A 72,089-nucleotide genomic window follows, 5' to 3' on the forward strand; every position below is an offset into this window, starting at 1 on the left:
AAGAGTATATGGTATGGCAATATCCCGGAACAGTTAAAGGAGTTGTTCCCGACAGCTGCAGATGGGCTCAGCTCATGCCAGAGCACCATCTCACATGAAACCACGCACTCTGCCTCCAGGATTGTTGAGGCCTTCCATAGGAGTGGCTCATAGGTTAACATGTGTCCAGATAGGTTAGATACAGGTATACTATATCTAAGTAAGAGGTGATTACACCGACTTACCCCAGCTGATGGATCAGCCAGTTGTGTCAAATATGGAGGCCAGGCCTGGGGTGGCATAATACATGCTGCAGCCCCTGGTAGGCCTTGGATGCACCTATACCCTGGGTACCTGGGGTACACTGTTACAGGGGCCTATAAGGGGAGCCAGTTCCAATTGTGTATGTACCTAAGGTACATGGAGTCCATTTTAAGGAGAGAGCAATTAGCCTGGGGTCCTGAATAGCAGGATCCCAGGCCAACTAAGTAAAAAACTAGCTAATCACCAGGCAAAACGTTTGGGGGTAACCATAGTCAGATATCCACCTTCCTACACTTCCTTTGTAAATTATTGTTATGTATTGGTGTTTTCATAATTGGCTTGTTTGATGTACTAGTCAGTCCATAGTACAGTGTACTGTGTGTGCCTAGGGCCTGCAAATCAAATGCTGCTATTGGGTCTGCAGCACTGATTGTGCCACCCACGTAAGCAGCCTGTAAATGTAACTCAGACCTGCCATTGCAGAGCCTTTGTGCAGTCTGGTACTGCCATGTCGACCTGGCCAGTGCACCCACTTGTCAGGCCCTAAGCTTCCCTTTTATTACATATTATCCACCTCTAAGGCAGGCCCAAGGTACCCCCCTGGGCAGGGTTCAGCTTAGGTGAAAGGTAGGACATGCCCTGATGTGTGTGGCATATCCTCATGGTAAAATACTGCCAAAATCGTTTTTCACTATTGTAAGGCTATCGGTCCCATGGATAAAATGGGGAGTTTGCTTATGACATCCTATAAGCATAACTCCCCATGGGAATAAGATGGACAAATTAAATTTGAGATGCCTGAACTCAGAATGTTAAGATGCATCTTTTAGTGAGGGTGATTTTTACATTCTGAGTTTAAAAATACCACTTTTAGAAAGTAGGTATTTTCTTGCTGAGCCATCCAGTGTGCCTCTACTAGGCTGTGCATTGACTGTCTGGGTTTGGAGTGATAGGGAATGGATATGTGCATTCTCTTCAGACAGCCACTTGAGGGGTTAGGTGTGCCCTGCCTTTCCAGGGTGAGTCAGGGCTGGGCTGAATAGACCTGGGCTACATTTAGAGTAAGGGAGGAGTTTCCTTTCACACCTTAATGGGCCTGGGCTGTCAAGCACAATGCTGTCTCCACCTCCTGCAAGGAAGCTGCACCAGAGAGTACAGAACTAGTTTTCGCTGGTCCAAGAACTTCTCTGCCACATAGAACAAAGGACTTTACTGTATACAAAGAGGGGTCCAGACCCCAGACTTTTAGGATACTTCTGGAAATCAAGAGGAACCTCTGCCAAGGAGAAGAGCTGGAAAAACTGGAGGAGGAGTACTTCCCCTTTGCTGTGTGCTGTCTGGGGTTGGCCTGCAGTGGCTGTTTCTGTGAAGGAGAGGAACTTTCTGTGTATCCTGCTTGCAAAGTGTCTCCAAGGGCTTGAAGTGGAGCTTGCCCCCTGTTCAAGAGGTCTTAGGAACAGCAAAACCCTCACAGTCCTTCTGGGCACCTTCTCTGGAACTGCTGGTTTAAGTTGCCGCAGAAGAAAAGGGCAACCGACTCTGTCACCGAGTCCGTCATAGGATTCCGTGTCCTGAAGGCACCGCAGAGAACACTGCCTCTCTTCGCAATGCAACCCTAGTCTCAGCGACTCCTTCAACGAGCCGCTGCTTGTACCGCATCCTGTGGGCACCACATTCCACACTGCTTCGCTACACGCTACACAGATGTCACTGACCCTGTCGCTGCCCGACTCAAACATCAACCGGCTCCGTCGCCGCACCGTGACTTGCCAGCAGTGCATCGAGCACCGTCTCACCCTGCAACACAAGCCTTGGTCCCACTGACTCCGGAAACGTCCCACTGCCTGCACGGAGCAGTGAGAACACCTCACACTGCAATGCTTTCATCTCACATCATTGCCCCGACCAACTCACATCGGCGCATTGGCATCAACAAGAAAGGTACTGTCTCCAAGTTTGTTGATGCTTTAGCTGACCCTTATGATGCGGTTGGCTGGAATTGTTAGACTTTGTTGTGGTCAGTATTGCGGTAGCCTCGAACATTGCTACTGAGTCAGAGGAACTGTGTTTTCCTGTTATTCCTGCAATTTAAAAGTTATTTTGCACAGTAACTATTGTGACAGTATTGTATGTTTGATTTTTGTCAGTTTTGATCTTTTTGGTTTAGATTAAGTTTTGCTTCTTTTTCTAAACTGCTGTGGTGTCCATTTGTAGTGTTTTCACTGTGTTACTGTATGAATGCACAAATGCTTTACACACTGCCTCTGAGATAAGCCTGTCTGCTCGTGCCAAGCTACCAAGGGGGTAAGCAGGGGTTATTTTAGAAATGTACTCCCCTTACCCTGACTAGGAAGAAGGTTCCCTACTTGGAAAAAGATGCAAATCATTGCGAACTAGAGACACCCATTTCTAATAACCTTCAAGTACAACATCGATGATGGAATCAACAATAGGGACACCATCAATAGTGACATTTCTCCCATTGGCAACAACATCAACAACAATTCTGCTGTTGACGAAACAGTAGATGTCAACCCAGCTGATGATAACTCTGCCGTGAAGATGATGAAATCACCATTGATGGAAAATTTAAAGAGACCAGTCTTTTAACTATTGAAGGTATCAGCTTTTCCCCCAGCTAAGATCTTCCAGTCAACCTAGGTGCCTGACAGACTGCTTACAGCTCAATGCAATTGGATGTAAGATATGTTCCAGATTTCAGAGAAGAAATGGATGACATAGATTCCTGTAATGAATATGATTGTCAACAGGATGACATTGCCTCAAACCTCTCACTTGTGCCATAGATGTTAGATTGCTATACAGCCTTCATAGGAGAGCTAGTGTAATTAACCCCTCCCATGCTCATGACAGAGCCGCTGCGTCATGAGCATCGGCTGAGCTGTGCTCATGACGGAGCGGTTCCGTCATGGCCCTGCCGCCGCTCCTGCGCGGCGCTGATTTCGCACCTGCGCGGCGCGTTCTATTAAGCGGGCGGGGCCATGACGGAACCGCTCCGTCATGAGCACAGCGCAACCGCGGCTCGTGACGGAGCGGCTCCGTCACGAGCATGCGAGCGCCGCTCGGGCCCCCCCCCAGCGCTGCGGCGGAATTGCCGCCGCAGCGAAGGGGTTAAGGTCAACTTCTTATTATTCTATTTTGATTGGATGTCATTGCTCCTTCAGAAACTATTTTTGTGAGCCTGACAGACTTGTTGCCAAAGTGTCTATCACATGAAATTGAAGCCAAACACTAAAATATGTGAGACTGGCCAAACAGATCGTGTCCTGTAGCTAATTAATTGGATACTAGGATTTCAGACTTAGTTTGTACCTATCAGTGCTTGCTCCAATTAGATATGTTGTATATATTTACTCCAGGAATTGAGTGAGGCCAAGTATCTACAACGTCCATATCAGAAAACATTGGGCCATATAATGAGGTTAGTGGGAATATTTCTCATTGCACTCTCCCATAACTTTCCAGTATTCTATACTATTTCGGCCTACTTTTATATGCTGCGATAGTTGCTTGCTCGAGCAGCTGCACGGGCTTTCCTTCCAAAAGCGCTCAAGCGGTGACTTGTGTTGCCTTGGCAGCCCTAGCGCCGTAGACATTGACCTCAGCTCTCGAGTGGTAGTGGTATCACACCCTCCCATGCTCATGACGGAGCCGCTCCGTCATGAGCATCGGCTGAGCTGTGCTCATGACGGAGCGGTTCCATCATGGCCCTGCCGCCGCGCCTGCGCGGCTCGTTCTATTAAGAGGGCGGGGCCATGACGGAACCGCTCCGTCATGAGCACAGCGCAACTGCAGGTCGTGACGGAGCGGCTCCGTCACGAGCATGCGAGTGCCGCTCGGGCCCCCCCCAGCGCTGCGGCGGAATTGCTGCCGCAGCGAAGGGGTTAAGGTCAACTTCTTATTATTCTATTTTGATTGGATGTCATTGCTCCTTCAGAAACTATTTTTGTGAGCGTGACAGACTTGTTGCCAAAGTGTCTATCACATGAAATTGAAGCCAAACACTAAAATATGGGAGACTGGCCAAACAGATCGTGTCCTGGAGCTAAATAATTGGATACTAGGATTTCAGACTTAGTTTGTACCTTTCAGTGCTTGCTCCATCTAGATATGTTGTATATATTTACTCCAGGAATTGAGTGAGGCCAAGTATCTACAACTTCCATATCAGAAAACATTGGGCCATATGATGAGGTTAGTAGGAATATTTCTCATTGCACTCTCCCATAACTTTCCAGTATTCTATACTATTTCGGCCTACTTTTATATGCTTTTATATGCTGCGATAGTTGCTTGCTCGAGCAGCTGCACGGGCTTTCCTGCCCAAAGCGCTCAAGCGGTGACTTGTGTTGCCTTGGCAGCCCTAGCGCCGTAGAAATTGACCTCAGCTCTCGAGTGGTATCACACCCTTCCCTGGCTAATGTCATGGAATCCTGACCACAGCACCACACAGTACTTGACGTCCGATGTGTACTGACACACTACATCAGCGTGAAGAAGCCATATTGGTTTGGGCTGCCAATGCTCTGTATCCGCGTGTCTTTGTGATATGCACACCTTTAAGCGCTTATCTTGCACAACAGGTTGGAACAAATTGAGCGCCGCTCCCCACGGAAGCCCAGACACACGCTTCAGTGTGAAGGAGCTATTTTGGTTTGGGCTACCAGTGCACTGGATTCGTAAGTCTCTTTGACACACACCCATTCTTAGTATTTCGCACAACGTGAAGGAGCCAATTGAGCACTGCTCCTTACAGAAGGCCATCCCATGTTTCTGTGGTATGCACACAACTTGCCTTCATGATTCACACTTCTCCCTTCATGTGCACTGTGAGCCCTGTGCAGCACTGTGATGCACAAACGTTGGACTTTGTGAAACATGAAACTGAGTTACTGACCTCTTGACCTTCGTGTTAATACTGCCTTCTCTCACAGACCAGTTAATGCTTCTCATGGGTGCTGTCTATGGTACTCTCACAGCACTCATGCTGAAGAAGCAATGAAGGTGACTTTTATTTTGGCTGCTTGTGTGCATGTTCTGTTTTACCTACACACTTCGGTGGGCAAGGTTTGTTGTGATAAATCGGTTTTGTGGTATTACTGCTGATGCTGTACATTTGCAAAAGGTAGTATCTATTTCTGTGTCATTTTCTTTGTTTTTCTTAAAGCTATTTTTATAGGCATTTCAATTATAGTCTTATGCATCATATTTGCTTGCATAAAATCAATATGTGCATCCACTGACATTTCAGTGTCTACAGATGATTATATAGACATATCAGATGAGCAAGATGGCAGGTGTGAATCGTACCAGCTTAAAACAGTACTAGCTGAATTTCCTTAAATATAATATCTTTGTTCTCAGCGTCTCAGCATAGTCAGCTATTTATATATCCTTCCCTTGCCACTCTGCCATTATAGATGACTGTGATTACTAAGGAGTTCTCATTTGCATTATATGTTGCGTGTTGTAGGCGGCCTACGTGTAGGACAATTTTCGAAAGGGAATCCGGGAGGAATCATAATAAAAAAACGTAAAACCAATAAACATCATGTGAACCATGTCCTGGGGGCAAGGGGGAATGTATAGTCTGGTCTACTATTACATGTGTACATGTGCCACTGCTTGTGGGCAGCAGCTGACTTGTTCGGTTTGGATGATGCCAATGCCCAGCATCTCTGGGTCCTAGGGGGACCTGTGGACGTCTTTGGTGGCCGCCGGGCCTCCATGGAAATCCGGAATTCTGTTGGGCACATAGTGCAGGTTGCCCTATGTCTCACCTCCACGTCCCTTATTCTCCCCCGTCTCTAGCCTCTCCCTCCACTCCATCTATATTGGGTACCCCTGGGCTAACCCTTCATCTCCATGATCACCTGGTTCAGAATCTATGCCTTCCCCTGGGTGTTTCCAGTTTGCCAAAATGTCCTTTCATAGTTTGGCTAGCGCTCACTTGCGTATTCCACTCGCATCTTCCTTCCTAAGGACCTGCCTCTGCCCAGATCATGACTTTCCTCTCCCAGGTCTCCAGCCTCGGCCCTCTTTCATATTCACATGCCATTTCTATTCTGCTTCGAGTTAGGGCTAGGGCCCAGTCTATGAGTCTAGAGCAAACTTGTTATGCTTTGGGCCTGGGCCAGCCTCCCAAGAGACAGGTCTGTATTTTACAGAGCAGCATCAACGTGGTCTGGAGCCTCTGCAAAACCACAGCCCAGAAAGTCTGCAGTACATCCCCAAGTTATATGGCAGTAATCTGCGTGTGGTACAACAGCAAGGACATCCTTGAGGTTCCCCTCCATATATAGCTGTAGTCTGTGTGGGGTGAGGTATGTCATATGTAAGTTATTAAACTGTACATATTTAAATTGTGCAGTCCGTGATACCTTTGTGGGGTGGGCTATCACCCTCTCCCACTCACTTTGTGTGATGTCATGCCCCAGTATTGTCTCCCAGCATGTCCTTTGGGTCTCAATCGGTCTCCTCCCCATCTCATTCAGTGTTCGGTAGAACCATGTCACCAAATGCCAAATGCCATGCTTTGCACATAAAAAAGAGGAGTTGGAGTACCATGTGGAGTGAGGGTTTACCAATCCTTCATATGTCAGAAATGTGCCTCTGCGCAGGTTGTGGTTATGAAACAGGTCCTCCAGTGGGATGAGTACTCCCTCTCCCACCATCCTGATTCCTACACCCAGGTATTTAAAGGTCATGGGAGCCCATAGGAAATCTGATGGGAAATTGGGTGGTTGAGGGGTCCCCTTCATGCAACGGAATATACACGACTTAGCTCAGTTAACCTTAAGGCCTGAGAGCGTCCCAAAGTCTTCCAGTAGCAAAGATGCCCCCAGCACTCCAACCGATCCACACGCCAAGTATAGAAGGAGGTCCTCAGCATAGAATGATATAATATATTCATGGGCTGCTATAGCAATACCAGGGCCCCTGCTCCCTGTTTGGGACAGTTCTGCCAAGGGCTCGATAGCCAGGGCAAAGAGGAGAGGAGACAGCGGGCATCCCTACATGGCCCTCCTGAATACACTGTATGTGGAGGAAAATGTGGAGTCAGTCTTCACTCAGGTCGGCGGGTCCATATAAAGGAGAGTAAACTATTTAATCCATCTCTCCCCCAGCCCCATCATACTCATGACCTTCAGAAATAATCTCACTGAAGGCCTTGTTGAGCTCTACCAACATGATGAGGGCCTCCTGGTTAGCCTGTACTTCAGGGTGGTAAAGTATATGAAATAGTCTCCTGAGACTGAGCGATGTGCTACGATTTGGGATGAAACCATTCTGGTCTCTATGCACTGAAGTCAGCATGTAAGGGAGGAGTCTACTTGCCATTAGTTTGCTTAGGACCTTAAAGCCCTTATTTAACATGGACAGTGGGTGAAACGCTGACAGAGGTGCTACTACTATGTCAGTCTAAGGGAGGGGAATCACTGGTTCGCTTAATGTGGTGTCCAGCTAATTCGCTCACACTTGCAAAACAATTAGAATCCTTACTGCTACACCACTCATCATTAGACTGTATCATCCTCGGTGACTTCAATATCCACAACATAGGGGTCTCTTCTGAGCAAAAACAACAGCGCGGGCCGCCAAATCACTCAATGAACTTTTAAAATCCTACAATCTGGTGACGGCGCACACAGTGCTCTTAAAGAACACTTAAAGAACACTTAAAGAACACTTAAAGAACACAGTGCTCTTAAAGAGCCTTGGTCGGTCCTACGTACAACAAACAAACGACGATCGACTACATCATTCTAAGCGACAAACTGCAAACTCAAATGACAAACTTCATTGTACACCAACGCAACGACAGCGACCATGCAGCTCTAACAATCACCATGAATTTATCAGTGAATCCACGACATAGGCCCGTATGCATTGGAGAAACGGACGGCCAAGAATTAATAAAGCTGCCCAGAAGAATCAAATGGGGACAAGTAGCCACCGTATCTCTTAACAACTGGGCAAACTCGTGGGCAGGTTGGCCACTGCGCAAACACAGCCATGATGCAATAGCAATATGGGATGGAATCACCGCCGCCTTAGCGGCAATACTTCGGGGACGCGGGGACAAACAAACGACAATCTACTGCCATCCCCCGACGGCCTTTGGATTTAATGCAGAAATCAAAACAAGTGCAAAGGATTTAAATAAAAAACGAAAAGCCCTCAGTAAAAACCGCTCAATCACAAACAAAATACAACTGCAGGAGGCGGCAAAGAGCCACTCCAAAAAAGTGTGGGCTGCAAAGCGTAACCATTGCGAGGCTCAGTGGCTGAAAATCTTCGATTTGTTGAGCCCCGGGAAATACCAGGAGTTTTGGAGTTACATAAGCCATCTTGGTCGAGGCACAAATCACAAAGAAAACTCCCTTGAGGCAGCAGCCTGGGTCTCCCATGTAAAAGCGCTCTACAACGAAGAACGATCAATCAATCAGCCACTCGACATGCCCCCACTAAGAGTGAACCCGGCTCTAATCATCGAAACATCGCCCCCTCCCGGAAAATCTCTAGTGTCCAAAATACTAAAAAAAATCAGACCAAACGGCGCACCGGGCCCCAATGGCCTCCCAGGCCACTTGTTCAAATCAAACATTGAATTTTGGTCCGAAAATCTGACCCATCTATACACTGACTGCTGGCTAACGGGGGATGTGCCGGACTCATGGCGAGGCTCGCTCTTGCACCCAATCCATAAGAAAGGGACTAAATCGGATCCAACCAACTATCGTATGATTGCTCTCCTGGACATCGAGGGCAAAGCCTACGCCAGTGCCATCCTGAAGGACCTCACAGACTGGGCAAGTGAAGAAAATCTCCTGCCATTCTGTCAAACCGGCTTTAGACCAGGGTCCTCGACCGTAGATAATATCATTGCACTCTCCTACCTAGCCAATCAAGCGCGGGCGCGTAAAAGCCTACCATTATTCGCCTGCTTCGTCGATTACTCAGCTGCGTTTGATGGAGTAGATCGCATCATCCTATGGAGAAAGCTGGTCCACTGGAACATCGACACTTCTCTGTTAAGAGCGATACAATCCTTATATCAAAACACCTGGGTAAGAATCAAACTTTCAAGTGACTCTGCAACAGACAAGATTGAAACGAACCGGGGCTTAAAACAAGGGTGCGTGTTGGCACCCCTGCTGTTTAATCTATATACAGCAGACATGGAGACAGCCCTGTCGGGGGCCGCCTTAGCAACACCAAAGATAGGTGCAACCAAAATTCATTTTATGCAATACGCGGATGACCTCGTAATCCTGGATCACACAAAAATAGGGCTTCAAAAGGCACTCACCGCCCTGGCAACATACAATAACAAAAACAGGTTGGTAGCATACCCGACCAAGTCAAAAATAGTTATCTTCGGACACTACCCCAAAAAAACAAGGGCAAAATGGAGCCTTGGCCACCTGACCTTGGACAGCACTCAGAAGTACACATACCTGGGGGTCTCCTTTCACGAATCGGGGTTGTGTGGCACCCACCTAAAGCAAATTCAGGGCAAAGGGAAGACCATCACCTTCGCCCTATGCAAATTACAAGCCTCCTTACACAGCCCATCATCAACTGCCATCCAAAGAGTCCTCAAGGCCAAGTCAATGCCGGCCCTCAATTACGCACAACAGGCGTATCCAGGAAAACTGAACAAGGAGCTGGAAAAAATTCACTGCGGGGCATACAAGAGATTGTATCATTTACCAAAATGTACAAGAAACACTCTAATTCGCTATGAATTTTCACTCAACCAACAAAATCTGGAAGAGATGGCAGCTTTAAGCAAATATTACTACTTAACAACAGCGGCACGTGACAACACACTGAAGGCCGTCTTGAAACATATCTTCATGGTACCCGGGAACCCCTGGTCAGCTACCATTGAAATGGCAAAAACCCAACTTAACCTGGCGATCGAGTCGTGGAATCCAGACCTTGTCAACTACACGACCATCAAACACGCGATAAAAAAGCAAGTGCGTGCCTGCTCCCGGGCCTTGGACCTTGAGTCTCTCGCAAAAAGAGCCTTCCATGAGTCTCTATGCTTGCCACACACTGCGTACAACCCCCGAAACCATCTCATGCAGGCCGTGGGTCTCCCAGCTCTCCAAAAGATCCTAGCCTACAGACTGCACCCCCTCCCGCTCAAAGAACTATACCATCCGGGAAATGCGGGCACGGGAGCTCAGGAATGCAGACTCTGTAACTACAAACGTGAGTCATTGGCCCACCTACTATTCTGCTGCCCTGCCCTACGTGCACCCCGCACCCTCTACCTCAGGCCCATCCTTAGGGACGCGGGGACACGCACAGCTAAGGAGGCAATCCAACATTTATACTCCTTGAGCATAGTAAAACAGATGGCCGCGTTCGGAAAGTTTATACAACAGACCCGGTCCGTGCTGATGGCAGCCAAGGGCGCAAAGGAATAGAAACATTGTTGCGGGACACTGGGTGGCACTTACAGGTCCCTGACTGCGTGTGCCATTTTGAACTCTGAGAACTTTTTATAAATGCTTGCCCGCAGAAACATTTTTGGTTTTAACTTTTGTAATTTTATATTCTGGTCTTAATGTAATGGTTTTAAGTAACCACACAATAAAGTTATTCATTCATTCATTCATTAATGTGGTGTCCAGCAAGCGGCCAGCCGCTAAGAATCAGTATAGAGTGTTCCCAGTTTGGGGGCCAAAGTGCCCACCAAGGCAGAGTAGAACTCTGCGGGGAGCCCGTCTGGGCCCGGATCCTACCCGTGGTCTTGCCCTTCAAAGCTGCACGCACTTCCTGTGTCATAATCGGGCCCCCTAAGGTTCTTGAGTGGGAGTGTCGGGAGGGTCAATCTATCCAAGAACCTATCCAGCACATCCTCAGGCAGTATCATGGTGCCACAATAAAGTGCTTCATTGTATTAATAGAACTCCTAATTGATGTGCCCTAGTGTGTAGATGTGTGTCCCAGTTAATGAAGTGAGGTGGGCGATGAGTGTACCTTGTAATTCAGGGCAGATGACCCAAGAGACATGTCTCCCAGATCCTACCTCTTCCGTGTGTGCCTTATTTGTAGTCCTTGACATTGTAGGTGTTACAGGATAGTATTGTAACTTTCCTTCGCATCTGTCAATCGTTTATGGGTGTCTTGCTCTGATCCCATGGCACCCACTAGGTTGTGTACTGTGTTATCTAGGGTGGCTAGTTCTCTGTGAAGTTACCTAATAATGTCGACTGAATGGCTCATACAGGGACCAAAGACTTTCACCTTGAACGCATCCTATTTCATCAATGTAGTTGACACGAGCCCTGTTTTTGTTCAAAATATTCAATAATGAGTAATTCAATCCCCAGGGTGCCTTGCGGCAGGAGCCGCCGCAGCTGATTTGTGCGCCTGGAGGCGCTTTAAAAACGAGGCCAGCCCCGGGGGAGTGGGTTTTCCTACCACTCCTACGGAGTATTGTTGCTGCCGCCCTGTGGGCTCCCTGACTTCACGCATGCCGAGGGTCACGATTCCAGCTCCTGGCTTTTGTCTCCCCCCGCCGCCGCAGCCTTCTCCACCTCGCCGCGGCCGCTTAGAGGGGGAGACTTCAATCCCCAGGGTGCCTTGCGGCAGGAGACGGCGCAGCTGATTTGCGCGCCTGGAGGCGCTTTAAAAACGAGGCCAGCCCCCGCGTCGCGGGACGCGCGCGGGCGACGCCAGGCTAAGCCCGGGCAAAGGGCGGGCCATCTAAGGCCATCCAAGGCAGGACAAGGCTGGGCTGGGCAACCCCCGAACACTTGGAGTACTGTAAGGCACATGATCTATCTTTGACTGCTAACTGTTGTTGTGGGCTGCGAGTACTGCTGATTTTACTGGAGGTCTAGCCATAATGCCAAAGGGGAAGAAAACAGGGGTGGGAGGGTCAGTGAGCGGTACACTGGATCAGTTTATTACCCGGGCGGCGTCAGTCCTCGAGCATGAAATTGCCGTCACTGAACGGCGTCTCTCACTAGACCCAATGTAAATTAGACGTTCATCCTTGGGGCCCCTAATGCAAGTTACCTCCCCTAACGTAGTAGAAAGGCCCTCTACCGTATCAATCAATGAGGAAGATAGCCAATTAAGTTCTGATGGAATTGATTTAGTAGAGCGGGTCCCTCCAAATAACGATCCACGCAAAACTGCAACATCTTACCCACAGACACGGGCTAACATCGGAGGAAACATAAAGAGGAAAATATTAGAGACCACACATAAAGGGAGAAATCCTAAAATGCCGAAAACCACTGATTCTACAAATTTGAAGCAAGGACCATCTGTAAGTACGACCTCATTACTACCAGGCGTTGATCCACTGTCTGATAGTTGAGCAACTCCAAATGACAGTGGGGCAATAAACTCAATAAATCCTATCTCTACCTCTCAGGAAGCCGGAGGACCAATTGCTCACATAGAGCAAGTTGTAAGATCTTTGATTCTCCCCCTTCTTGAAAGGATAAAAGTGGTAAATGAAAGGCTGGAGAGATTTGAACCGACAACCTTAGATAATTTCTTCTCTCTAAAAAACTTGTATTAGGCCAAATAAAGATTGAAAAATGGTATGGTCCGTTCAAGGGAATCTGCAGCGGTACCAGGGACCGTAACTAGTGAAGTCGCTGTGCAATCATTAGTGTCCACAACACAAAACGGTCCTAAAACTAACAAACAGGCAAATATAGCTCTTGATAAAAGTGCACAAGGCCCAACTAGCAGCACAAGCAGATGTGAGATGGGGAAGGGAGCTAGCCCTAAAAGTGTAGCCAAAGCGAAAGATAGTAATGACAGCAGCTCGAAAACCTCATTGGCTAGTGTCGACTTACCGCCAGAGTCACTACCATATGTAGTAGTACTTACTGGCGTTCCCGAACTGAAGAGTGGAAAACTCGAATCGCACCAAGAATTAAAAAATAAAGTGACATTCTGGCTAAACAGGAACAGGCCGCTTCCTAGAGATATGAATGGAGAAGTCCTGTTTGTCAGAAGGGTCAATTTGGTAGGCAGAAGACCTAAGGATATATCTGGGGATGCAATTATTGTAAACTTCAGGGATAGGCATGTAGCGAGGTTCATTTGTAATGAACAACACTATATGGATATGTATGGAATTGGCACACAAGATCTTACCTACTTCTACAATTTGGCGGTTATGCCACCATTGGCCCGCCTTTCAATGGCACAGGCAAGGATGAGGGGCGGTTTAAATGCTAACTTTTTACTAGCCACTAAAGACCGCTTTGCTGGGCTATATGGGCTAGAAGAGGTTGACTGACTGGGAGAAAAAGAAGGAAGGAACCTAGCTGATACAAGGGTTGCTCCCTCAAAGGGGAAGGGGGACAAGCTTGATAACCTCCAGTGTGAAGGGGAAAATAAGGGAGGTTCTCCTGAAGGACCCACTTTGACTGAGTTCGAACAGCTAGGTGACCCTAAAATAGTGATGACCGAAATTATCATAAATACGAAACATAATATATTGGGCAGTAGGCTCCAATTTGAAGTCAAGTTAGTGTCTTGGAATATTGCAGGCATAAGGAAAAATCTGAGTGACCCCGCATGGCACGATTATATTGATAATGGGGATATCATTTTGTTCCAAGAAACGTGGGGGGTGGATAACTATTTTAAAATAGGCTATAGATCCTTCCATATACCGGCAATTAATCCAAACAAACGAAGACCCTCTGGTGGTCTAATAATTTGGACAAAGATCACATTGGGAACTGACTATAAGCAAATTGACTGTAACAGTCCTGACATCATGGCCATAAGGTTTAACGACACTAAGGGTAGAGAAGTCTGTATTTTTAATATTTACAACAGACCCTTATCATCAAATAAGGAATCAAAGACCATAGCAAAACTAGATAACATTATTTCTAGTCTTGATCATGAAACTATGATGACTATAGGAGGCGACTTCAAACAGAAGTTCGAACCCATAATGGGCCTTGAAAATGCATTAGAGCTTGAAGATAACGCCAATAACATCCCAGGAGTTGAGGCCAGCCCGACAGTAGCCTGTTCAAGAGGGGCTGTGCAACTACTAAGGTTGACAGTGGGACATGGCCGGTGTCCTTGTAATGGCCGCTTGCCATCAGACTGCCCGAGTAAACCTACTTTTAGACGGGGTAGTTGTGCTAGTCACCTGGACTATATAATGGTCTCAATAAGGCTGTGGCCGATGACATTAGATCTGGTGGTGGTAGATTGCATAGAGAGCGATCATTATCCACTCTCTCTGACCCTCTCAAGATCATTATTTATGCTACCTACAGCGGTGATACCTCATACCCATAGTACGCGTATTGACCCTTTAGAGTCTAACAACCGTAGGGCATTGAAATGGCCCGTAGTCATGGGAAATGGTTGTATTACCAAGAAAATCTACGAGCTTTATGTAAAGCTTATGTCTCCTTTAGTTGATGGCAATACTAACAGCACTCCCTTAGTAGAGGTGTATGAAAAATTGATACGGGGGCTCAGTGAAATAATCACCAAAGTAACTAAATGGGCATGCTCCGGGCAAAGTATCCCCCCAAAGGATGGAATATGGTATGATAAAGCATGCCGTCAGGCCAAAGCGGAACTGATAACAGCTGTAAAAGGGAAAGACATACTAACTGTAAGAGAAAAAAGGAAGCAATACAATAGAACAATAGTAATGGCAAAAAAGGGTTGGGATGAAAAAGTTTGGTCAGAATTATTGGAAGCATGCAAACTAAAAGATCAGTCCACGTTCTGGGGCCTTTTAGCCAGGGGAAAGAAAGAAGGGACACCGTCCAGGGACTTGTTCTTAGAGGCAAATGTTTGGGTAAAACATTTTTCCACATTATATTCATGTGGTGGACATGAGCAAAGGTGTATTGAAGAAGACACAGGATCAAACTTAAGTACGACACCCTTATTATTTAGTATGACAGACACTGAAACAGCCATCAATGCAATCAAATCGGGGAAAGCACCAGGTCCGGATAAAATACCTGGGGACCTTTGGAAGCACGAGAACATGTTGTGGGCCCCATATATCAACCTTTTCAGTAATGAAATTGCAAGGGGTGCCCCAATTCCTGAGACCTGGAGGGGCGCTGAAATCGTGACTATTTTTAAAAAGGGAGACCGACTCAACCCAGCACATTACAGACCTATCAGTCTGATAGATGTTCTTCAAAAGGCCTTTGCTCGTCAAGTGCTAAGCAAGCTAAATGCTTGGATAGAAGAAAATTCTATTTTAACTAAATACCAGGTTGGTTTTAGAGGGAAAATCAGCACTGTCGATCAAATTTTTAGATTTTTATGTTTAACATGGAAATATATTAATATTAGGAATTCTCACCCTTACGTAGCTTTTGTGGACCTCAGAGCGGCCTTCGATCTTGTCCCCAGGGGAAAGTTGTGGATAAGACTAAGGAATCAGGTTGTCCCCGGGGAAATCCTCGAACAAATCATCAGGCTGCATGAGGATAAATACTCAAGGGTGAGGTGGGGTCCTAATGGAGAGATATTGTAATGTATAGATATTAAGAGAGGCGTCAGGCAAGGATGCGTGCTGGCGCCAACTCTTTTTACTTTATATGTAAATGACATACCAGACTCCCTCTTGGGCTGCGAGATTAACTCTCCCAAGTTGGGTGGTCAAGCAGTGCCGGCTCTGCTATTTGCAGACAACACCATTTTAATCTCCCAGACCCCAAGAGGATTACAGAACCTGCTTAACAATTTCCAATCCTACTGTGTGGATAAGAAGCTGGAGATCAATTTGTCTAAAACAAAGTATAGTACAATTAGCCCCCACAAGAGTTTTAATAAATTAATTACTGTCAACAATGAAATGATCGAGCACGTGCATAGTTTTAAATATTTGGGTATTACACTTGATACAAAAATGAACTGGAAGCCACAAATTGAAAAATCCAAATAAATGTTAACACAAAACCTAGCACCTATAGCCAGAAGGCACAGAAATAGTTAAACCAGAGCTGTTTAAGTATAAAGCTCAATCCGCCACACTATATGGGGCGGAATTGAGGGGCCATGTTGCCAAACATGCTTTTTCAGTACATGAAAAAAGTTTTTTTAGACAATTACTAGCACTAAAACCTTGCATCCCCTTAATCCATTTCTTTTCAGACTTGAATATACATCGTTCCGATGACCATGCTATTCTACGTCCATAGCTATATTGGATTCGTCTGTGGTCAACAGACGAATTAGTGGACTACAGAGAAGCATTATGGAAATAAGGAATACAACTCGGTTGGCATGGTTGACCCATATTGAAAACTGGTTCCTTAAGTTGGGATTATACCATTATTGAACAGACCCCGGTTCTCTGACCCTATCTTGTAAAAACTATTGCGGGAAAGGTTCTGGGAATCTGTCCTAAATTCCACAATACACAACCCAAAAATAGGAGCACTTACTCTTAAGTTCTTTGATGTGAAAGTAGAAAGTAAATTTGAATGTTTCATGGACGAAATTTTACCAACCATAGCAAAATCATTGTATCTAAAGTTTCGTTATGGCATTCTTCAAATCAAAGCCAACACATCAAAATGGGCATGTAATAAGGGTTCTACAGGGAATGTCTTGTTAGAAAGTTGACAATTGTGTGATATTATACAGCCGCCCCTTTGAATTAATACAACATCGCCCATGGTAAAACAACCGGATACTCTAAAGCACCTCGCTCTATTTCGCTAGGCGCTGTCTTTCAGATCTGTGATATTTTGTCCTGACAAAACTAATCCCTTCACTACGCATGCGCGTAAGCCTTAGCATTTAATCTCCTTGGCGACCAACGGCCCCACCGGCTTCCGTAGCTCCACCTGCCCAGCCGGTGACGCGACTCCCACGTGATCGCACCCGGACGCAGGTTTTTGTTATCACTGGCAACGGAGCGCACAGCATTCATAGCCGAGCAGCGGAAGGTAGGCGTAGGTTATGGGCCTCTCGCCACGCCAGTAAACTGTAGGTAATTAACCCTTTCCCCACAGAATCCTGATACGAACAAGTGCAAGGCCACGCACCTGTTCCGATGCGGTCAAATTTTACCGCCCCTCGGCACTGATCGCAATTCATTACCTAATCACGGGTTCAATATTTCTTCATACAGAATACGTTGTACCGCGTGATGCACCTACCCCCTGCCCGCCGAAGCAAAATAGGAAACTACCACTAGTAAGCCTGCCCTTTGCCATGCAGCATCTGTGACCATCTCTATGTTACATGTTTGTTAGTCTTGTATGTCTCATGTCGGCATAATAATTACTGAGGGCTACCATGATGTGGCCTTGGCCTTATAATAATGCGCATCTGAATATAGTTGCGACATAACAATGTAATTCCGCCTACCACTGGAATATGGCGATAAGCATAAAATTATTTCATGCAAATTTGCACGCACCTATAGACATTGATACATTACCATCCTGGCTATAATAATAAGCGATCACGTACACGATATGATCACGTTCATCGTCTCTTGAAGTTTTTTCCAAACACCACTGTAGCATGCAGTATGTATGCACTGAGAGTCTGCACGACGTAACAGGCTCGTAAGAATGATTTGCGCCTAATGCCCGTTTATTTTCTCTCCTCACAGGTTTTTGTTTGTGCTCCTTATTTTTGAGAGCATTCTACCTCTGGTGCATTTTACCATTGGTTCTTAAAGGATTTAGGATAGGGTGAGTCTTCTAGGGGACTCATACCATCCATCTCCTTGGTCCTGATGAATACCGGGAACCTTCCCCAAACGGTTGAAACATGTTGACCAACGCACTATAAACACATATTGAGATACGTAGGTCGTAACTCCCCTTCCAGTATCTCACACTTTAATGTTTTATTATTGTCCAGTTACTTTTCATTAAAATTCACTCTTACAAAGTTAAACCAGGACAATTTTTAACACCTATTTTTTTGCACTTACATCCCACAACCTGCTCCACTGTATTACAGGTGTCGAAGCACACCCTGGTGATGCTAGGCCACCAGGGTGGACCCCGATGATGAAGCATGTCACCACTAGGTGGTGAGTGAGGTTTTTTTTTAGAAAAGGAATAATTATTCCACTTTTGGAAAACCTTCAGCCTATACAGCGGGTGATACTCCTTCATTTGTTTTTTCATTAATTGTGTGATATTGGCACAAGGGAGGATGAGGCTCATGTTTTATTTTTATGCCCGGTATATCATCATATTAGGAAAAAGTGGCTAAAGCCTATCTGTCACCTCTTAGGCTTCAGACATGTTAAGGAAGCAGAAAGAGTGTTTAAAGGTGACACAACACAGACCATCGTAGCAGTTTAAGCCGATTTCTCCTTGCTGTGGCAATAGCACGAAGAAGGCGAGGTCTAAAATTGTAACTATAATAACCTGTCCAGTAAGGACACGATATTAGTCACTAAAATAATATTGATGAAAAGAGGTTATGTGTCGAGTGGCGGGCTCAATATCGAAGAATTATTGATATACTCTAGTTTGTTATATGTAATGGATGTAATACCCTCTAAATTGTACATGATTTTATTGTTTTTAAAATGCTAGCTATATCAATTATTAATAGAACCTGGTATTTATTATCATCATTATTTATTACTATTTATTGCCCCAAACTTTTTAATATTGCATTCTTGCTTGCACTGTACAAATCAGGATGGACCGACTGTAATAGTGCATTTGTAACTGAAAATGTCTGGCACTATTCTCTCTTTTCAGAGAAGATATTGTATTGATGTTGATCCAGCGGGCCAAAGGAAATTCAGTCTCATATGTACAACTCTACACCACAATACTCATCATTATTAATCAATTCTACACTAGGCCCATAAATGACTGAGACATGAATTGACCAACTGAATCATATGACCTAATTAATCAAAACACTTTATAAACATTTAATTAAGTCAAAATCATAGGCAATGGATTAACTAATGGTAACTCAAACGAAACAAACAAGACCAGCTTGTCATTTCAAAATCTATTTTATTAACTTTATTTAAAGAGCAAAGAGCATTTAAGAATTACATTATTTAATTTGCATTACAATAAGCAGCAATATTTTTATTAGAAAGGCACATTAGTCTGTCAGTTTAAATCAAAATCAGCATGAGAAATGCTTAAACATTTAAGAACTCATTCCCTAGAACCCTATTTCCCTAACTTAACTAAAGAAAACCTAAAGGGAAAATCATAAGTTTAGAAGGATCTTACGTGAGTCAAAAGTCCGACAGCATCTCTGGAGCACAGGAACAAGCCACCAGTGCTCTTTCCAAGGGGGCAATTTTTATACCTTTTCTCTAACTAAAACTAACTAAAAGAATACAAATAACCGACCAACACGAATCATGATTGGTCGAGAAATGTCACTCCATGATGGTATTCGCCTTTCACATTGTAAGAATCATGTTCCTCAAAAGCGGCATTGTCCTTTGACTACGTGTGTCACAGGCTCTTCTGAAGCTTGCAACATTTAATAAATAGTTCGTTGCTTCCTATGTCCAAGCTTTTCCGCCGCTACACATCCTGTCCTTGGCAAAGAAAGTTTATACAAAGATAATCTCAATGCTCTGCTCAGCCTTGCTTCCGCGTGTGTTTTTCAAAGAATTATGAAGAAAATATTTTCTTTTTCATTCACTGCTGCTGCGCAAGGCCCAACTCGACAGGACTTCGGACATCCATTTTCGAAATAGGCCACAGGCCTCTTTTAGCATGACTCTAGTATGCAAGGAAACACAAGACATCAATTAATTTGAGAAATGATAATTATTCTGTTACCCACCCCCTTGACTAATGTTAACCCATTAGTCTAGGTTACCTAGCATAATGCACAAAAGACAAACAAAGCACTGTCACATAAAAGACACGACATAAACAAAAGCACATTTAAGGAAAATGCACATGCTATTATTTAAAACAACCACAGTTAAAGTTTGACAAAACAAAAGACAAGGTAAATATATTATTTAAAACGTATTGACAAATATAACAAGAGCACATATAATTAGACCCATGTGTTCGTGTAGGTGCACATTATTCTAGGTTGAATCAGTACGAAAACATGCAACACTTGGTAACACCTTGGCTGCTATTGGTTCCCCCCCCCCCCCCCGGTGCTGAACTATGAGTAATCCCATTTTGCATGACGAGCTCAGCTCGTCAGCAGCACAGCTCAACCGTGCCTCGAGCATCGAAGGGGTTAATAAATTAATAATTATGGAAATTTAAATCAGCGTACTAAATCTAAACTTATCTCTAAAGTCTGCTTCATCAATGTCCATGCCTTCCCTATGGTCTGTTTTTATCTGGAAACTGATATTGTTTGAGCTTGGTGGTCGTTTTTAAGAGACTGTATTGTTTTTATGCTTCTGACTCTTTTATGGTTTGCTTTAACCGAAATAAAGATTTTGAATTGAATTGACATGAGTGAGTGAAGGGATTCTTTATAGCAAGAGTAATCGAGTGAAGCTGGTTGAAGCTGCCATGATGGAATTACTGGGTCTGTAATCAATGGGCCTAAATCCCAGCAGGAGGGGGCTGTGGTCTGAGAGTGTGCATCCAAGGTATTCAGTAGAGGTGGTATACTGTCTCAGCCTCTCTGAACATAGGAATATGTCCAGCCGGGTAGGGAGTGCATAAATTGGTGAGAAGTAGGATTAATCACCTAGGAGTCCATGCTGGCCCCACCAGAGTCCCCAGTGATGTGTCCAGTCTCTAAGGCCTGCCACCAATGTGTGTGCAGCGGTTCCTCGTGGTGGGGTGGGGCGGTATAGGAACATGTCTATAACATTGTTAAAGTCCACTTCCAGTAACAGGTCTCCGCCCATTGTTTGGGTCAATATGCCTATAGAGAATGAAAGAATGCAAATGTATCCTGGTTAGGAACGTAGATGCACCCAATGTGATCTATTTTCCTAGTAATCTACAACTCACTAATACGTATATACCCTCATTGTCAATGAGCAAAGATAGGCACTCAAAAGGGGTTCCAGCTCTCAAAATATCAATGTTCCTCTTGCATATGCAGAGAATGTTTAGCGTATAGTTGGCCCACCATCTGTGTTGTAATTGCTCCACCTCCACCCCAGTCAGACGTGTCTCTTGAAGCATGGCAAATTTATACTCCCCTACGTCGTAGGTAACAGTGTATATTTTGCCTTTTAGTCACAGATCCCATTCCAGGTCATACATTTAAGATTTTGAATTCTAGTGGCCATTGCAGTGCTGTTGGTAAAGCTGCTGACCATCTTCAGCCTGATCGTCTGGAAGACCATTCCTCCCCACCAACCTGCCTCCCAGAGACAAACAAAAAGAATAACAATTCAATCCCCAAATACAAAATTCCCCTTCCCCAGGGCAGAGCAGCAACAGCTGTCCATCCAAACATATTGCAACCTGCAAACAATAGCTTTAGCAAAGTTCCAGCAGACTAGATGGTGTCAGGTGATAGGGGCTGGCGAGAACAATCCAAATTTGGTTTAACACTTCTTCCCAAAAAACAATGAAACAGAAGTGGCTGAGTGCCTCCATCTCATCCCCCGGGAAACCATTATCTAGTGTCTGCTTCAGGAAAGGAAATCGTGGCTAGATTACGTCCATCCTCCTTAACCAGTACCAAAAAGTACATACAGCTTTATTAGCAACAAGGTCGGTATCCAGGTCTTTCCCCAGTGTCACACATGTCAGTCCCCAAGTGTGAGGCCATCTACTGCAGACTCAGCATTTCCACACTCATCTTGTTCGTAGCTTAAACCAGGTCCTTGACAGACTACGTTGTGGCCAAGAGGAGACCCTCGCCATCCAAAAGTGAGCTTTTTTGTTCCGAGTCCATGACCTGACTTCTCGATGGGGAGTCACTCTGGATTCCAGCCGTGGCTGCGAGGTAATGACCTCTGCTGCCGGTAGCACCTTGGCCCTTTCCTGCACCGTCTTCCCTTTAGTAGATTTCGCAAATGCACTCCTGCTCTGGGGGCCGGTGGGATTGCCTTCTGCATTTGGTGTTGTTCTCTCAGGATCTCTGATGGCAGTCCACCTGGGATGACCCAATCTTGTAGGTTTCCAGCCAGTTCCATACTCCTGAGGGTCCTCACAAAAGTGCTTAGTTCCATTCAGTAAAATTTTCAGCTAGGTTCGGAACATAAGGAAGTACTGTGTACCCTTCTTTTCCAGCACCCTCTTCACTTCCATACACTATGCTCTTTTCTATGCTCTCTTGGTTTGCACTGCACGGGTATAGTCTGGAAACAAGTAAACCTGTCCATTTACATCTTGGTAGGGGCTCTTGTTACGGGACCTTGGCATTAGGATGTCACAGTCCCTAAAGTGGAAGAGTTTGGCCACCACTGTGAAGAGTAGTCTCCCCAGAGCTGGCGGGCCGGCCGGGATCCTGTGTGCATGTTCATGGGCAAAGAAGGTTTCAGTTGGTTTGGTTCGACCACAGACCTCTATCAGTTTGGTAAATAGGCCATCATTTTGTCTCCTTCCGTACCCTTTGGGAGCCTAATAATCGAACATGACTCTGTCTGATACAGCCCTTCAGCATCTTCCGCATGACATTCCAGTGTGTGCACTTTGTCTGCCAGTGTTGAGACCTGTCGGGCCAGGTCAATCTGTGCTGGACGAATCTCCACTAGCCCTGATTCTACCTCCTTCACCCTGTCTGTTAATTTGCTATGATCTGCTCGTAGCCTTCCCAGACCCACAGAGTCAGCAGTGACCTTTTTTTACAGCATGGTTTTTGGTGTCTGCTATGGCAGCAAGGATCTTGTCAAATTGCATTTGCATAGTGGGGCATAGGGTCCCGGCCTTCACCTCCTCCCTTGGCATCGCCAACGGAACCGAGGCACCAACATGTGTGCTTGTCTGACGAGATCTGGGCTTCCCCATGTACCCCCAGTTCATGAAGATTGTATGTGGCTGGGTCTGGTTAGGTGGGCAGGGGCAACCAGAGTCTCAGGGTATCTCCCACTTGAATGCAGGTGTCTCCCTGTGATCGTTGCTGGACTGTTCCACCACTTGCCTGGTGTCTGGCTTATAAAGAGTAGTGTGTCTTAGTATGCGGTAGGAGCGGGCTGTCCCAGCCCCAACAGAGCTACAGGGAATTGGTTTGGGCCTATGCGACTGAAATCAGGATAGTGTGCTTTGTACAGGCCCCACTTATAGGTATGGTAGGATGGGCTGTTTCTATCACTGAGAGGCGCACAAGACCACAGGGCAGCTCTACTGTTCAATACCCATCCATCAGCTGGGATTCATCCAAGGCCTATGCCTAATGGTGCAGTGGTTCGCAGGGTCTTTTGCGAGTAGCTTCAGGCTCCGGTGCCCTCTGGGTGCTATCCATGCTTGGTTGTGTAAGTCTCTTTTTTTGCCACTCCCTCAGCACCTCACATGCCCCATGTCTTGACCCCAGACACTCAGCCCCAAACCGCTCCCCGAGCGGATGCAGCAAGGGTCAGACCCGTGCAGCCAATACCTCAGCGATGGGTCCCTGCATCTACTCATCCCCACAGGATGCCGCTCTCCCCAGAAGGCAGCTGCCAGATGCATAAGTGATCAGGTGGTATAGGTAAGGCAAGGCGTGTTCGTCTGCAAGTCTCCTCACACTAGCCCATCAGCCAGCCTCATTGGAGCAGGTAGCTATTTTGCAGCAATCCCTTCAGCAGATTGCCCTAGCCCAGAAAGCAACCATGTGCCCAGTCTTCGCAGGCCTCTTGCTGCATCCCTGTTTCGCGCTGGCAATTCAGCAGCAGCACACTGCACATCCAGGAGTCACCAGCAATATTCAGGCTTCTGTAGCCTGGGGTGTAGTGTCTTGTGAATTAACAATAACGGAACCCTTTTGGCTCTTGCTGAACTCCGTAGAGCTATGATGCAATGAATGGAGTGTTTTTCAGTGAAGTCTTCTCTAGAATAGTGGGTTCGCAGTTACTCACATATAAATAAAGAAGTGTATTACTAAGCTCCATGTGTGGCATAGTCATTGGGGGGGGTACTCAGCAGGGAAGAGGCTACATGGGGCATTAAATCCTTACTGGATATGTTCTAGGTACCACTGGGCACATGACTGAGGGCTTCATGCAAGACCTGCAGAGCTTGCAGGCTTGAGGTAACTTATTTGGGCGAAACCAATTTTGTGTACCTGGCTCCCATAGCCTTACATTATTTTCTGGGAGCAGTAATATGGTCGAGTACTATATTTGTCTGAATTTGCCTCTAAATAAATGTTCAATAGCAGGTTTTAAATTCAAACTGTGCTTGCTTCTTGTTAAAGGGAGTACAATATCGAATGGGCTATGTCAAAAAATCTTTTGGAAACCTAAGATTCATCCTTTTCACCAGAAATGTCAAATTTCTACACAAGCATGAAATTAACGGATGATCTTTTTTAACTGCTCCCATGTTTAATTACTTTTTATAATGCATCTTTTGTAGTCCACTAACTATGTCTGTGGACCCAAGTCCACTAAACCTTCCTCTCCTAACTACCTTGACTACCCCTCCAAATTCCTTTACTCCTCCCATCAGCACTTCTAGTCCCTCTTCTCTTGCCCCACCAGCCATGCCCATTCTTAATCACATATTTTTGGCACCCCCTCCTGCACTCTATATCTCCTCCATCTATTGTTTTACTGACTTACACGTCATCCTTTTCCTCACTTGCCAGGTCCGCCAACATCTGCCCTGGGAACTCTTTATCCTTTCCAGTTCCTCACCCTGTTCATTGTTTTCTCAGAGTATCACGTTTGATCCCCCTACAATTTCTCAAATTTCCCTTCCTCCAACTACTCCAGCTGTGACACCATCAACCACTACAGTCACTCCCCATTGGCCCTCATCGAGCCCTCTCACTCCTTCAAAAAAGCGCAGTTACGTCCACCCTTCTGCCACAGATGCCTGAATCACGCCCCCTAGAGCCATTAATCCTCTCATCCACCTTTCCCCCCATTCTTCTTCCCTTGGCCTGCTCCAATTACCGATGAACATCCATATTCTCATATTTGTGGAAAATGGAAAAATTGTCTTCCGTTCCCATAGCTGTAGTTCACACTACTGTCACTTTATAATTAGTACAGAAAGATAAATGTAATTGAGCATATTTCTGCTTTAATCTGCATCTTTGATGAATAGTGGGACCATCTACTTCATAAATTATTGTCATCCCACGACTGTTCCATGGGCTGCATAAAACATTAGTTAATTTAAGGAAAAATGCAGCTTGGCCACTTTAAGAGCAATCTTCGTGACTGTACTCGCTCCCTCTGCCAGAGCAGTCAGTGGTCTTGCTCAATGTGCCTTGATCCTCATTGGGGTCAGGCTGTGGCCAGTAACTGTCGCTTGAAGGGAGCAGCCAGGTTATGTAGTAGATGCTTTTTTGGGATAGGTAACTCACTGACAGAATTGAACGATCTTTTTTAAATGCTCTGCTGTAGATGTGAAACGTTTCAGTGTGCTTCTTGCTCTCCAGTGTCTCCATACTCCATCCACAACAATGAAAGAAATACTCTTCCACTGTCTGAGGAAGGTCTATCTGCCTTCATCGCGTCATGCTAAACCACAAGACATTTTAAATGGATCTTACAGGTCCAATAAAAGCATACTTGCACTACACAGAGTCTCAGTGTCGAGTGTGGGCTACAAATGCGCAATGCACACATGCCCTCAACATGCATAGCCAGTGTCATCGCAAGAGCCTGGGTTCAATATTAGAACGTTTACGGAAGTGGTGCTGGTAGGTCACACTCTTTTTGACTCAAAAAAAAGGTGTGTTTAGTACTATTTGAAAAGCTCAGTATGCTGTTATCATTGCGTCAATTAACAACCCAGCACTTTGACCCATCGACAAAAGAGGGCATGCTTGGTGTACCCCTCCAGGTCAAATGCCAGTATTGGGCTTGGGTATGCCAAGAACAGACCTAGGCCTAATGCGATTATTGTGTTAGCTGCACCCAAAAAAGGTATACTGGCTTCACATGCAGTTGGACCAGTCAGGGAAGGGCTACACACTTGTATACCATGCAGGGGACATTCGCGCACGAAAATAAGCAAACACCCACGTACAACTATTAATTTCAGGCATTTAAATCAAACGCAATTAATACATTGAACAAAAAAAGGTTCCTGATTTTCGGGTATCAATTCTCAATACCTTACAGAATCCTTACTAACAGAAACAAATGAACAGTTACTTCCATTCATATTACTAACGCTTTACAGAGAAAAATAAAAAAAAATCATTCTTATTAGTGGATTATTCTACTAGCAGTACATTGCAGTTTAAAATAAACAGTTTATTGTCCTTTCATCCATACCACTGTCTAAATTGATAAAACGTTATGACTAACTAACAGATTTTAATGTTTATAAAAATAATGGAAACAAAATATACTCACAGATTATTTTGAGAATACTTGTGTTGGGGCGCAAGTAACACTGAGGGCATTAGCAAGCATGTACGTTCCAAATGCAATGGTGTGATTGCTATGAAAACACAATGCACAAATAGGCAAAAATCCACAATGCATCTGAACTTTATATAATAATAGTGGTTGGATGTTGTCCCACATCCGTGCACAGTTTAAATATGTGATTTATTAAATAGCTTGCACCTTGCTACCACATATGCAAGAACATATGAGGAAGGAGAAACCTTTAACATTCACATGAAGTAACTGACAGTTGGAAAACACCCCTAGTTAATTAATTATATGGGTAACAAAGTAAATAGTCCTGATCCTATTCAATGTTCTTTGAAATGTTACTCATACAAGATTAATTAAGTAATTAATTCACTGCAGATAATTGTAGAAATGCAACGGTATGAGGAGCTCAACTGCATGTGAGATAAACCACACTGCCAGTGCCCAGTTGACATGTGTTTCGTCTTTCACGTAAAAATGATTTTAGTAAAAACAGAGCACCTACCCAATACTCTAAAATCAGCCACAGCTCACAATCAAAAACATAAATTAAAAAAAGATAGGTGAACACCTCAACATATTCAAACCCCTTGTATAATCCACAATTCTTCTAAATAAGTACCTCCAAATAAAATAAAGTTATAAACGCAAAGTGCAAAAAAGTGCCAAACCAACCCCAAAATGCAATCAATAACCACCATGAATTCGAATGGAAATTGAATTTAAAAAACGACTAAAATGCCCTACACACCAAAACCACTAACATAGCCAACATCTTGACCACGCAAAATCCAAACGTAAGTAAAAGCACTGCCCACCTTAACCCTAATATAACTGACAACCACATACATTTACCAAAACCCACCAACAAAATATACCTGCCCAAAATTGTTATTTAACCTCAGCTTCCAAAATAACGCCTCCAGAAACGTCATATATACTAATTCTTGAATAACTCAAAACAATCCAGGCACTAAATATTACTTCCCAAAATATGTTACCAAAGTTTTGTATCCCATAACATTATTTAGCATTGAAAAAAATGACAAACTTACCAACCATATTTGAGCAACAATATTTTTGCAAAAACGATATATAGTCTATGGTACAGCAGAACAATATTTAGAACTTGTTATTCTGGGGTTATGCCCAGTAGACTTGTATGCAAGGCTCAGCTCCATGTAATTTTCTGACCCAAATAAAGAGATCTTACGGAAGCTACCTATTGATAAGAGTCACTGACCCTGAACATTTATAAATAGACTCCTTGTGGGAAATCGTTCAGCAAATTCTACTATTTGCAATGACAATCATAAAACATTTAGGGGCGAATTCACTAAGGCATTTCTGAATATGTAAAGCCAATCCAATCCAATCCAAAAATTCTTTATTTCGGCCTTTTAGGCCATAAAAGATACATAGAAGACATGCATAAAAACATTAGTTATAAAACATTAAATTACAACATGATTTAAAAGAATATATTAAGAAGACAACCAATCCCCTAAGACAATGAAAAAATACAGTGGCAATAAAGAAAGTTGACAATACAATCCTATGATGGTCAAGCTTTGAGTAATTTACTCCTAATGCGCCACAAGGCCAATAAAAATTTTGCAACTGCGAATACAATGTGTGGGGAGGAATCAGTTTTCAGTATTCTGTGCGAGATCACAAAGTCCCTTATGCCCAGGTTCCTGCACAGAGGCACAAGCCATTGTTTCCTAGGTCTCTCGTAGGCTGGGCAGAAAAACAGAACATGGATTTCCTCCTCTTCGCAGTGGCTACAGCCGGGGCATGTTTTGTCCCCCCCATTGGCCCATTTGCACGTGAAGGATTTAATGGGCAAAGTGCCAAGCCTCCATTGTTTAAATAGCTTTCTTGCCAAAATCGGGGAAATGATGTCCATAAAACTTTCAAAATGGTAGGAATTTTTGGAATCCAGAAAACGTTGAGTTAAAATGCCAGTGCGGGGTGCAAGCCCATGAGAAGCAAGACTTTTTTCCTTATGAGCTTCTACGAGTCTTTTCCGGTAGACCCTTTGACAGCCTATCTCGGGGGCCTCCCACAACTCATGAAGACTCAACCAGTAGAGTTCTTGCTTTACAAACGATAACCAAGGAATTTTATCACTATGGTTTAAGTTCATAACATGAACGAGGTCTTGCCTGTAGTGTTTAAGCTCGTTTGTTGTCCAGAGCCTGTGCCAGTATCTTAATGGTTTTAGTTCAAGATCCTCCCTTATGGAGGGTAGACCCAAGTCTAAACGCAAGGGAAGCAAAGGTGTAGCACGCGGGAGGGCCAGAAGACGTCTCAAAAAATTATTTTCAGCACACGTCAACTCTTTTCCAGCTTGGTACCCCCACAGCTCGCTACCATATAATGCAGCCGACTTGGCTTGTGTTTTATACATTTCAACTGCAGGAGCTATAGTTTTGTAGGTAGAGGTGTTTGTGACCTTTAGGATTGCCCCGGACAGTTGAGACAGCCTTATTCGAGAACTTGATATCTGTGGTTCCCAAGCTAGATTCTCATGCAGAGTTACGCCCAGATACTGGAATGTTTTTACCCTCTCCAGGGATACTGAGCTCAGTGAAGGGTTTGGTCTTGTCGTGGGGGAGGGGTTGAAAATCATAAATTTGGTCTTCCCTGTATTGATCTCTAGACCATACTGTCTACAGAAAAGACCAAATCCGTCCAGGATCCGCTGTATTCCCATAGGGGATTTGGAGAGCAGGAGGGTGTGGTCGGCAAACATAATTGCCGGCACCCTCCTGCCCGCCAGAAATGGGGCATCATTGTCCCTGACGTTAGCTAGGTGAGTTAGAACATTATTAACGTAGAGGCAAAACAGTGTAGGCGCCAAAACGCATCCCTGCCTTACCTCCCTTAGAACAGGGAACCTTTTTGACAGAACTCCGCCCCTCCCACACCGAACCTGGGCAAAATTGCCCTCATGAAGTCTTATTATGGCCTGTAGGAGATGGGTGGGAACTCCCATCTCATTTAAGACCTCCCAAAGTTTTTTCCGCTGTACCAGGTCAAATGCTGACTTCAGGTCCACGAACACCATATACAACCTCCCGCCCTCAATCCTCACCGATTTCCAATAGAGGAGAACAAGGCGGAAGATCTGGTCCATGGTGGACGTGTTCTTCTATGTAAAGCAGTACAACAGGAGTACTGCTTCACATACTCCTAAATGTCTTTGTGAATTGTCCCCACGATTATTGGGCCCACTGCATTCATTGAGGTCTCATAACGTTAATGCATAGCTTCTATCTCATCCTCAATTGGGCCATATAAATTCAAAAACTTCAAATCGACGCTCCTAGTGAGGATTTTACTCAAATCCACCCGACCCTTTTGTGTCTTTTGATGTCTGCCAATCAATGTTAATGGAAAAATAAATTGCTACCCCACCCCCTCATCAATTTTCCCGAAGAAGAAAAAACTTGCGAAAAATATGGTTGTATGTCACTACAACGCAGGCTATTACCACGCATGCCATTACAACGCTGTTTTTACAACGCAGTCGTTACAACGACTTGCGCTGTAAGCTCTGGATAGTGGAATAGTTTCATTTTCTATTCCAACTCCAGCCCACGTTACAGTAGGGAAGGTGTTGGAATAGAAAATTAAACTATTCCCTATCCAACAGCGCCCTCCAGCGCAAGTCATTGTAACGACTTGCGTTGTAAAAGCAGCGTAGTAATGGCATCGCGTGGTAATGCCCGCGTTGTAAAGGCTGCTCACCAAAAATATCTATGGTTTTCTCATTTTGGGGTACTTTATTTCAAATGTATTTCCTGTAGAAAATCAAATTCATACAATAGCAACCATTTCACATTAGAGCCATATTTCGCCGATTCCATATACCATTTATATTACATTATACTACCACAATTAATTGCACCATTCAAAAAAAGAAAAGAAAGGACATACATGACTCTCACCAAACATTTTAAAAAATCCCATACCTACCCAAGCATTAATCCCAGCAGATAGAAAACTGCCTTCCACAGTTGATAAAGCAAAAGGTGTTGCCTATGCCCCCCGGCACAGCCCCTTTTTTATGCCTACCCTTTGTACACCCATCCTCCCTTTGTCCTCCTCCTATTTAGTGCCCCAAAAGCATCCAACCTGCCACCAACCCTTGACTACCTTCACCCTTCATACCCCCTTCTCCAACAACTCCACTCAAGGTGGTCCCTGGCCCGTCCCAGGGAAGTAGGGGACCCACCCTCCATCAGTGTGTGCAATGGAATTACATCCAAGCATTCACCAAATGGGAAGGGACTGTCTCAAACATCAGAAATCAAAAGAAAAAAGAGAGTCCTCAAGAGGGAAATAGTACATCACACATAGCTTCGGACAGACATTAATAGTAATCACAAGTTTGAGACAGAAACATTTCAGCGGCAATGGCACAGATAGAACTGTACTCCAAAACGGAATAACCCTTAAGAAACCCATAGAGCAAGGAAGTGAAAACCAATGAGATGATCAATAGCCAGTCTTTAAAAAATATGGTGCTGATTCATTCAATGTAAACACCTGAAAACGACCATTATAGAGAACTTTCATGAACCAAAGTAGCCTGTGTCACAACTGCTTTAAAAGTATCACTCTTGTTATGGAAATCCTTTCTCCTTCGAGCAGAGGTAATAGTCATATCCGAGAAAACGTGGAAAGAAAATTCATCTGGAGAGTCAAATGACTAATCCTCGGTGTAGTTCACAGAGTTTTACTCCGCGGAATTCTGCGAAGTGCCAGAAAAACTCTGCCGCACTCCGTGGAGTTCCGCCAACAGTGGAGTCTGTTAAGTCGAGCTACTTGCACTGATTTTTAGTGCCGGGAGTTTATCCTGCACTATAAAATCTGCACAAACTGCACTATGCATTGTGCCAGAGTACGCAGCTGCTTTCTGCCGGCTTGAGTAAATATTCTACTCGAGTGGCAGCTTCCTCAACGTAAATGGCAGATTTCTCAGTGCGAGCAGTCGCAACCTGCCACGACCACCCAAGATAAGAAATCTTGCCTACGGCAAGCGTCTGGGGAATAAAAACTCCGCTCTGCGTCATTTTGCTGAGTTTTTTGGAACTCCGCACTCTGCACTGAGTGGGCAAAACTTTGTGAATTCCTCGGGCGGAGCGGAATTCTTCGCCTACCCCTATAAAGGGCTTCTGTTTAATTGGTTTAGCCAGAATTTGTCTTTAATGCAATAGCCTGAAAAAATAATCAGTACTGTCCGACCATATTTGGGTGCCTATTCCAGATTTTGCCAGGAAAACGGTAGGCCTTCATAATGATAAATCCGCAGTGAAACTAGTCAGAATATGCTTTTGTATGAGCCGCTCTGTACAGAGAATCATATCAGAGTTGTTTTCCAGGTCCTCCCGAATACGTATGAACCTGATATTTGAGCGGGGGGGGGGGGGGAGATTTTCTTTTTATCTTGCTTGCCTTGTAGCACTTTTAATTTCTTTCCCAGATCTCGTGAGCATTTCTAAATTGCCATTATGTGATCATCTGGCAGTCATGCTGGTAAGTTTCTGGCCGATGCCGCTCAGCCTACTCTCGATTTGTGCCAATCACTGACCCTGCAAAGCCTTTGGATCTCTAACTTATGACAATTTAGTTTCTAATATTGAATAAACTCCTGGTTTCCATGTGGGTACTGCCATTGCAGCTGGAGATCGAGTAGGGAGGTGAGTAGGGTCATCCAAGGAACCTGATCAGTGACATCCGAAGTAGTTGCAGTGGTAGTGTGATACATTGTTGTGATCTGATAGCCAGAGTCAAAAGAAGCAACAGAGACAAGCTGGGATGGCTCTACATCGGTATTCTCATAGACTTATTGTTCAATTTGGTTTTTAATTGGACAAAAAGAGGATATTATATGCTCTTTACAATTGTTCCAGAGGGAAGAAGGGGGTGGGCAGGAGATCTCTGATTTGTCCGAGGAACTGACATACTCTGAATTGTTGAATCAAAAATGTAGGTTGGCAACTCTTCATTCAAAAAAATCCCTAAGTTAGCCGGCTCTGAGCAGTGGAACAATAAGTCCTTGTGAACTCCCTTAGTAGTTGCAGGTTTAGAAGCCTCCACCCTCCCTAGGAATCCAGTGAAGCCAGAGGTGCATTCAGTGTTGTTAATGTCAGAGGAGAGCGTGACCTTCCGTGGGGAATACTGTAAGCTATTTTTAAAATATTTTTATAGGGTTTTACAATACAATTAACAATTGCAAAAGACAGTGTTCATCAGTATGGTGAATACATTGGTCATGTAATTTAAACTGTTTACATGGAGGGAAAAACCACAAATTGGCAAAAGAATAGTGCATATAAGGCAGCATAGGTTTTAAGACATGGCTCTTTGTCAAAGCTTACCCCTAGCTCTTTGGTCCTGCCTTTTTGTTTTTTCTTTTGTATTCACCTTGACGCCTTCGGGCAAAGTCCGCGCATTATAAGTTTTATTTCATTCATTCAAGAACCAGGTGACTTGCGCTTGGGATGGTCTGTAGCACTCGTAATGTCGCAAACTGGGGACAGAACTAGAAACTGGAGATGAAGGGATGATGGGTGATAGGTGGGGGATGGTGGCGGCAGGCTACTGTGTTCAGATAAGAAGTGTGGGAGCAGAGACAGGTAGGAAAAAGGAGTTGTGTACAATATGTTTGGGGGGGGGGCAGAACGGTAGGGGCGCACAGGTGTGAAGGATCCCCAGAGCACCTGGGTGGTATGTGGAGCTTGTGGTGGGTGCACGCTCCGATCATGGGGAAAGTTATCATAACCCACCTCTTGTATGAAGTGGGTGAGGAGGGTGGCCCACTGTGAAGAGATAGGTCACTTGCATAGATTATGAACCTCTACATGTCGAAGAGCGTCTTCCTCAGCTATGCCCCATTTGCGTACTCCTCCGTGCCATGCCCCTACTGGCGGAGCCATAGGGGGACGCCATTGGAGTGTGAGTGCACGTTTAGCAAAGATTGCCAGGGCTGGGAATGAGTGCGTACCTTTTGTTGTTTAAAAATGCTCAAGGAGCACGCCTCCCAGTGGGACTATCTTACAAGTCCGTGACTGTACATAGGGTGGTGTGCACTAATAGCCAGTAACTCTGCAGGGCCGGGCAGGACCACAGCATTTGCATGAGATCTGCGCCTGGGGCTTGGCAGCGTGGGCAACTCCTCTGTGCCTCAGGGAAATAGAGATTCAATTAGGTAGATATGCTCTGTGGAGTAGAAAGGATTGGATTTTTTTAAAACAGGTATTAAGGGGATCCAGTCGGGGAAATGTAAACGTCTGTTCCCATTCCTTGTCATGTAGGACTCTTCGGATATTGTCCTTCCACCTTTGTTGCAGCAACGTGAGAGGGGCAATCGCCATTTCACAAATGGCTTTATATAGCCAGGTGATACGGTGATGACCGTACTAATGGTAAGAATAACTGTAATTCTGGAAGTGTGGCAGGTTCTCCCTTCGAGATGTCGCAAAGGGTCTGACTTGTGGCTAAGTTGTCTGTATAAGAGGAGTTGCACCAGTAGAAGGGGGTGCTCTGTGTCCAACTGTTCAAATTGGAGGGGCCTCCTAGCATGAGTAACGAGTGTACCGTCCAAGCCCTCATTTCTCTGGAAGAATAAAAACCTGGGAAGCGGAGCAGACTGACTAGGGCGGCTGTCGGAGCATTGGGATCCAGTGCGAGAGGTGATGCATTCGGACCATGCATGTCCGAGCTACTGCGACCTGCAAAGCCCGGGGGTTCGGGGTAGAACTTGTGGAAGGAAGAAGCCTCATATCATGGGCACCGGTATAAGTACACCTCTTGTCCGTGTAATGCCCAGCAGTCCAGTGGGATCGCCTTCAGAGCTATGCTGCTAGAAAGTATGCCTCAAAGGAGGGGGTGCCCAAGCCACCCCGGTCTATCGGCAGCTGTCGTTTTGCAAGGGCAGCACGCTAGCATTTGGTGCCCCAGATGAGTGTGCATTAGAGGGTGTAGAGCTCTTTAAAAAAGAAAAAAAAGAAATGTGTTGGGGCGACTGGAATATTTGTGAAATAATGTAAAAGACGGGGTAAAATAACCAATTTCACTAATGCTATCTTGCCTATTTTGGCCAGATACTGACAGAAGTGCACTTGAGATCTGATACCTTCCAAGGTTGTTTAAAGGTTGCCATTGTATAGGTCCAGAGGGGGTGTGATAGAGGTAGATCCCTAGGTAGTGGAGTGCCTTCCCATGTCAGCCGGGAATTCAGTAAGCTCTAATGCTTCATTTGAACACGCATTACATCTTCATCTCTGACTTAAAGAAGCATCCACCCTTTTTTTTTGGCCTTACATCTTTTTGCAGTAAGTGCTGTCACAACAAGCAGATGTAATCCTTGGGTAATGCCAACTACCCACGTCCCAACTCCTTGAGAGTGGTGTAGCAGAACTCACCACTTGAAGCTGAATCCACTCCAAACAAGCTCTTTGGATGCTCTGTGGCAACTGCCAAGACTATCCCAAATACCTTATTTACACAAAGATACTTTCAGGCTTCGAAAAATCATAAAAAATGTACTAGACCTATAGGTCTAGTGACTTGAATATTCTACTCAACCTAACTGTGATGTACCTGATCAGTAGGAATGTTTCTAGGTTCATGTTTCAAAACTCTCTTTAATACATTTATTACTAACGTATGATTTGGTACAGCATTGTCACATACAACCAGACATTTTCCATTGAAATGTCCTCAAACTTTCTCATAACATGCAGTTTTAATGATAATGAGTTTCAGCAAAAATGTTTATCATTTGCAGATCACCAGGTAAAGGGTTCTGATTCTTTTTCATCCTATTAAAATAAAAAATTTCATCACACAGCAATACAAAAAAAGTGCTTTCATAACTACTAAAATACATTCTGAAATATTTGTCCAGTTCATTTACAAGCTATTTAAATGCTGTGTGTTAGACATAAAACCTGAAATGATACAGCCTTTCATTTCTCACTCTTTGAACAGCAGGATTGTCAGACAGTTCTCTTCACAAAATCCTCTAACTTTTCTGATTATTTTGTCCCGGAGGTTGTGTTTAATTTTCTTTCTCTGACCACAAATTGTAAAACATAAACTGACATTTGACCTCTGTCTCTGAAAGCAGAGTAAACCTGAGAAGATAAAAACAAGATTTAAAGGAATCGTCATTGCTCATTCACTTTTTGAGAGAACAGAACAACTGTTCTTTAACAGCATGCCAGAACAAGCAAGCAAGCCCTAAAAACAGTAAGCACTGATAAAATATGACTCGCCATAGGGAGCGGTGGAGTAGATTCCTCAAGGTATACTTTCACCACTACCTGCTGCTGCCACACAGTCACTCTGGCACACAAAAAGACCCGGCTCCTGCTGTCTTCAACACCATCATACTGTATCACCTCCTCTACTGCCAGATAATTCATAGGCATATTGGTGCACCTCTAGAATGCGCCATTCCACACAACTTCCGAGAGTGCCCAAAAAAAGGAGTCAGGATCAGCCAACACATGTAGCAGTAGATCTAGGCCCACTCCGATTCGAAAAAAATCCTTTGCAGTATCTATTTGCAGCCGAGATGAGCTGTGCTGAGCTGCCATTATGCTAACTTCTACCTCAAAAAGAGAGGCGTTTTGACATTCGTCCACGCTGCCCCTGCTACATTTGCTAGCAGTGGTCCATGGCAAGTGTTACAAAAGGTTGTGGATTTAGCAGCCCAATATCTTAGTGAGCAAGGCATATCAAAAATGATACAATTCTGGTAAAAGCACACCAGAATCTTAGAGATTTCCCTATGACAGAAGAAATATGTAATGAAAGAATTCTCCAGCAACAAACGCATCTAGAAAGTCAGCAGATATTTCAACTCCTGGCATGGTCTTCTAAAAAAAAGAAATAAGAACAGAATACAGACAATAGTCAATCCCACAATGAATAAAGAGGCCACACTTAATGAAGATATCAATAAAATCTTTTTGCAACATTATGTAGAACTATGGGGCACATGCATCAATGTACAGTTTTACGAGTCCTTAATAGCGATTTTTTGCAAATCGCTATTAAGGACTCGCAAACTGCTATGTAGGTAGGATTCACATTTAAAATAGTAATTCTTACACATTCCTTATTTGCGACTCACAAATTGCGAGTCGCAAATAAGGAATGGCTTCCAATTCATTTCTAAGGGCCAAGAGGCCCATAGGAATGAATGGGAATTTTCTGCGCAATTAGCGAGTACCCAATTGGTACTCGCTAATTGCACATGCAATTTTAAGGGTGCAAGGGTTCCAAAAGGACAACCTGTTGCACCCCTGAAATGTGCATGTGTGCATATGTGGCGCACATACATGATCTAAGGGCATGTATGTGTTCCACATGGCACTTTGAAAAAATAATTGTTTTTTTCTTGGAAATCCCAAATTACCACCAATTTGAAGTTGGCTGTATTTTGCGATTACTTAAGGCAATATCGCAATTTGCGATGCCTACTAGCATAGCATTTAGAGAATCGCAAATTGAAATTCTCTAAATGCATGCGCAAAATAAGGAATCACAATTTTTGCGATTCCTTATTATGCAAGTAGGTTTTGCCTACCTACATTGCACACGGCTACATATTCAGCGTGAAATTTCAGCGTTTGCAATAGCAATTTCGCTTGATACATCTGGCCCTATATGCGATGCCAGATTGGATCTCTCATTGTAATGTGGACCACATTTTTAGCTCTTTTGACCTTCTTAAATTTCCAGAGTCCCAGAAAATTGTATTTTCACAAAGTGACTACTGAATTATTTAATCACATTTTTGGGCATCCTAATGCTGCCCTCTTTCTCACAGGCTATGGTAGTCAGCTCAAATACACAAAAGATGATGGGAGGCTGCTTGCAGTAAGTCTAACCACTGTCAATAGCTTGGAGTAGAATATACACCCATTGTTCTTTTGCTCACCATGCCACCTCAGTTTGGACCCAGCCTTATGCAAATCAGTCTTGACCCTGTTCCTCATGGAAACAGTCCAGCCAGAACACAAGCAACCTTGGACCAGTGTAGTTCTGTTTATGGGTTTATCAGCTGGGTACAGCTTGGTTCCAGTGACACACTGAGAATGGGACCCACGTCTGGGCATACCCATGCCTCTTAGGGAGGTACATGAAACACGCAAAAGGTGATGGGAAGCTGGCTGCAATACGTTTAAACACTGGCACTTGCTTGGGATAGCATCCAACCCTTTGTTCTTTTGATCATCATGTGACCACAGTTTGGTTACACCCATATGCAAATCATTCTTTACCCTGTTCATCATGGGAACAGTCCAGCCCAAACTGCCAAGCCAGGTCCTCCATGAACCGGAACACAAACAACACAGGGACCGTTTCGCCCTAGTTATGGGCTTATCAGCTGGGTACAGATGGATTCCAGTGACACAGTAAACATGATATGCGCAGCTATGCATATTCATGCCACTTAGGGTGGAAAATGCCCAATAGTAGTCAGCTTTCTGAAAAAGGATAAGCCGCCTCAAAATGCTAACACTTATCAACCAATTACCCTACTGAATTCAGACTATAAACGTTTTACAAAAGTACTATCAGCACGAAATATGCCTATTGTGGAAAAAAAACTATTCATAAGGAGGACCAGACTGAGATTTTGCCATTAAGATCCATTGTTGTTAACATAAATTATCTGGTCCAGACACTGAATGTTGGAGTTACCAATTGTAAATATATCACAAAATTTCCCTCATTGACCAACAACTCTTACTTTAAAGATATACCAGTGACAAGAAATAATTATCTCAGGTTTTAAATTTTTAGCATAGCATCTTTTTTTTAAAATATACAAATACTTTTTTTCATTTTATCGATTCATTTTATATACATTACAAAACAGATTTCATCATAAGTGCATATAATCCTTGGTACATTTCTTTTATAACCATGATTTTTGCCAAAAAATACACAACATTTTAATTAAAGTCCACCTGATTACATACCAAAAAACCATTCCATTCATACAAAAACAATCATTCCCATACAGCTACAAACAAACAATATCTGTAAATGATAGAGGGTAAGAGACAGGAAAAGAATTGTCTCTCCTGCCACAGCTTGGGTCTCCGAAAGAGAGGAAAATTTGAGACTCAGCACTGGGTCGACGCCACCGTTATGGTGGGATGCATGTAGTAGACACCATCTTCCTCAGGACCACTTCAGATACAACAAATATAAGGGGACCTATAAGTATAATAACATTAAAACTTACAACACTGGCATATCAAAAGAAATTTCCATTTAACAGTTTCTCTATCAGCACAGAAAATTACATTTGTTTGACCTGGTATAGACACAACCATAACAATAGTGAGCTAATTCGTTTGATATCTACATACAAACAAACTAATAAAACATGTGCTATAATGAATATCCAGATCACATGTCCAGACTCGACTATAGTAAAAATACAAATGAAACAAGTCCATCAGAGAGACTGTAAAGAAGTATACAGTGCTCTCTATCCATATGGACAGTATTTCAAAAACCATCACCAACACCCAGTGAGAAGCAAGTAAGTGTAATACCTAAAATTCAGAATCTGTTTAGTTAGACTCTAATCAGTCAAACAGTAAGCCACGGTGAAAGTCCTTTCAATATCCAAGCATGGATTTATCCAGTCTCCTATGATATGAGAAACATATATGTTGTCAAGACTATCCACAAGCTAAAAGAATGAAGAGTGGCACTATGTCTAAGATTAATATATTACCCAAAGTAGGATGAAGAGTGTACAGCTGGATATTTTAATAAATCAGCCGGCTTCTCTCAAATTGCTAAAGGACAGCACCGGGGACAATGCTGAAATAATGCAATGAGGACAACCTAATGAATATTTGTAAGTCTTATTTAGCCAAGAATACAACACTCTCTTGGCAATATACTAACCTTATTGTAGAAAATGTTTCCATGTTTCTATTATATTCAACTTAATAATAAATCAGTTACCGAGATCAGGGAACAGTAAGGTAATGATCCCTGTAAAAAGACATGGGAGTCAATGAGACTAATCATAATCCTTGACAAGATACTGTGTAAACATGCATACTATCTACAATAAACCAGTCCAGACCGATAACGTAGGTCCCTTAATTTAACGCCAGGGTAGGCCAATTAGTGACCCCTTCACAGAGAATATTTTAAACAAGCATTACAAAGGTTATATCAGACCTGCTCAAGGAATGACTAGAGCATGCGCGGTAGGGAGACCACTATCGGGCTGAACAAGTTCATGAAAATCCCGACTATACTTGTGAAACAAGCCGCTAACGAATCACTCTCAAAACAGTGAAGCAACGATATCTTAGTCTATTGAAGATGGAAAGTGTGGCCTGGTTTAAGCAATAGCCACAGCGTTAGCCTAAAAGACACCAAATATAACAGCTGCAAATGCAAGGAGTGCTGTACATAGAAAACGTAAAGGGTCATAGAACAGCAATATCTAATACGATTAAATTAAAGCAGAGGAGCATAATTCAGCCATAGCCACAATGCTTACCTTCCTCCTTGTCATAAACGATTGCCCATACGATTCCCCCGATGCCGAAAATGCTGCCGCAAAAGACTGGGCGCATAGCAATGGTTTAAATGGTTCCTAATTGTATTGTCCCGATAACGCTATACGGGATTTGAGAGTTCCCAGCGTTCCAATCCAGTCAACACAAAAAGCGGACTACAAAAACAGAACGGGCCAAAAAGAGGATAACCGCGTATAAATGCATTCCTGATATTTATTTAGGAAGTTACAGGTTAAGGTCTTGCGATCACGTTGGTCGTGATTTAGATGTAAAAACATCGACATAGAGGGGTGGAGATATAACTCCGGCCCAAGTGATGAAGAATAAAAAATTGACTATATTGCCACACCACAGTGCAAGGCAAACCCGATCACGACAAGAGTGGCCAAAATGTGATCCGGGTATAGTTTGTTAACAGCAAGTAGGAGTTCACATCTCTAAGGGGAATTACTAGCATCAAGGGCAAAAAAAACCCTGACAAAAGAAAGGGGTAAGAATAAAAACAAATTAGCAAAAAGGCACAAAATAAGCCTCAATACTAAAAAAAATGTCTAAACACGTGTAAGCTAAAATAATTTTTTCTCAGACAGAGAGCAAATTGCAGTACAGCATAGGTCTGACAAACTGCCATAGTAAAATAATACATAGTGTACAGTATGTTATAGATCTATCAAACAATCATGGCAGGAAAAGCAAATACCTGTAACAGAGAGTCCTATATGTCGAATGCAAGCATGCTCCATACAGTTATTAATCCAGGATGCTACCCTTTTGCAACGTACCAGGCTATATCTTCATTTAAACCTGCACGTACGCTATCAAATTGAAATATCCAGAAGGTTTCACGTTTTTTACGTGTGATCTCCATAAGTTGTCCCATCCTATGATGTACCTTTTCTATAATACACCATTTAAGGTCCTTCTCTGTGTGATTGAACTGTACAAAATGTTGGACTAATGGGGCAGTCATCTTATTCGTCCTAATTGCAGACTGATGCTCACTAAAGCGCAGCCGAAATTCCTGCCCTGTTTCGCCCACATATGCAAATCTACAGGGGCAGAACAGGATGTAAATGATGTTATTACTTCTGCAATTAGTGAGATGTCTCAGATTGATTTCCACATCATTATGGAATGGATGATCTGTGACCAGGGCAGAATCACATGCGTGACAAGAGCCACATCTGTGATATGTCACGAGTATGAACCAACAGATCCCTGAGGTTCCGGTTTCTCCTATAGGCCACTAAAGGGAGAGGTAACTGAGAATCATTTTCATCAGTGTTTAAAATCCTCCAGTTTTTGTTGATCACATTCTTTATTGTATATTTTAACTTGGAGTGATCAATTACACAAGTAATTTGATCCCGAGCTTTACGTGTGGTTCCCTGTAACAGTGCTTTCCTGTCATAGTACTTAGCCCGTTTATAGGCATGGTGCACCAGCCGGTGTGGGTATCCTCAAAGAATAAGTCTCTCTTTTAGGGCATCGCCATCGCCATGTATATGAAAAGATTTCATATCTGTGCAATTGCGCCTAATACGAAGGAATTCCCCAAAAGGGATTGAATCTTTCTGACAATTGGGAGGGTAGCTTCCAAATTGTAATATGGTGTTTTTCGCAGTGGGTTTTCTATAAAGACTTACTTGTAAGTTACCATTGGTGCCGTCGATGGTAATATCCAAAAATTCTATTTTGCTAACACTCCAATTGGCTGTAAATTTTAGATTCTCATTACTGGCATTAAGCCAAATGATGAATTCCTGCAAATCATCTAGCTCCCCTCTCGAAATAAAAAATATATAATCGATAAAGCGTTTCCATGAAAACACATTATCAAAAAAGGGGGCAGCTTCGTTAAAAATATTCTTGAGTTTCCATTCACTCATAAAGGCATTAGCCACACTTGGGGCACAAGAAGCTCCCATTGATGTGCCTTTGATCTGCTTATATAGGGAGCCATTAAAATCAAAAAAATTGTTAAGGAGAACCACCTCCAAACACTTGAGTATGAAATTATCTGGTCTATTATCAGGAAATCTATGTAAGAGGGCTGCAACTGACAGTAATGCTTGGCATTGAGGAATGTTAGTGTAGAGTGCCTCAATGTCAAGCGTTACCAGGATGTGTTTTTCAAAATCAAAAGGTACCCCCTCCACTTTATTGATGTTGTCGCCTGTGTCCCGTACGTATGACTCATATTTTTGTGTCAAAGGGCAGACAAAGGAATCCACATATTTGGACAATGGTTCTGTACAAGATCCCATGGTGGATATAATTGGACACATAGGGGGATTTTTCTCGTTTTTATGCGTCTTTGGAAGGCCATATAGTGCCGAAGTGACAGGACATGACTTGTTTAGGAACTTGTATTCCTCATCACAGATATAACCATCACCCAGAGCTTCTAGTGTCATTTCCTGTATATATGTGTTCAATCTTGACAGCTCCCTAGGCTGTGCTGGTCTATAATGTTCTTTTACAGCTAACATTTCCAACATTTTACGATTATATTGTGCCTTGTTCAGAATGGCAATCCCTCCTCCCTTGTCACAGGGTTTAATGATCACATCGTGATCGTTCCTCATTACTTCCAAAGCTGTGGTTTCTGTTTTGGAAAGGTTGAAACCTGATTTAATAGGATGTTTTACTATGCGGGCAATATCCTTCAAGACATTTTGCTCGAAGATATTGACATCTGGTCCCACCATGTCCAGGGTGGGGGTAAAAGTAGAGGGTGGTTTGCTATAGGACAAATTATTATCTTCCTCAGGGGCAGGTCTGTTCATAAAGAATTTTTTCAGTCTTACCTTCCTGAAGAAGGCAAATAGGTCCTCATGTAACTTAAATTTGTTCAACTTAGTACAAGGGACAAAAGACAACCCCCGACTCAACAAGGAGGTTTCTTTACATCCAAGAATTTTCGAAGAGAAATTGTAGATTGGTAAACCCTCATCTTTCTTAGCAAAGGTGGTAACCTCACTTACCACCAATATTGGTGATTGCGTGCTCTCACATATTGTTGGGGCTGAGGTTGAGGGCTCATCTGGTGCTGCCCACCCCTGTCCTGTTGTCACCGGACATTCCTTCCTCTGAATTGGCCCGTGGTAAAAAACCACGACCATAGAAGGGTTGTTGTGCACCTCTTCCTCTGTATAGTCTTGGGTTGTATTGACCCCCTCCTGCTTCAAATTGCTTATCATTGTCTGAGTCAGATGATCCTGTGTCCGAAAAATTGGTGAAGCGTCTATTGTAATGGTTGGTTTGATTCGGGGCATAGCTATTCTGGTATCCATTTTGATAGTAATTAGAGTTCAAATATGGATAAGCTTTCTCTTTTGTAAACCATCTTATGTTTTTCCTCATTTTCTCTGATTTTTTATTGGTAAGATAAGTTTCAAAGTCTTTCATTTCAGCTATGGTTTCATCTAATTTAATCTTAGCTTCCTCAACTGCATTAGATGCTAAAAGTTTCTCCTCTAGATCACAAATCTCCTTATTGAGAGTAGACATAATTTCTTTGGCAGTTTCAATTATTAACATCATCCAGTCCCTGGAGCAGCAGTTAGATATTAATGACCACCGCTCCAGGAACTTGCGAATCTCAATAAAGAGAGCCGGAGCATTCCTAACTTTCAAGCCAGAGGGAATAACTCCCACCTTCAAATATTCTGACATGTAGAAGGCATGCGATTCTATGCGTTTAAACTTTTTCTTTAAATTCAACAGATTTTGCCACTCGCTGTTGTCTCCTTGTTGAGCAGCCGTCAAGCCTCCACTATCTACTACTTGACCCAATAGTGAGGTGAAATCCTCATCAGAAAATCCAAAAGATGGTAACCCCTCCATTGTGGGCAGAGTGTTATACTGAGGGTTTCTACAATTACCAAGTGCAAAAAGAAAGTCAAAAATACACACACCTATGTGACAAATAACTATATATGCTCACAATATCATCCACACACGTCCGCTCCAGGTCAAACAAATACAAAAATTGTCATAGACATATACAGATGAAACTATCCCGCAGTAACCGTGAATGCAACAGCAGAAATAATGGCCACCTCAAAATGCTAACTCTTATCGACCAATTACCCTACTGAATTCAGACTATAAACGTTTTGCAAAAGTACTATCAGCACAAATGATGCCTATTGTGAAAAAAAACTATTCATAAGGAGGACCAGAATGAGATTTTGCCATTAAGATCCATTGTTGTTAACATAAATTATCTGGTCCACACACTGAATGTTGGAGTTACCAATTGTAAATCCATGCCTCCATAGGTGTCATTGCTGCTGTTTGTCACTGTATTGTTGCTGGTAAGCCTGTAAATATAAATTTTGGATGTGGTGCTCTTCCAGCTGCTGTACACAGTGGCTGTGGTGGTGAGTGGAAGTAGTCATATTAGTAGTACCTGTGGTAGTGGTGTCTGCATCATATTTGATGGTCATGCTGCTACTTATATGTCCATGAAAGCTTCAGCACAAGATAACATACCAGTGAATCAACCTAGCTATGCTTTGAGTTAAAGGTGAGAGCATTAGGCTGAAGATATATATATATATATATATATATATATATATATATATATATATATATATATATATATATATATATATATATATATATATATATATATATATATATATATATATATATCTGTATCGCTACCTAGCATGTTCAACATAACTAATACCCAGATTTAGCTGCTTATCAAAGCTGCGCCGGCCGTGGGGATATGGTAACTAAAACTACTAAAATGTTACGCATATCAAGGGGGAAGACATCACATGAATCATAGCAGACAGAAAAAAACCCAAACAGCATACACACACATAATGACTCACCTGTCATTCTGGCCTTACAGAAGCCGCGTGCGCAGGCCCGCTATCATACAGCCAAATCACTCTTCTATGTCAGTCACTGCACGTAGAAGCATGTCCCACATCCCAGCCACAAGGGGCCGACATAAATATGTACAAAGATACCACTTTTAAGGGTCAAGCAAAGACAATTGTGAACTCGTGTGCAGCAACTTAAATTTTTTACAATACTTACTGTAAAGACGTATTTACATGCCTTTATTATTCTTTAGCATGACTTGCACTTTTCCACTGGACACCAACTTTTCCATGTCTATTGTATGTCACATGTTACATAACAATTATTACATTCAAAAATTATCATTCACAAAACCATTGAAATTCACTGAAAAAAACATAGGTTTCAGCCATGTTATATTCAGGAATTACCATTTAAAAAACCTTTGAAATTCACTTAAAAATCATAGGTTACAGCCACGTTATAGTTAGGAATTAGCATTTAAAAAACCTTGCAAATTCACTGAAAAAACCATAGGTTTCACACACGTTATAGTTAGGAATTAGCATTTTAAAAACCTTTTAAATTCACTAAAAAAAACATAGGTTTCACACCAGTTATAGTTAGCTGGTCATTTTACTCATACAAAACCTATTAAATTCCCCTGTTATATTTAGTTCAGCTAACCATAACTCGCACGCCCGCAATGCACTGCTGATGACGTCACATATTACATCACTCATGACATGGTCAGTGACATCACTCATGACATCACTGATGACATCTCAAATGACATCCCTGATGACATCACTGATGACATCATCCTTTTGGCAGACCTCCTCTCCTTTGATACACAAGATCAAAAATAGAAAGTAACATTTTCAAAAAAATGGAGATACCAATTCCAGTTAGAACAACCTATTCAGTATTTCAAAAATCTACATACATATCCAGTCATTCACTAACAGTTCTATATGGGCACTCATACATATACTCACTCATCATATGTACTCATACACCTATACATCTTATTACACACTGACACTCATCTATAAAGTTACTTTCACATGCAAATAAACTATCACACATCCATTTACTTGCATATACAGCTATACACCCACCACTACACTCATTTCTACAGAATCGTACATATACTTACTCTCTAAAACAATCACTTATAGAAACACATACTTATTTATACAGAAACTCTTACAATCTCTGGCTCTCATATATACTCATTTATATAAATCAATAATCACCTATACTTGTTTAAAACATATGTAGTTACTCATAAAGATACTTTTGAGACAGTCATTCACTCACTAACACACCCATACACACACTCATCCACCTATACAGTCCTGCATACATGGGTATACACCTGTTACAACGCAACTTTTACAACTACCTACTGTTACAACGCAACTTTTACAACGCATACCATTACAACGCATTGCGCTGGGGGGCGCTCTAGGATAGGGAATAAGTATAATTTACTATCCAACACCTTCCCTAGTGTCCACGGGGTCTGGAGTTAGAATAGTAAATTATACTTACCACTATCCAGCACCTCAAAGCGCTATGCGTTGTAATGGTATGCGTTGTAATGGTCGCGTTGTAACAGTAGGTAGTCGTAGTGGTATGCGTTGTAACATGGTGCATCCGCATACATGCTGTCTTCAAAACACATACAAACAGTGAGTCAGTCATTCATGCATCTGTACGCTAAGTAATACTTCCCACCGAACCATACAGACACTCATTCTGATACTTAAAAAAACAACTAATAACCCATATACACACTCATGTAGCTACTCACCACCCCATGCAGCCACTTATATACAAAGGGAGACACTGATAAAGATATTTAAATATTTAAAGATTACTCGCTAATACACCTATTCACTAAGATATACTTAATAAGTCAGTTATACAATCAATTTTACAAAAAAAACAGCCATTTAGAGACTTATTTACCCATTCAATCTTCCATCGACCTTTAGATATACATATATTAAAAATATTTATTTATTTTTCAGAAAGTGACACATTCACTGGATGATTACAGTTCTGCAAGGAAAGTGCCTGACTAAATGTATAACAGCTTCAGTTTTAGCACAGTGCATAGATAAACACATACTGCAGAATAGCTCACTACAATACTGAAACAGCAGTGTAAGAAGTTTTGAGGGAAGTGTAAGGATAAAAACAGGGGAACTGAAGGTATAAAACACAACTTTGCTGGTGCATACAACACTGCATGCATTGTCTATAGAAGTTTCAAGCAGCCCATGGGGTAAGGCTTACTTTGCTCCATGACTACTTGGGTACTCACTGGATGATTATAGTTCTACAAGAAGAGTGCCTAAGTATATGTATAGATAAGCACATACTGCTCAAAAGCTCACTACAATACTGAAACAGCAGTGTCAGAGTGTTTGGTGTAAGTGTAAGGATACAGACTGGGTAATTGAAAGTATAAAAGACTAAATTGCAGGTGCATAGAAGACTGCATGCATAGTCTATAGGGGTTTGAAAAAGTCCATGCCTAAGGCCTACTTTGCCTCATGAGTACTTGGTTACTGACTGAATGATTACAGTTCTGCAAGAAGACTGCCTGGCTGAATTTATAAGACCTTCAGTTTTAGCACAGTGCACAGAAAAACACATTCTGCTGAATGGCTTACTACAATACTGAAACAGCAGTGACAGAGTGTTTAGTGGAAGTGTAAGGATACAGACTGGGGAATTGAAGGTATAAAAGACAAGTGTGCAGGTAGATACAAGACTTCATGCATAGTGCATAGGGATTTCAAGCAGTGCATGCCCTGAGACCTATTTAGCATACTTTAAATTAATGGAATATTGTAAACATTGTGTAAATGAATCTATAAGTGCTTGAATTTCAGTACAGTGAATGAATTAGTACATAGTGCTCAATACTTTATTATTATTAAACAATGAACTTATTATTCTGACATCTCATATTGTAACAAAACTTCTAAAAGCAATTCATCAGCTATTTCTTCAACATCATATTGCTGGTTAGCAATCTCAAAATGTATGTCTTCCAAAAATTCGACATTGTCCAGTGCTTCTACAAAATCAGCATCAAAGCTTTCATCTTCGAAATCACAGCTTAAATCTGCAGTACTGATGTTTAGTACTTCAGTCTCGCTGCCTGTTAGAGGTATGTTTATTTCTTCAATTAAACTGTTTGTGATTTCCAATGTGTCTTTGTTATTTTTCTGCTCTATTTCCATAACTAATTTCTTATGTTGTAGGTCCTTGTACAAAAACATAAACATTTCACTTTATCAGTTTTCTTAATACATAATACAAAACTAGCTTTATCAACTATTTTGGCCTCAAAAAAAATATTATATAAATACCATTGTCTAGTAACATCCCAACAGTTCAATTTTATCACTTTATAAGGTTATATAAATATAATTACCTATAAATATATCCTGTTCTTAAGTTTTCATAAAATTTTAAACCAGTCACTACTTATAACTATTGAAAAAGACTCAGACTGTTATAGTAAAATGCAGTACTAAAAATGTAGAATATGTCTATTCACCTTACCCATTGCAAACTAGTAAATTTGTTTTTGTAAAATGCAAGGGATACTGTTGTTTGTCCCGAAAACCAATCCAGTACTTACCTTTTAACATAATTAGAAATTAGTCTTTGCTTATATAAGTCAAAAATACTCACAGCAACAGGTATAGAACGCCGCTTAAACAGAAAGTATTGTGTATGATGAGGACATGTTTACATAGAGAAGAAAATCTACACAAAGTAACTTATCCTGTCATTCTAAACAGAAAAGATATAGATGCACCAACAGTAGGTAACAGGTCTCTACCGACCATATTATACGCTGATGACTGTGTTTTAATGTAGAGAACTGGGGTGTTATTAGAAAGACTTTTAACTGGTTTCAATGATTTCATGAGTGACCTTGGCCTAAAAACCAATGTCGCAAAATCACATGTAATGGTAATAGGTAAATCTCCAACAAAAACAAAAACTTTTTATATAAATAATGAAATATTGTCTCGGATACCAACTTTTTCTTACTTTTTAATGAAATAAATTCATGGACACATCTACTGGATGCAAGCATTGGTAGCTTTATAGAAACGCAGAGGGCATCTTCAGATACACAAAGAATGTAGGCTCCCATCCAATTAAAGCCATTATAGACATCTGCAAAGCACGGACATGTGCTGTCGCTCTGTATGGAGTACGAACCTGGGGCTTCACTAATACTCTGGGACTTCAGAGAGCGGAAAATATGATGTTAAAACGCACATTGACATTATCTCAAAGTACTCCTGTCATTATGTGCCACAACGAATTAGGTGTAACACCGTTGACTTTTCATACGCAACTAGCTCCCATGAAGCTCTGGCATATCATATGGACCAAGCAGGAACCAGTCCTGAATCGCAATATCATTTTGGATTGCTTGAAATTAAGGAGCATATTATCAAGAATGGGCGTTATGTTATCGCCGCTTTTATCGGCAGGAAACTGCCGATAAAGCGGCGATAATGGGCTTGATAATATGCTCTGTGAATTCCAATCGAAGCCCATGTTAGATGTCTTCACATCTAACATGGGCTTCGATTGGAATTCATAGAGCATATTATCAAGCCCATTATCGCTGCTTTATCTGCAGTTTCCTGCCGATAAAAGCGTCGATAATGTAACGCCCATTCTTGATAATATGCCCCACGATTTTGTAAAAAAAAAATCCCTGGCAATCTTTTATACAAGAACAATTAGGGAAACTGGGTATGGAGAATTGTTTCAGCACCCCGGGTGACATTTCTGCAATCCCAAAATACAATCTGAAAATAGATTTTCTTCTTTATTTGAAGCATGTAAGAGACAGTAAAAAGATGGGAAAAAGAGGGTTGTAGAGCAGTCATCATTAGTCAGCTCCCCAAAAATTGAACTGTACCTCTCTTTCCATTTCAATCAGGCTAAAATGTTTTATTCGATCAGATTCAGGATGGGTATTACTCATCTCCTGGTGTCGTACCCATGTGATGCATACTGCGATGCTAAACTAGAATTGTGCCCATGTGATTATTTTTCTGCACAGAGCACTTTACATTTATGTTCCATTTTATTCGTCTCTGTAATAAAACTCTGTGGCACTTTTTAAATATATTTTGAAAGATAGTGGGTCCCCAGGGACACTCAATATGTATATTAACATTTTCATATATCTTTAAAAGATACAAACCATCTTTGCACAGATATGTACTCCATCCATCTCTTGTTTCTTCAGGTGTGTAGAACCACAACACATTTCCCATGTTTTAAAGTTACTTATACTTACCTTAGAAATAATAAATAATAAAAAATTATATATTATAAAATTAGCATCTGTGGAAGACAAGAAAAAATACAGTTACAATATGTATTTTACAACACAGAATAATTTCTAAAGCATTTAATTTGCCTTTTTTGCTGTTCTCACAATATATTGAATTTCACTAGAAACAGTGAGTTCAATAGTACTCATCACATAACAGTGGGCAAAAAAAAAAGACAATCAATAAGATTATCTTAAAAAACCCAATCAACATTCCCAATAACAATCTACAAAATAGAAATAAAACATATGTTAAATGTTTTTTTCCAAGAGCAATTTCTTACGTAAATATGAGACATCTCAAACAATCATAAAATAACAAAACATTATTATTAATTTTCATACACTGTAAATAATGTTGTTTAGAAATATATGCTAACAAAATCTACAACAACAAAAAGTCCTTAATTGTTTTAGATACTTTTCCTCATGGCCATATAGTATGTGTCAAATTCTTAGTTTTGAAGTTGTTTAATAGTAATCCTGAGCATCCGCCTTCCAGCCTTCTGATCCGAAACCACCAACATCATTTAAGGGGTCCTCCAGGGCTCATCCCTCAGCCCTACGCTATTCAACATCTACATGGCCACTCTCACACAAGTGGCCCGCCATCACAACTTCAACATCATCTCCTACGCCAACGACACCCAGGTCATCCTCTCTCTCACCAAGGAGCCACATACCACCAAAACCAACCACCACGAGGGAATGAAAGCCATCACCGATTGCATAAGGAGCAGCTCTCTAAACCTAAACTAGGAGAAGATGGAGGTACTCATCTTTGAACCCACCCCCTCAGCCTAGGATGACTTCTGGTGGCCGACTACACTGGGAACAATACCAACAACCACCGACCGTGCACACAACCTAGGATTCATCTTCAACTCCTCCCTCTCCATGTCTAAGCAAGTCAACGCCGTCTCCTCCTCCTGCTATAACACACTCCCCATGCTCCGCAGGATGTACAAGTGGATCCCGACCGAAAGAAGAAGAACAGTGACACAGGCCCTCGTCAGCAGCAGACTGGACTATAGCAACATACTCTACGGAAAAATCCCAGCCAAACACCTACAACGACTACAACAAATCCAAAATGCCTCCGCCCAACTGATCGTCAATATCCCAGCTGTAGTGACATAACCCCCCACCTGAGAGACCTACATTAGCTCCACATCAACAAAAGGATCACCTTCAAGCTCCTTAGCCACGCTCACAAAGCACTCCACAACACCGGACTAGCCTATCTTAACAGCAGTGATCCTGAAAGGCCAAATTTTGTTCCTAAAACTTTGGCTTCAAAAATATTAGGTAAGAATTTGGTATTTCTTTAGGCAAACGTTGTTTAAAAAAAATTGACAATCATTACAATGTATCCAACCTTTAGGACATTTGAAATAAGCAGTGTAATGTCCAGATGTTGTAGAAGGACCATCATGAAAAATAATTGCTACAGCTACAAAAGTTCATCCTGATATTGATACTTGAGTTGCAACAAAATTCTTAATTAAAGTTTCCAATTTTCTTCCATCAGCTGTACAACGTTTCATCATTAAAATTACATAGTCTCCAAATCTTTCTATACATAATCTTGATGACATTTCTCATTTGCATTGCCTACACTCCATGTTTTGACTTGCTCTAGCTAGGTTGTTAAAGACACTGATTCACAATCTGGTAAAGTCAAATATATAAATCTTTCAGTGTCTATATTAGTGCTACATGTAAACAAACAATTTTCACAGTCATGTTGCCATTTATAAGAAAGGCCAAAAAGATTTTCAATATCTATACCTTCATCTTCCAATACAACAAGCATATACATTAGAAATTCCTGACAATCTTGCTGAATATTCTGTGTAAATTGAGTACAACCAGAACATATGTCCAATACATTTAGAATATCAGAAACACTTAGTATTTTAGTTTTATCACTACTACATTTCTTATGAACAGAATACAACAACAAACACAATCTTTTTTCCCGATTTTCAACAATTTGCTGTTGCAAACTTTTAAGAAAAAAACCAACATTAACAACTACATTAGCATAGCAATTGACACCAGAACTATTTCCAAACTGATAACCAACAACCTCTTCTATAGTGTCCTTTTTCTTTTTGCTTGCAATCACAGCTTCATATTGTTTTTTTTCTTTCTCTACAACTTCACTACGGATATTCTCATATCTTCTTTTTCGACCTACCACACGCTTTTTAAATACAGAATATTGAACTAAATTGGGAGCATATTCTCTTCTTAATCTATTATACTCTTTCACACAATTTGCCTCTGCACTAATCTTTGTCTCATCAAAATCAATGAAAGTACAATCCAGATAAAGTTCTGACTCAAGACAAAGCAACATATGCCATACCCTCTTCAAACACGGTACTTCCTATATTCACCAAAGGACTATCTACACTTAAACCTTGCAATTTATGAATGGTCACCGCATATGCCAAAGAAACAGGAAACTGTTTTCTGCGAACATACAAATCTTTTACAAGCAAAAACCGAGCTGAACAACGACTAAATTGTTGTACTTCTTCAATTTGATCAAATTTGATTTTCAAAAATTCAACACCATCTTTATTTACGTAATTAACGAAATCAACAAGTTTACCTATTGCTCCATTTACTAAACCTTTTTCCACATCCAAATTACATCGTAAAAATACCCGACAGCTTACACATGCATACAGATTCTTTTCTAAACCAGCAGTTTTAGATATCGATTTCTCTAAAGAATCCAATTTGCTCTTCAACTTTTCTGTCAAAATAATAATGATTCCTTCATGCTCTATTTTATCAATAGCTTCCAATTTTATAATTTCTTCATTTTCCAACTTTAAAATTTCTTCATTGAATAAAGAACATTCACGCAGTGTTGGCATTAAGCAGATTACATATTTGTTTTCTGCAATTCTCTTATATATATTTCTCAGTAGCAATATTTTCATTTGGAAACAAATTGGAAACTAATCGTCTCTGTTACTTCTTTACCATGTTAAACAAATGGTCTCTGTTTCCAGATACCTAAGAGCCTTGCTAGTTATTTCAAATAACAACCAACACACACTGGGGTTGATTGTGGAAATATGATATTGTGTACAAAAAAGGAGAATTGCTCCTTTTTTAGGTGTCCCCTCACTCACCAGGGTTGCCCCACGGTGACATGCTTCATCATTGGGGCCATCCCAGTCCTCTACGGGCTGGGGCATGCTGCGACTTGCGATAGTTACGTAGGAGCACTTTATTAGACTATGTGTGGTGCATGTGTATTTGAGGAGTGGACTATGTGAATAAGTTTAGGATATAAAGTTAAAGTTAGACTGCAGCAAACTATAATAAATCACAGGAAATCACCACAATTTCTTCTTGTAAACTATGTGTGATAAGATTTGGGGTAATTCACTCCGTGACTTTTCAAGTTGTCTTTTATTTTCAGGAACCACGTGTTTTTGGAACAAATACGTAGGTATCATTGCATGCACTTAATATAGTTTGCTGCAGTCTAACTTTAACTTTATAATCTAAACTTATTCATCAATATCTCATTGAAGAGCTAAGGAGTGGCGAACACAGGGCTGGTCCCTGTGTAGTCCCGAAGAAGTGCTTGGGGTATGCACGAAACATGTCGACGATAGGAGTTGATAGGTACATCTGGACACATTAAGTTTAGGGCAGCCTATCTTTCCACCCCGTTTTTAATATTACCACCTAGAGGCAAGAATAAAGTTTATTGTAAACCTACTGGGCAGGTATTTTTAACACACATCACATAGCCCACTCCTCAAATACACATGCACCACACATAGTCTAATAAAGTGCTCCTACGTAACTATCGCAAGTCGCAGGACGCCCCGGCCCGTAGAGGACTGGGATGGCCCCAATGATGAAGCATGTCACCGTGGGGCAACCCTGGTGAGTGAGGGGACACCTAAAAAAGGAGCAATTCTTCTTTTTTGTACACAATATCATATTTCCACAATCAACCCCAGTGTGTGTTGGTTGTTATTTGAAATAACTAGCAAGGCTCTTAGGTATCTGGAAACAGAGACCATTTGTTTAACTTAGTATTTGGAGGGCGAGCCTAGCTACAGTTCCTCTAACTCCCTTCCTTTTTGTTGACACGTTGCAGCGCGCAGCTGCGGGAGTCTACTAATACACCGACACAGTGACACAGACCCACTTTCTAGTCTACACACCAGTACCAACCAACAGAGAGATCGAAATGGCTGAAATCACAGGACTTTCTTTCACAGAAGATGAGGCAGATAGGATAATAGCCTCCATGCTCCCCCATTCAAGCACGACTTACAAAGACACTAGTGAGGCCCAACAATGTTGGGATGAATTAACAGAACTAAAACGCAACCTAGTGAAAACCATAATACATGGAATCATGATGAGTGAATACCATAGGGCCAACGCAGCACCGCGGGGCCTAATAGTAAATAATGAGCCATTCATCTTTCAAGATGATCTCGTTTTCAAAAAAGACTGGTCATTGATTAGTTGGCATTGCACCAGGGACTGGCTAGTCCTAATTGTAAAAACTGCAGCACGCAGAGCAGAGACACTGAAGGTGGAGATCCAGGATCTTGAAATCAAACTGAAATCCTACCAATCACCAGCTGAACTCAAAAAAAGATTGGATGAATTGAATAAGTCAATGACTGAATTCGAAATATCACTGAAAGACACGAAATACGTAAAATTTCATAAAGACAAGAAATCTTTTTCACACGAGAAAGTATATCCATACATTAAGGCGGAGTATGTACCTACTGGAAGAAATTCAGGCTACAGCACGGATAGCGGGGGCTCAGACACAGGATCTGACTCTTCCGACACAGGTTACAACCGTAACCAGCCTAAAAATAGACGAGGCAGATCAGGGAGAACAAGGAATAGAGGAAATTTCTGGCAACCCTATCAGGGCCCACCACCGCAGTTTTTCTATGGCCATCCTCCTTTTCAACAACTGTACCCGCAGCAACCCTTTCCATTTTGGGATAATACCCAGATGCAAGGGATGCCACAGCAGCCTTTTTTAGGGAGAGGCAAGAGACCAGGCCGAGGAAAGACCAGAGGACAGCAAGTACAATGGGCACAACCTCTGGAAACCAGCAGAACGCACACGAGGAGCCAAGGACCGGTGACAACACCGTCAACCAGCAACATCTGAGCTTAGTAGTGAACCTCTCGGATAAAGTCTTAACACCAGACCAAAACAGGGTGTTAGAAAAAGGTCTAGGTTTTGTCCCTACTACAAACTTGGATAAATTCAAGTTATATTGTGAGTTGAAGGAATTTGTTCGCAATATAAAATTACAAGTCCATTTTAAAGACAAACCGCAACCAGTGGGAACTGTGAGTGACACAGGACTGAAGAAAAAATCCTCATTCACCCCCCCAACCACCAGTTTACCAGTGAAACTACTGGCTTTTGAAAAGGCTATCCTGAAGGATGTGATGGACCTGGACACCGGGTCACTAAAAACATTTTACAATACTAGCAAAACTGAGAAGGAAGCCATAGATAAGGGCGGAGCTATTGTGATACAAAATTCAATAGATTATGAAAATGAGTGTCTGAGACTACTAGCCGACCAACGGAATTATGAGATCCTGAGGGTGGATCCAACGGAACGCCTGAGAATTGAAATTGCAGGAATGGTGGAAGAGTGTCTGATCAACGACTGGCTATCCAAAAAGGAAGCAGACTTTCTGGACAATAAACACCCAAGGACTCCGTATTTTTATACGATTCCAAAGATCCATAAAAGACTAGTAAAACCACCCGGGAGACCAATCGTCTCTGGGATCGGAACGATTCTAGAGCCGCTGTCTAAGTTTGCAGACGCATTCCTAAGACCGCTGGTACAAAAAACAGAGACATACTTACAAGACACCAAATCAGTTTTGTGCCTCATAAAAGACCTCACCTTTGATCCCTCCACACAGATATTGATTGGACTCGACGTGGAGAGCCTTTATACGAGCTTGCCCCACAGGGAAACACTACAAATTCTGGAGGATATCCTATTTGAGAATGAGTGGGAATACAAAACACCAAGACATGTGGTGTTAGAATGCTGCCGCCTCGCATTGACCGAAAACTTTTTCCTTTTCCAACAAACAATGTATAGACAGACCCATGGAACTAGCATGGGAAGCACTTTCACGCCGAGCGTGGCGGGACTATATGTCCACTGGCTAGAGAAGAAAAGAATCCTGAGCACAGACAACCCTTTCTCCACAAAGATCCAGATGTGGAGACGTTATATTGACGATGTCATCCTCATCTGGAATGGCAGTCAGCAGGATGCAAACTCCTTCCTGGACTGGCTAAACTTACAAGACCCCTTTCTAAAATTCACCTCTACAATGAGTAGAGAACAATTAGTCTTCCTTGACTTAAATATCAAAGCTGAAAGAGGGATACTGACAACCACAACACATTTCAAACCAACGTCGAGGAACTGCCTATTAAGCTTTGAAAGCTTTCACCCGTGACCACTCCGGGAAAATCTGCCCTTTGGACAGTTTCTACGACTAAGGAGAAATTGTTCTGAGAAATGTGATTACGAGGTGCAAGCCAAAGAACTGTGTACAAAACTATACCAAAGACAATACCCACAAAAGATTGTCTCAATAGCCCAAAAAAAAGAGCATCGAATAATAATAGAGATGCACTGCTAGAGTCAAAACCTAGAGAACCACCTACAGATACCTCTGAAAGAAGACCTATCTGCATCCCTACCTATACTGTAGCTTCACAACAAGTAACAAAAATTGTAAAAAAACATTGGAAAACGTTGAATAGTGGAGGTCTGAACATCACCCAACCAATGTTCAGTCACCGAAAAGGAAAAAACCTGAAAGATTTGGTAGTACATACACGCCCAAGGAATGTGGAAGGTCCGATTCGACGCTTACATCCATTGCCATTGGGTCACCACCCGTGTTCCAATTGCAGCGTGTGCCACCTAACCGATACTACCAAACAGGTGACATGTAACACGGGCCTGGTCTGGAATCTGAAATCCTTTTCCAATTGCAATACGTCAGGGGTCGTGTACATGATCACATGTGTGTGCAATCTGCACTATATAGGGATGACAACAAGGAAGGTGAACACGAGGATGGTGGAACACCGCAGTAATTTTAGGTGCAAACACTCAAATACAAAAATGACTACACACTTTCTGGAAAAGGGGCATATGCCTAATGACATGCGGTGGGTGGTTTTGGAAATCCAACAACCCCATGCTGATATGGAAAAGAAATTACTTGAAAAAGAACAACGTTGGGTGTTCAGACTCCGCTCCCACATAGTGGGACTAAATGATGATATCCCTTGGGGGCAGTTCACCTAAACTTGAAAAACGTTTTCTGAAAAATCAAAACTATATCTGTAACGAAGAAGACCTAACTTAACTAAAACTAGTGTGGTTATATGCTAATGATGTTTGAAATAATCCATTGGACGAATATACCATCACCAACCCAGGAGTACCTAAAAGTACTGAGGGTATCTTTTGGCTTTTGAGAGACAGGTTAAGGGTCTTTGTAAACACCTATTGATCAATACCTGAGAATGTACCATCACCTACCCAAGAGTACCTAGAAGCACATTCTGACTTTTGAGAGTTACTAAATACTGGAGCCTCCAGAATTAATTTAAAATACTGTCAATAATCAAGAGAGCAGAAATAATCCATTTACTGATCGTCCTATTACCTTTTTTCAGAAACTTTTGTCAAAAATTATTTTGTAAAAGAAAGGTTTGATAATATAGTATACACTATCCTGAACACCTAAAATTAAGTCTGGGGCGTAAGTATTGCCTTTTAATCCTATTTAAGAGCACTTGTATATGCGTGTATGGAAGCGTTACACTCAAGATGGCCGCCACGCGCGAGCCGGGATACAGAACTATACGCTCTAGTTTCCCTATGGGCGTAGCCACGGAAGCGCAAGCAAACCGTGATCGGGAACTTCCTTTAAAACAGACCAGAAACCCTCGGTCCGATAACATCCGGACCGGAGGGACACAAGTAGGTGCCTAAAAGTAGGAGGTATCCGGTGCACAAGTAAGTCAATAAGTCAAATCGGGGAAACGATGGCCATCCACGGGTCAGTTTACTATCGCTTATCGGCCCGAGGCTTTGCTATTTACAAAATCCGTTTCTCTCTCACCAGAGCTGCTAGGATACCGAACCCCTCCGAATCCATGGGGCCCAGTTAGGTCTCAGGAAATGTATGTATGAGTGTGTATGACAGATGAATGTTTGGGTGTGTCACGAAGAGAGGTGTTTTTTATCACGTTACGATGCACGAAATGAAACACGTTTTGTGCATGGAAACAACCACGGTCAAATTGTCCGTTTATAAATCACAGGAAATCACCACAATTTCTTCTTGTAAACTATGTGTGATAAGATTTGGGGTAATTCACCCCATGACTTTTCAAGTTGTCTTTTATTTTTCAGGAACCACGTGTTTTTGGAACAAATACGTAGGTATCATTGCATGCACTTAATATAGTTTGCTGCAGTCTAACTTTAACTTTATAATCTAAACTTATTCATCAATATCTCATTGAAGAGCTAAGGAGTGGCGAACACAGGGCTGGTCCCTGTGTAGTCCCGAAGAAGTGCTTGGGGTATGCACGAAACATGTCGACGATAGGAGTTGATAGGTACATCTGGACACATTAAGTTTAGGGCAGCCTATCTTTCCACCCCGTTTTTAATATTACCACCTAGATGCAAGAATAAAGTTTATTGTAAACCTACTGGGCAGGTATTTTTAACACACATCACATAGTCCACTCCTCAAATACACATGCACCACACATAGTCTAATAAAGTGCTCCTACGTAACTATCGCAAGTCGCAGCACGCCCCAGCCCGTAGAGGACTGGGATGGCCCCAATGATGAAGCATGTCACTGTGGGGCAACCCTGGTGAGTGAGGGGACACCTAAAAAAGGAGCAATTCTCCTTTTTTGTACACAATATCATATTTCCACAATCAACCCCAGTGTGTGTTGGTTGTTATTTGAAATAACTAGCAAGGCTCTTAGGTATCTGGAAACAGAGACCATTTGTTTAACTTAGTATTTGGAGGGCGAGCCTAGCTACAGTTCCTCTAACTCCCTTCCTTTTTGTTGACACGTTGCAGCGCGCAGCTGCAGGAGTCTACTAATACACCGACACAGTGACACAGACCCACTTTCTAGTCTACACACCAGTACCAACCAACAGAGAGATCGAAATGGCTGAAATCACAGGACTTTCTTTCACAGAAGATGAGGCAGATAGGATAATAGCCTCCATGCTCCCCCATTCAAGCACGACTTACAAAGACACTAGTGAGGCCCAACAATGTTGGGATGAATTAACAGAACTAAAACGCAACCTAGTGAAAACCATAATACATGGAATCATGATGAGTGAATACCATAGGGCCAACGCAGCACCGCGGGGCCTAATAGTAAATAATGAGCCATTCATCTTTCAAGATGATCTCGTATTCAAAAAAGACTGGTCATTGATTAGTTGGCATTGCACCAGGGACTGGCTAGTCCTAATTGTAAAAACTGCAGCACGCAGAGCAGAGACACTGAAGGTGGAGATCCAGGATCTTGAAATCAAACTGAAATCCTACCAATCACCAGCTGAACTCAAAAAAAGATTGGATGAATTGAATAAGTCAATGACTGAATTCGAAATATCACTGAAAGACACGAAATACGTAAAATTTCATAAAGACAAGAAATCTTTTTCACACGAGAAAGTATATCCATACATTAAGGCGGAGTATGTACCTACTGGAAGAAATTCAGGCTACAGCACGGATAGCGGGGGCTCAGACACAGGATCTGACTCTTCCGACACAGGTTACAACCGTAACCAGCCTAAAAATAGACGAGGCAGATCAGGGAGAACAAGGAATAGAGGAAATTTCTGGCAACCCTATCAGGGCCCACCACCGCAGTTTTTCTATGGCCATCCTCCTTTTCAACAACCGTACCCGCAGCAACCTTTTCCATTTTGGGATAATACCCAGATGCAAGGGATGCCACAGCAGCCTTTTTTAGGGAGAGGCAAGAGACCAGGCCGAGGAAAGACCAGAGGACAGCAAGTACAATGGGCACAAACTCTGGAAACCAGCAGAACGCACACGAGGAGCCAAGGACTGGTGACAACACCGTCAACCAGCAACATCTGAGCTTAGTAGTGAACCTCTCGGATAAAGTCTTAACACCAGACCAAAACAGGGTGTTAGAAAAAGGTCTAGGTTTTGTCCCTACTACAAACTTGGATAAATTCAAGTTATATTGTGAGTTGAAGGAATTTGTTCGCAATATAAAATTACAAGTCCATTTTAAAGACAAACCGCAACCAGTGGGAACTGTGAGTGACACAGGACTGAAGAAAAAATCCTCATTCACCCCCCCAACCACCAGTTTACCAGTGGAACTACTGGCTTTTGAAAAGGCTATCCTGAAGGATGTGATGGACCTGGACACCGGGTCACTAAAAACATTTTACAATACTAGCAAAACTGAGAAGGAAGCCATACATGAATTGGCTAATGAGACAAGCATTACAATAAAACCAGCCGATAAGGGCGGAGCTATTGTGATACAAAATTCAATAGATTATGAGAATGAGTGTCTGAGACTACTAGCCGACCAACGGAATTATGAGATCCTGAGGGTGGATCCAACGGAACGCCTGAGAATTGAAATTGCAGGAATGGTGGAAGAGTGTCTGATCAACGACTGGCTATCCAAAAAGGAAGCAGACTTTCTGGACAATAAACACCCAAGGACTCCGTATTTTTATACGATTCCAAAGATCCATAAAAGACTAGTAAAACCACCCGGCAGACCAATCGTCTCTGGGATCGGATCGATTCTAGAGCCGCTGTCTAAGTTTGCAGACGCATTCTTAAGACCGCTGGTACAAAAAACAGAGACATACTTACAAGACACCAAATCAGTTTTGTGCCTCATAAAAGACCTCACCTTTGATCCCTCCACACAGATATTGATTGGACTCGACGTGGAGAGCCTTTATACGAGCTTGCCCCACAGGGAAACACTACAAATTCTGGAGGATATCCTATTTGAGAATGAGTGGGAATACAAAACACCAAGACATGTGGTGTTAGAATGCTGCCGCCTCGCATTGACCGAAAACTTTTTCCTTTTCCAACAAACAATGTATAGACAGACCCATGGAACTAGCATGGGAAGCACTTTCGCGCCGAGCGTGGCGGGACTATATGTCCTCTGGCTAGAGAAGAAAAGAATCCTGAGCACAGACAACCCTTTCTCCACAAAGATCCAGATGTGGAGACGTTATATTGACGATGTCATCCTCATCTGGAATGGCAGTGAGCAGGATGCAAACTCCTTCCTGGACTGGCTAAACTTACAAGACCCCTTTCTAAAATTCACCTCTACAATGAGTAGAGAACAATTAGTCTTCCTTGACTTAAATATCAAAGCTGAAAGAGGGATACTGACAACCACAACACATTTCAAACCAACGTCGAAGAACTGCCTATTAAGCTTTGAAAGCTTTCACCCGCGACCACTCCGGGAAAATCTGCCCTCTGGACAGTTTCTACGACTAAGGAGAAATTGTTCTGAGAAATGTGATTACGAGGTGCAAGCCAAAGAACTGTGTACAAAACTATACCAAAGACAATACCCACAAAAGATTGTCTCAAAAGCCCAAAAAAAAGAGAGCATCGAATAATAATAGAGATGCACTGCTAGAGTCAAAACCTAGAGAACCACCTACAGATACCTCTGAAAGAAGACCTATCTGCATCACTACCTATACTGTAGCTTCACAACAAGTAACAAAAATTGTAAAAAAACATTGGAAAACGTTGAATAGTGGAGGTCTGAACATCACCCAACCAATGTTCAGTCACCGAAAAGGAAAAAACCTGAAAGATTTGGTAGTACATACACGCCCAAGGAATGTGGAAGGTCCGATTCGACGCTTACATCCATTGCCATTGGGTCACCACCCGTGTTCCAATTGCAGCGTGTGCCACCTAACTGATACTACCAAACAGGTGACATGTAACACGGGCCTGGTCTGGAATCTGAAATCCTTTTCCAATTGCAATACGTCAGGGGTCGTGTACATGATCACATGTGTGTGCAATCTGCACTATATAGGGATGACAACAAGGAAGGTGAACACGAGGATGGTGGAACACCGCAGTAATTTTAGGTGCAAACACTCAAATACAAAAATGACTACACACTTTCTGGAAAAGGGGCATATGCCTAATGACATGCGGTGGGTGGTTTTGGAAATCCAACAACCCCATGCTGATATGGAAAAGAAATTACTTGAAAAAGAACAACGTTGGGTGTTCAGACTCCGCTCCCACATAGTGGGACTAAATGATGATATCCCTTGGGGGCAGTTCACCTAAACTTGAAAAACGTTTTCTGAAAAATCAAAACTATATCTGTAACGAAGAAGACCTAACTTAACTAAAACTAGTGTGGTTATATGCTAATGATGTTTGAAATAATCCATTGAACGAATATACCATCACCAACCCAGGAGTACCTAAAAGTACTGAGGGTATCTTTTGGCTTTTGAGAGACAGGTTAAGGGTCTTTGTAAACACCTATTGATCAATACCTGAGAATGTACCATCACCTACCCAAGAGTACCTAGAAGCACATTCTGACTTTTGAGAGTTACTAAATACTGGAGCCTCCAGAATTAATTTAAAATACTGTCAATAATCAAGAGAGCAGAAATAATCCATTTACTGATCGTCCTATTACCTTTTTTCAGAAACTTTTGTCAAAAATTATTTTGTAAAAGAAAGGTTTGATAATATAGTATACACTATCCTGAACACCTAAAATTAAGTCTGGGGCGTAAGTATTGCCTTTTAAACCTATTTAAGAGCACTTGTATATGCGTGTATGGAAGCGTTACACTCAAGATGGCCGCCACGCGCGAGCCGGGATACAGAACTATACGCTCTAGTTTCCCTATGGGCGTAGCCACGGAAGCGCAAGCAAACCGTGATCGGGAACTTCCTTTAAAACAGACCAGAAACCCTCGGTCCGATAACATCCGGACCGGAGGGACACAAGTAGGTGCCTAAAAGTAGGAGGTATCCGGTGCACAAGTAAGTCAAATCGGGGAAACGATGGCCATCCACGGGTCAGTTTACTATCGCTTATCGGCCCGAGGCTCTGCTATTTACAAAATCCGTTTCTCTCTCACCAGAGCTGCTAGGATACCGAACCCCTCCGAATCCATGGGGCCCAGTTAGGTCTCAGGAAATGTATGTATGAGTGTGTATGACAGATGAATGTTTGGGTGTGTCACGAAGAGAGGTGTTTTCTATCACGTTACGATGCACGAAATGAAACACGTTTTGTGCATGGAAACAACCACGGTCAAATTGTCCGTTTATAAATCACAGGAAATCACCACAATTTCTTCTTGTAAACTATGTGTGATAAGATTTGGGGTAATTCACCCCGTGACTTTTCAAGTTGTCTTTTATTTTTCAGGAACCACGTGTTTTTGGAACAAATACGTAGGTATCATTGCATGCACTTAATATAGTTTGCTGCAGTCTAACTTTAACTTTATAATCTAAACTTATTCATCAATATCTCATTGAAGAGCTAAGGAGTGGCGAACACAGGGCTGGTCCCTGTGTAGTCCCGAAGAAGTGCTTGGGGTATGCACGAAACATGTCGACGATAGGAGTTGATAGGTACATCTGGACACATTAAGTTTAGGGCAGCCTATCTTTCCACCCCGTTTTTAATATTACCACCTAGAGGCAAGAATAAAGTTTATTGTAAACCTACTGGGCAGGTATTTTTAACACACATCACATAGTCCACTCCTCAAATACACATGCACCACACATAGTCTAATAAAGTGCTCCTACGTAACTATCGCAAGTCGCAGCACGCCCCAGCCCGTAGAGGACTGGGATGGCCCCAATGATGAAGCATGTCACCGTGGGGCAACCCTGGTGAGTGAGGGGACACCTAAAAAAGGAGCAATTCTCCTTTTTTGTACACAATATCATATTTCCACAATCAACCCCAGTGTGTGTTGGTTGTTATTTGAAATAACTAGCAAGGCTCTTAGGTATCTGGAAACAGAGACCATTTGTTTAACTTAGTATTTGGAGGGCGAGCCTAGCTACAGTTCCTCTAACTCCCTTCCTTTTTGTTGACTTCTTTACCATGTTCAGTCACTTTTCCTATTCTTATATCTTGTAGAATAGTTCCATAATCAGCATCATTTGCCTGTCGCATATTTGTAATAAGTTCCTTATACTCAAAATATGACCAAATGTTAACATTTCCAATGCTACCCAAAGACTATCTTCATGCGCCAGTGTTTTAAACACTGGTTGTCCTTTTACAGGAGTAAGATGTAGTAGATCTCCAACAACTATGATGTGTTTTCCTCCAAATAATACGTCATACTCTGTTTTAAGAATTTGCTGCATTCCTAAATGCACAAAGGCAAGCATTAAGTTTGATACCATGCTTACCTCATAAATAATCAGAAGATTCATTTTCTTCAAGACTCTTGAAACTTCACAACAAGCTTCTCCAGATAGCTTGTAGTATTCCAATTTGTTTTCATGCTCTACTGGTAGCATTAGTAAACGATGTAAAGTAATTCCTTTAACATTGTGCGCTGCTAACCCAGTTGGAGCAGTGACAACACAAGACAAATGCGACTCAGTTGTTTTCTGTAGGTAAGTTGTAATTACTTTTATTAAAAAACGTTTTCCTGTTCCAGCTTGTCCACTCACGTACATTCGGATAGGTTGAAATGACAAGCATGGGCACTCTTTCTTTTCTTGAAGTAATTCATGGTCAATCTGTTCTCTCAATTGGTCATATATTTGTATTTGCTCAACATTTAGTTGTTCTTCAGAGTTTCCAAAGTTTGTTACATCTTGTTGAGCTTGATACATTACTGTTTCCACCTCATCCATGGCAGTTGCTGCTTCATTTTGAACAATTGGTTCTCCTAGTGGATCTTGACTCAACAGGGCAGACGTTTGATTGTCTTGAGAACTGTCTCTAGCAATCTCAGCTGCAATTGTAGCTTCTTGCTCAATTTCGGCGTTCAACATTTTCACATAATTAGCAAAAACAGTACATTCTATAGTATCTTTAGTTGCGTTGAATGAATCTTCGTAGCTCTGAAAATCTCCAAGTAATTCCAATTCTGAATGCCACGGCTTGAAGAGTTGCAAAAGAGATAAATAGTACACCTTGTTACCGGATTTGACTGAGCACTGCTGGGAAGCTCTCTTTGCTGCCTGACACCGAAGGATTTTGGAGGAACAACCCCACAGCTTGCCGGACCCGCTGCGCGGCTCCCGCTGCGCCTGAGGACCCTGTGAGGCGCTGGGAGGGGTGTTTTGCATCTTGGGGCACCTTTGTGTATCGGCAGGGCTGCGAGCAGCCTAGCAGGGACTCCATTGCCCAGGAGTCCCTGCGTTCTACACCTGTGGCCGCTCTCCCTGCCGGCCACGCCCCCTGACTATCGTAGAGAAGTGCTTTGCTTTTTCCACCCAGCGGGACACCTTGTTACCGGATTTGACTGAGCACTGCTGGGAAGCTCTCTTTGCTGCCTGACACCGAAGGATTTTGGAGGAACAACCCCACAGCTTGCCGGACCCGCTGCGCGGGTCCCGCTGCGCCTGAGGACCCTGTGAGGCGCTGGGAGGGGTGTTGTGCATCTTGGGGCACCTTCGTGTATCGGCAGGGCTGCGAGCAGCCTAGCAGGGACTCCATTGCCCAGGAGTCCCTGCGTTCTACACCTGTGGCCGCTCTCCCTGCCGGCCACGCCCCCTGACTATCGTAGAAAAGTGCTTCGCTTTTTCCACCCAGCGGGACACCTTGTTACCGGATTTGACTGAGCACTGCTGGGAAGCTCTCTTTGCTGCCTGACACCGAAGGATTTTGGAGGAACAACCCCACAGCTTGCCGGACCCGCTGCGCGGGTCCCGCTGCGCCTGAGGACCCTGTGAGGCGCTGGGAGGGGTGTTGTGCATCTTGGGGCACCTTCGTGTATCGGCAGGGCTGCGAGCAGCCTAGCAGGGACTCCATTGCCCAGGAGTCCCTGCGTTCTACACCTGTGGCCGCTCTCCCTGCCGGCCACGCCCCCTGACTATCGTAGAAAAGTGCTTCGCTTTTTCCACCCAGTGGGACACCTTGTTACCGGATTTGACTGAGCACTGCTGGGAAGCTCTCTTTGCTGCCTGACACAGAAGGATTTTGGAGGAACAACCCCACAGGGGTTGGGGTAATTCACCCCGTGACTTTTCAAGTTGTCTTTTATTTTTCAGGAACCACGTGTTTTTGGAACAAATACGTAGGTATCATTGCATGCACTTAATATAGTTTGCTGCAGTCTAACTTTAACTTTATAATCTAAACTTATTCATCAATATCTCATTGAAGAGCTAAGGAGTGGCGAACACAGGGCTGGTCCCTGTGTAGTCCCGAAGAAGTGCTTGGGGTATGCACGAAACATGTCGACGATAGGAGTTGATAGGTACATCTGGACACATTAAGTTTAGGGCAGCCTATCTTTCCACCCCGTTTTTAATATTACCACCTAGAGGCAAGAATAAAGTTTATTGTAAACCTACTGGGCAGGTATTTTTAACACACATCACATAGTCCACTCCTCAAATACACATGCACCACACATAGTCTAATAAAGTGCTCCTACGTAACTATCGCAAGTCGCAGCACGCCCCAGCCCGTAGAGGACTGGGATGGCCCCAATGATGAAGCATGTCACCGTGGGGCAACCCTGGTGAGTGAGGGGACACCTAAAAAAGGAGCAATTCTCCTTTTTTGTACACAATATCATATTTCCACAATCAACCCCAGTGTGTGTTGGTTGTTATTTGAAATAACTAGCAAGGCTCTTAGGTATCTGGAAACAGAGACCATTTGTTTAACTTAGTATTTGGAGGGCGAGCCTAGCTACAGTTCCTCTAACTCCCTTCCTTTTTGTTGACTTCTTTACCATGTTCAGTCACTTTTCCTATTCTTATATCTTGTAGAATAGTTCCATAATCAGCATCATTTGCCTGTCGCATATTTGTAATAAGTTCCTTATACTCAAAATATGACCAAATGTTAACATTTCCAATGCTACCCAAAGACTATCTTCATGCGCCAGTGTTTTAAACACTGGTTGTCCTTTTACAGGAGTAAGATGTAGTAGATCTCCAACAACTATGATGTGTTTTCCTCCAAATAATACGTCATACTCTGTTTTAAGAATTTGCTGCATTCCTAAATGCACAAAGGCAAGCATTAAGTTTGATACCATGCTTACCTCATAAATAATCAGAAGATTCATTTTCTTCAAGACTCTTGAAACTTCACAACAAGCTTCTCCAGATAGCTTGTAGTATTCCAATTTGTTTTCATGCTCTACTGGTAGCATTATTAAACGATGTAAAGTAATTCCTTTAACATTGTGCGCTGCTAACCCAGTTGGAGCAGTGACAACACAAGACAAATGCGACTCAGTTGTTTTCTGTAGGTAAGTTGTAATTACTTTTATTAAAAAACGTTTTCCTGTTCCAGCTTGTCCGCTCACGTACATTCGGATAGGTTGAAATGACAAGCATGGGCACTCTTTCTTTTCTTGAAGTAATTCATGGTCAATCTGTTCTCTCAATTGGTCATATATTTGTATTTGCTCAACATTTAGTTGTTCTTCAGAGTTTCCAAAGTTTGTTACATCTTGTTGAGCTTGATACATTACTGTTTCCACCTCATCCATGGCAGTTGCTGCTTCATTTTGAACAATTGGTTCTCCTAGTGGATCTTGACTCAACAGGGCAGACGTTTGATTGTCTTGAGAACTGTCTCTAGCAATCTCAGCTGCAATTGTAGCTTCTTGCTCAATTTCGGCGTTCAACATTTTCACATAATTAGCAAAAACAGTACATTCTATAGTATCTTTAGTTGCGTTGAATGAATCTTCGTAGCTCTGAAAATCTCCAAGTAATTCCAATTCTGAATGCCACGGCTTGAAGAGTTGCAAAAGAGATAAATAGTACACCTTGTTACCGGATTTGACTGAGCACTGCTGAGAAGCTCTCTTTGCTGCCTGACACCGAAGGATTTTGGAGGAACAACCCCACAGCTTGCCGGACCCGCTGCGCGGCTCCCGCTGCGCCTGAGGACCCTGTGAGGCGCTGGGAGGGGTGTTTTGCATCTTGGGGCACCTTTGTGTATCGGCAGGGCTGCGAGCAGCCTAGCAGGGACTCCATTGCCCAGGAGTCCCTGCGTTCTACACCTGTGGCCGCTCTCCCTGCCGGCCACGCCCCCTGACTATCGTAGAGAAGTGCTTTGCTTTTTCCACCCAGCGGGACACCTTGTTACCGGATTTGACTGAGCACTGCTGGGAAGCTCTCTTTGCTGCCTGACACCGAAGGATTTTGGAGGAACAACCCCACAGCTTGCCGGACCCGCTGCGCAGGTCCCGCTGCGCCTGAGGACCCTGTGAGGCGCTGGGAGGGGTGTTGTGCATCTTGGGGCACCTTCGTGTATCGGCAGGGCTGCGAGCAGCCTAGCAGGGACTCCATTGCCCAGGAGTCCCTGCGTTCTACACCTGTGGCCGCTCTCCCTGCCGGCCACGCCCCCTGACTATCGTAGAAAAGTGCTTCGCTTTTTCCACCCAGCGGGACACCTTGTTACCGGATTTGACTGAGCACTGCTGGGAAGCTCTCTTTGCTGCCTGACACCGAAGGATTTTGGAGGAACAACCCCACAGCTTGCCGGACCCGCTGCGCGGGTCCCGCTGCGCCTGAGGACCCTGTGAGGTGCTGGGAGGGGTGTTGTGCATCTTGGGGCACCTTCGTGTATCGGCAGGGCTGCGAGCAGCCTAGCAGGGACTCCATTGCCCAGGAGTCCCTGCGTTCTACACCTGTGGCCGCTCTCCCTGCCGGCCACGCCCCCTGACTATCGTAGAAAAGTGCTTCGCTTTTTCCACCCAGTGGGACACCTTGTTACAGGATTTGACTGAGCACTGCTGGGAAGCTCTCTTTGCTGCCTGACACCGAAGGATTTTGGAGGAACAACCCCACAGCTTGCCGGACCCGCTGCGCGGGTCCCGCTGCGCCTGAGGACCCTGTGAGGTGCTGGGAGGGGTGTTGTGCATCTTGGGGCACCTTCGTGTATCGGCAGGGCTGCGAGCAGCCTAGCAGGGACTCCATTGCCCAGGAGTCCCTGCGTTCTACACCTGTGGCCGCTCTCCCTGCCGGCCACGCCCCCTGACTATCGTAGAAAAGTGCTTCGCTTTTTCCACCCAGCGGGACACCTTGTTACCGGATTTGACTGAGCACTGCTGGGAAGCTCTCTTTGCTGCCTGACACCGAAGGATTTTGGAGGAACAACCCCACAGCTTGCCGGACCCGCTGCGCGGGTCCCGCTGCGCCTGAGGACCCTGGGAGGCGCTGGGAGGGGTGTTGTGCATCTTCGGGCACCTTCGTGTATCGGCAGGGCTGCGAGCAGCCTAGCAGGGACTCCATTGCCCAGGAGTCCCTGCGTTCTACACCTGTGGCCGCTCTCCCTGCCGGCCACGCCCCCTGCTCTGTCCAGGCCCTATATTACTGGGCGGAGTATCCGCTGCGCGGAAGCGCGCGGGGCAAAGACCGGGCAAAGAGCGGGCCGTTTGAGGCCGTTCGAGGTCTAAGAGGTCTGGGCTGGGCCGTTCCCCTTGGTTGTTGTTGACTATTGCGATAAATTTCACTTGTGTCACATCATTTTGTTAAATATCCATTATGTGTACAAGGGGTAGTCGCAGCAAAACTGCTAAGGGCCTTAATAAACCCAATGGGACCCTAGATGATTTCCTCACAAAGACCAATTTGGCCATTGATGTGGAAATCAGTAAAATGCAACATAGGGTTTCCTTAGAATTAGAAGCTGCGCGAAAACTCTCCCTCAACTTAGCTTCCTCCAAGAAATCATCTTTAGGTAACCTTGCCCTAGCTTTAACCCCTGAGCGTACGTCAGGTCCCCGCCCCTTGCTAACATCGGCAGACATCCATCATCCCCCATCCACATCCCTACCCGAGCCTATTTTGAAATCAACATTACCACCTCTTAAGCCCATGGAGGAGCTGGTACCGCCTACCCCTATGGCCAGTATAAGCTCCCCCTTTAAAATTGCTCTGCCCCAAACTGCGACAAATGATAAAAAAGTTGCCTTACAAAAGAAGAAATGCCACGCTAGATCTACTTATGCTCGCAAAAAGGCAAAAATTGCGAGATCTCAGTTTTTCAATAGTAGACGACCTTTGGGCACATTCGGGGCAGGGGAAGAAATAGCCAAAATTAACACTGCTTCATCGGGTAATGAGACCGCCTATGATTTAAGCTGTGTTGCGCTTTATCCCCGGTGGTAACTCTCCCAGATATGAGCAAGGAAGGGTCAATAGAGAGTGGGTTGAGTGTGGTGGAGGGGGATAAGAGGGGGGACGAGGAATTCCTTAAAACTGTCTGGGACACACTAAAACAGTTACTTACCCCCCTGGAACTTAGACTTTCTCGAATGGAAAACCACCTTTTAGAAATGGATAGGACTATAGTTACATTGGCTAGCTTTAGTCTTAAACAAATGGAAGCTAGGTTTTCCAAGGGTGAGGGTTTTACACCTCAGGTACAGGAGTCAGAACCCCCGGCTCCTACACCCCCAAGACTTAAACCTATACCAAAACCCCGTACCAAAGTCGGTGATATGGCTGCTACCATTTCAAAACCTATTACCCCCAGCACTTGTCCCCCCCAGAATATAGTACCATCTAAACCCAGGCCACAAGCTTGTCCCCCCCAGAATGTAGCACCATCTAAACCCAGGCCACAAGCTGTCGTACACCAGTCTAATCAATTGGCAAATAAGAAATTACCATCTTATGAACCTAGCCGTCCAAACTTTCGTGGTGGGTATATTGACCTACCTCCCGAGGCTAGTCCTTATGTCATAGTACTAGCTGGTGTACCTGCTCTCGACCCCCAAACCAAAGAGAATCATTGGCCCCTAAAAAATAAGGTCATACATTGGCTTAATACAAATAGACAGCTCCCCAATCACCAAAGAAGTCGGGTACTAATGGTGCGCAGAGTACCATGGGTTGCGCCCACGCGCAAATCTATTGCTGGCGATTGTATAGTGGTGTCATTTGCAGACCCCCATACAGCACAGCATCTTGGTTCATGGGCCCCTTGTGAAGAAGACCCCTCTGTTGTTGTTAGACCCCTCACCTTTTTCTATCCTCCACGACAACAGTTTGAAATGGAGGGGTCTTGGTCAACAGTCCAAAAATCTAGACAGGGGGGACGTAGGAATGGTTGGCAAAACCAAAATAATTGGTGGCAAGGGGTTCCTACTACTAATATGTTTGGTTGTCTGGATGAGGTTGACTGACTGGGGTGGATTGATGCCTCTATTCAGTCAGTGGAACCAATTTCGACTGCTCCGAACACCCTG

Source organism: Lissotriton vulgaris, chromosome 8 (genome assembly GCF_964263255.1).
Source record: "Lissotriton vulgaris chromosome 8, aLisVul1.2, whole genome shotgun sequence".
In the NCBI taxonomy this organism is placed as follows: Eukaryota; Metazoa; Chordata; class Amphibia; order Caudata; family Salamandridae; genus Lissotriton; species Lissotriton vulgaris.